Here is a 72,089-nt window from a genome sequence, read left to right as displayed (position 1 = left end):
GCCGAAATTCAGCTTCCACGGTGGGTCGCGGGCCGCATATAATAGAGAAAATGTTCCAATAAATGAATAATAATGAGCTGTGATTTGGTCAAAACCCCAACTTGACTGTAGCTTCATTAATAACAACGACTTACACTTGTATTGCACTTTACAAGCCTCTGTCACAAGTTCCTCAAAGTGCTACATAGTGTCATTATGCATTCACTCCACACTCGGTGGTGGTAAGCTGTTTTTGAAGCCACAGCCGCCCTGGGGCAGACTGTCCATTTACCACGTGGCTATATAATGTGTTGTTTATATCCTGAGCTCTTATTATGCCAGTGCCCTCTACTGGACACGTGTGGAACTCTTTCCTTTGTTTAAATTTAATGCCCCCTAGTGGCTAAAAGTGTTAAATTGCTGTAAAAACTTTTTGTAACATTTTTTTGCCCTATTTTGTTGCTGTGCCTGTTGCGTTTTTTATTATTATTATTACTTTTTTTTTATTAATCCTTTTTGCCTATTTCATTTTTTTTGTTTTTCTAAATTAAATTTAATTGTTTTAGTCTATTTTTCCGAGAGGCTCTTGGATCTGGGTGATGCCACACTGGGGGCGGTTGTGGTAGGTTCTGCGGGGTTAGGTTTGGTTTTAATAAACCATATGTGGATAAACAATGCCTATTTGTATCTGGATTCTTCCCCTGATGGAGGGAATAAAAAGAATCATCAACAGCCTTAACATTAACATAACTAGTTATTTTGAAGAGGTAGTACTATCATTTTAATTTTATCAACTTTTTTTAAATTATTACTTTATTTTTTTATTTGATCTTTCTCTGTTTTATCTATGTATATTAATGGATTTATTTAATATTTAATTTATTTTTCCCAAACTACAGCTCACATTTTGGAGTCATCTCTGATTTTTTTTTTATCTTCGTATTTCTGCATTTTGCTGCTTTAAAAATGTATAGTTAGTGGAAATCATGACTAATTCCCAATTACTGAGTTTAATAGTTAATAACACTTGGCTGCAGTTGGAGATTACGCACTAATCCCTGGCCACAGATGTTCATAACATTAAAGAGCTGACAGTAGTCGCTTTGTGAAATATCAGCGGAGCATTTTTGTACATGTGACTCATCGGACACGACATTATTCTTTCCGCCGGAGCAGTCATTTTTCAACACGTTGACCACTACAGGAAACAGGATTTGCAGATTGATTCGTTTAACTCGCACTAAAATAAATGATTCTCTCTGCGAACGGTTTAACTGCTGTTTGCTTTCCACTCAATCCGTCATAAAAGGGAACTGCACCGAGCCTTTTCAGACCTGAGAGCTCTTTGTTACGCAATGTAAACATTACTTTGGCTTTGGCCCGTTTTTTTTTCTTATCCGCAAAGATACGGGATGAGGGTGTTTATAATTCCTTTCGGGACGACATAGAGGAAAGGCCAAAAACTTCGTGCTCGAGTACATGTTCCTTCTGCTGTGACAGGTTATAGCTTTAGACGAATACGACGCTCGGCCAAAAAGATCATTTCTGTTCCACATTAACATTTGACTCAATTTTACTGCACATGAAGGTTGAAATGGTGAGTTTCAGATCATTCACTTCAGTATTTTTAATTTTGTTTTGACTAGTAGAGATTATTTGACTGGTTCTGACATGTTTCTGATTAGTTTTGTTCCGATACCAGTTTTTACGATCCGATACTTCACGGTTCAAGATTTAAAATTAATGCATTTGTCCCAAGGGAAATTTGTTTTGGACGCACAGGCTGCCGCACATACATAAATCAAACCAAAACAAATACAATGATCAGAGTAGTCATCGATACAGAGTACCAGCCCAATACTACAACAAGTGAATAAAAATAACGTATAGCACACAGCTTATCCAAATCCCAAATTCCAGCAGCGTTTTATCAACCCAGTGAAAGGCCAGACTGACCCAACTTTTGATCAAAAAGAGTTGCCAAAAAAGTCCCATGGTTTTTTGATTGTTCTGCTTTTTAACGTTCTTCAAAAACAATTGTAGTTGTTAGTGTCGACCGTGAATTTGAGAGAGTTTACGGAACCAAATCCATGACTGTTTGATACTTTAACCTGTGGAAACCCTGTTCTGGGCTCACTACCAACTATAACCGCTGCATTAATGAGTTATATGAGTAATGTTTTGCCTGTGGTTTCATGTTTTATGTCATTTAATGTTGATGTTTTTCTGTTATGTTAAGGGCTAGGGGCCATTACATATTTTCAATACCAGTACTTTAACCTTACTTGGTTTTCGATAATAACACCTGAACAATACTTTGACACCTGTATCTATATCACTTCCTTTAAAGGAACAGGTCACCGTTTTTCCATACTGAGATATGTTCTTACTTGGTAGCTTTCAACTTCACCCACGTTTGGAGCTATAGGAATACGCAGGGAGAGGCCAAATGCTAACAACATCTTTGATCGTTTTGCGTGACTGAGGGCACGCACAACGACCAGACAGGTACGCATCAACTCGTCTAAGCTCAGGCAAGAACATATCTCAGTATGGAAAAAAATGGTGGCCTGTTCCTTTAATGCTTCCCTGGACCCAACAGGCATCAAAACTTGCTCTCTGCTTGATATTTTTTCGATATCGTTCACAGTATCCAGTTCTAGTTATGTTTTTTATGGACAGCGTGTTGGTCTGCCAAAGAGTAGAGAGAGTCTAGAGTAAAGTGCTCTAGAAAAAACTTGATCACTTAAACTGGATTAATTAAAGTATTAAAGTACATCACTGACATGTTACTGCCATATGAACCACCTGGGGCCTTTTGGTGGTTCCTAGAGTCACGACTAAACACAGTGAGGCTGCGTTTCAGTTTCATGCAGTTTAAAGTGATAGGCTGGAAGTCTAAATGATTTACAAATGTTATAAAATTAGCAAAATCGATCACCTGGTGTTGCATTTTGATGTAAATAAGTAATCATATTTATAGCCTATATATTTTATTTTTTGTAAAGCCCCTTCTTCCCAGATCTTAGCAGCTAATCAGAGTCTAGTATCCTCCCTTGTTGACCAATGAGACGAGCTTTTCCTGTGAACCAGCCTGTCAGGTCCAATCAGGAGGGGAGGGGGAGGAGCTTAGTCATTTACTTTTGAAAATTCTGTTACTGCACTCCTCATTTTGCAAACTAAGAAGGACTTTCACTTTAGGTTCAGGCTGAAAGCACGGTTATCATATAATGATATAATCATATATGTATATATGTATGAGGATATTTTTCTTAGGTAAATGTATCAATTGATTTTTTTAAATTATTTTTTTCATTATATTCTTGTGTGTTTTATGGTGTTGTGTTGACATTATTTTTTTTGGATCCAGCTCACCTCTTACATAAGGATGTGTGTGTTTTTTTTTATCGTGGTGATGTTGTGAGGCACAGTGAGTCTTTGGTATGAAATGTGCTGCATAAATAAACTTGCCTTGCCTAATTGATTGATCGATTTCAGCATCGCTTTGGAGGCTAAATCCAACCTGTTGAAAGGCCAATGTTGAACAAGTTGGCAAAGCTAAGCTAAAGAGTTGCAAAAAAGTTCCTATGTTTTGCACTGCTCTTTTTTAATTCTCATATATAGTAATTGTAAAAGAGCGCTTTTCGCCAAGGCCTATATTCGGGGATTCACACTTTCATATACTGTATGTCGCACAAAAAGAAAGAGCTATTAAGGAAACAGACCCAACTGGAAAATGATTTAAAGACAGCGGAAACAGCTCACAAATCTAATACTACAAGAGCTAATCTTATTAATGTGCAATCAGTAAGAGCAGCTCTCAATTCAGTTCTTAATGAAAAAGCATCTGGATCATTGTTTTATCAAAAACGGTTATATGAATATGGCAACAAACCCTGTAAATATTTGTCTCGTTTGCTTAGCCACAGGGAAAGTAACAACACCATAGGGTCAATTAGAGATCCTAAAGCAGGGGTAGGCAACGTCAGACCCGCGGGCCAAATCCGGCCCTCCAGCACAGAACCTCTGGCCCTCAAGATTATTTTGAGAAACATTATTATCCAAATAAGAGCTCAAATTCCTTTTACAGTACTCTAAAAATGAAAGAAACAGTGTCAGTATTTTAAAAATGCCCTGGCAGAATATCCCACTTGGTCCTACAGTATGTTACGCAAAACAACGATTCTCAACTGGTGGGTCGGGAACCAAAAGTGGGTCGCGGAACCTTTTTCAGTGGGTAGCGGAACTTTTTTCAATATTTTCCCTCTGAAACTGCATGGAATTTTAGATTTAAAGGCATATCTGCTTGTTCAATAAAAGCTTGTGTGGGAAAACACAAATAAAGGTTTTATTTGGGTTATTTGGGTCCCAAAAAAAGAAACTTTACTTTCAGCTACAATGTTGAGGTTCGGCCCTTGGTGTTTTGGCGATGATGAAAATCGGCCCGCCTTAGCGCAAACTTGCCTATCCATGTTCTAAAGGGATAAGACTGATAAAAAAAACATATTAGCTCTGTTTTTGCCTCCTTTTATGACGCTTTATATAAGTCTGAAAATATTAGTACCAAGGACGATCTTGAAAAGTACTTCTCACAGATTAAACTACCCACATTGACAGACGAACAACAGGAGATCCTAGGCAGGCCCATTATCCATTATTACCCATTATTATATTCAGATATGTCTTACGAAAGTGACATCAATTTGAATCGAAATGTAATCACAACCTCAGCTTAGGTCGATGGGCTTTATAATGCAGGTGTTACAGTTTGAGTGTTAATGACAGAGCTGTGGAAATCATTTGTTTGTTGTTTGAACGAGGTTTACATAAAAGGTCCATCTCCGATTACTTCTTCATGAATCAGCTTTATGCATTTGTTTCTAACACAAAAAAAAAAAAAGTCAAAAATGGAGATCAAACAGCTCTTTCCTGGTTGCAGAGATAATAAGACTCTTTATCGCTTGTGTAAACACGAACTTAATCCACCCATTCATCGCGCCTCTGATCGACTGTCGGGGTCAGACCCTCTCCTTTGAGCGAGACGCGACTGCCCCGGCGCAGACAAAGGCGGTGTGTTCCACGAGGCCGAGCACCTGCTGATCCTATCTTCAGTTCGCCACAGCCTTTCACGCGCGCCTCGCTGGTGACTTTACGGAATGCACCAGTCGCCAAAGAATACCTCGCTCTGGTCGGGAGGAACAAGAGAGCGGCGCTGAGAACGCGGCTGTGGGCTGACGGCTCTGGCTGCACCCTTTCCTTGGCAAATATAGTTCAGCGCTGTCGATCATCTGTTACAAGTTGAGACATCTATATCGGTGTTCAACATGACCCAACTATCAGATTAAGTCCCTTGTGAATGTGAATATCTTTACGAAATGTGGGCCTTGAACTATGGCATAGCTGGGGATTCATTTAAAGAGCTGTGATCAACTTTATTACTGACAAAGCCTTTAGTTTCAAAGGAAATGTTGGACTTTTTAAGGGGAACAATCGGCCCAAAACACTGATAGTGTCATAGATCTCCCACAGATTATCTCTCTGTTTTCTTGTTTTCTTTTCTTGTACTAAATACTGTGTTGATTCAAGATGAAGATACTGTCATTTAAGATATGAAGATTATGTTCAGCACAAAACTGAATTGACCAGTGTGGCTAGTGAGACAGAAGAGTTACTGGCTAAAGTCTAGACCAGAGCAAGGCAAGTTTGGTTGGAACTCAAGGATGATTTACTACTAATGTGTTTTGTTTAGTTTTATCCAAATCTAAAAGCTTTTCGGCTGTAGTTAGCTGTACCAGGGAGCGTCATTTCCATTTCCCACAGCAGTGCATACGCAGGCAAACAGGAATCAGAGTAAACCAATTTTCGCGCTGGATTATGAGTTACGAAACTCACCTACTGTCGATGTGTTTTGGTCATTTACCGCCGATTGGAGACACGCTCTTTCTCCCTCTTGGGCGGCGTTCGTAGTTTGGTATTGAGGGAACTTGCACGTCCCATGATTAATGATGACGCAAATAAACGAATCTGATCTGATCTCTGGGTCTTTGTTGCATTTTTGATGCTGTTTTTGTCGCCTGTTTTGCTGCTTTTTAATCACTTTCTCATCGCTTTCTAATCACAGTTGTGTTGCTTTTTTGTCATCTGTTATGTCACCTGTTTTGTTGCCTGTTTCATCCTCATTTCCCTCTCGTTTTTGTCACTATTTGACATGTTTTTTCAAGAAGCTTTTAGATTTGGGTAAAGTCAAATTAGAGAAAATGTGTTGGTTAAGGCGGGGGTTAAAGGAACAGTCCACCGTTTTTACCTTACCTGAGCTTAGACGAGTTGATACGTACCTGTCTGGTCTTTGTGCGTGCGTTCAGTCACGCAAAATGACCAGACATGTTGTTAGCATTTGGCCTCTCACAATGTTTTCCTATAGCTCCAAACGGGGGGTGAAGTTGGAAGCTACCACGCTCTTCCACGGGCACGTACAAAGACTAGAAAGGTTACGTATAAACTCGTCTAAGCTCAGGTAAGAACATATCACAGGATGGAAGAACTGTGTGCCCTCAGTCATGCAAAACAACCAAAGATATTGTTAGCATTTGGCTTCTCCTAGTGTATTCCTATGGCTCCGAAGTTAGAAACAACCAAGCAGTTCAACGGGCACACACAAAGACCAGACAGGTACGTATAAACTCGTCTAAGCTCAGGCAAGAACATATCTCAGTATGGAAAAAGGGTGGCCTGTTCCTTTAAGAGATTAATTGGAGTAATTATTGCATGAGTGATCAAGTCCAAGCCCATAAATGAGAGTTGTTGCTTAGTCGATGGAGGCACCTGTGAGCTGTGAGCATGAGACACATTAATGAGGCTGTAGGAATCCACAAAACCCCACCTCACTGTTACTCCCCTCCGAACGGAGCCGCTGGGGAAAAGGCAAAGAGAAGAAAGCGGAGGGTGCTTAAGATTTACAGTTCACCCCCGACCCGACTCCGCTCGCCTCCCCCACACAGCTGCACCGCTGCCCCGGGACAGTGCGGCCCATTCCAATGATCTGGCCGTTAGGTTTTCACCACTCCGTTCGCGATAACGCTGGAAACAGGGGCACAGGACTTTCAAACATTTGGAAACGCTCCACCGTCAGCCCCCCGACACAATGGCCGTGTTGTTCCTGCCGTATCAAACAGGGGAAGCGGCGCAGATGGACACGGGCTCAGACGGGAAGAGCGCAGTTACTTCAAACCTAACATGAATTTGGCAAAAACCTTTGTACTAGGGCTGTACAAAAAAACAAAACCAAATCGTAAGATATGTTCAGAATTTCAAGAAAAGGGATCCTATTGGTGCATAAAATGTAGGTTTTTGATGAATAAGCTCAGGGTGCAATTTAAGCCTTTTATTGGAGTAGTTAGAGCATGTTGTGATATGTTCTGAGTAGGGCTTGGTACCGTAAAAAAACACAAGTACTTAAACGATTTTCGATACCGATACCTGAACGATACTTTTTCGATAAATACACTGAAATATTTGTCGCCAAGAACCAGAAAACAGAACAATAATGTGTGGAAGATCTGCAAATGTACAATATCGGGTTCATCTACAACGTCAAGAAATGTGTGGAAAAATTTGAACAATTTGGGGGGGGGAATTGTGGCAAAAACAAAGAAAAAAATGGCAAAAATGGGGAATAAATTTGGTAACAAATGAGGGGAAAATTGGAAAAAATGTGGGGAATTAGGGAAAATATTAGTAAAAAAAGATGAGCAAAAAAAATAGTGGGAAAAATTAGGAAAATAAGAAGACAAAAAAAATAGTTTAAAAAAATGTGGAAAAGGGGGCAAACATTGGGTAATGTTTTTCTTTTTTTTTTTTTTTTAAGTCATTTCTTTAACAGCATCAAAAAGAGAGATGTTTTTTTTCCGTTCCAGCTTTTGATTCTTTCATATTTTCGATACCAGTAGGACCTAAACTTTTTTTTTTTCGATACCAGACTGGTATTGTTAACCTCTTAACCCCCACCTAAACATTTTCTCCAGTTCAGCTTTATGCACATCTAAAAGCTCGATAGGCCAGACAGAGCAACGCCTGATTTGAAAGCTAAGACCTACAAAATTGATTTAGAAGATTGTTGCTGCATTTTTGTCAAATTATTTGCCACATTTCATCACATTTTTGCCACATTTTTGTCACTTTTTCATAACTTTTTGTAACTTTTTCATCGCTTTTTTGCCTCTTTTTTGCCTCTTTTTTGACATTTTTGCCACTTTTAAAACTTTTTTTTTTTTACTTTTTCACCCTCATTTTTGTCTTGTTTTTGTCTATTTTAACACATTTTTTTCAAGAAGGTTTTAGATTTAGGTCGAGCCAAATTAGAGAAAATATGCTTGTTTTTAGGTGGGGCTTAAGAGGTTTAACAGTACCCCACCCTAGTTCTGAATAAAGGCTATGGTTTGACATACATTTTTTGCGTATCATGATACAGGTGCCTCGATACGATACGCGCATTGTCACGTACTCCATAATGATATATCGCTGATACGATATATTGAGCACAGCCTTGTTGTTCATCCTTTTTAGCAAACGCATAACGGACTTGTTAGTAGTTTGTGGGCCGGGCTGAAGAACGAGATGAGGAAAATGTAGCCCACGGGTTGTAAATTGTCCAGGCCTTATTTTAATGGAGGGGTATGATGCTAAAACGACTTTCTAGACCTAATACCTACAAAACGCATCATACCCCGGTTCAATTCTAGGCAGCATATTTTGAAGCCGTTTGAAAAGCTCCACTTTAATCTCGTGTTTGCACAGTTGGTGGTATCCATTTCATCTTTTCAATCCCACTGTTTATTCTCACTTATGGCACATTGGGTCGGTGAATGGACGCCAGCTCCGCCCCTGGAAGGCTGTGGTTCTGGTTACCCTCAGCGCCGTGTGCCGGCACGTCCCCGGCTCCGCTGTGGCACCACTGTCGAGTTTTGGCTTGGCCCGGGGTTCAGCGGTGTCTAGGCCTGCCGCAATTATGACTGTATCCACTTATCATTCAGTAAGGGAGATGGACAGGATGGTTTTTTGGCTCCGCATTTTTCGGCGGGACAGTTAGTTGGCTTTCTATTTATTTATGTGGATACGTTACATTCAGAAACAAGGAATATTTCTGTGTTTTTATGGCAATATGGTGTAATGATGGACAATAAAACACCTTATAGAGTTTAACTTTCTATCATTTAAGCTTTACTTTAAAGTCCACTGCATTTTCTCACTCATTAGGTTTTACGTTTTTCTTTATCTTATTGAGGATTGATGGAGCTAAAAAGGCAAATATTTCTCTTTTTGTAAACCTAATTGGAAACTGTTGTTAGAAATAATGTGGAGTGAACATAACCATCAAACTGATAAATGTACGGCATATATACTGGGTGTTTGTGAACTCAGGAAACCCATAATTTTAAACCACAAGATGCTTAGATTCTGGGAAATGTGAAAGGAAAGGAGCCAGTGCTTACAGTGAGGTTCGTAAGGAGGTGGGGGGTCGCCGCAGGGGATGCACTCCATGTCCTGGAAACCACTTAATTTGGTTTTCCTGCAGTATCTGTAAAGCACACAGAATAAATCATGTCATTATAAGTTTTCCTTGTTATTTATCTGTGTTTGTGCGTGAGCTGTGTCTCACCCGGGAAGGCAGTCCCCGCACACGGCGTTGCTGGTGCTGGAGCAGTTGTCCTTCTGGAAGCGGTTGATGAGGCCACAGTCCAGGCAGGGCTTGCACTTCTGCACACTGCGGTCCTCTTTGAATCGGCTGCTCCGGCAGGGCACGCACTGGGCATCCTCTCCATATCCAAAGCCACATTCCTGAAGGGATTAATGGGAAAAGTAGAGCCGGTAAGAGGGGAGGCGGTGCGTTTGGGGGAGATGTGCAGCTGGTAAAACGAGGACATGAATGTGGACTACGAGGGGTCTGGAATAAAGAATGATCTTGGCTCACGGGATCAAGGCCCAACAATGAGCTGCCTCTTTTGAGAGTCCATCGTACACAGGCAATAATCTGCCTGACTCTCTCAGAATGAAAGAGTGGCCTTCCGCTGCAAGACCCAGAGAGACCAGTCATTTGAATCACAAAGGCCAGCGGGACACCCACTGTTGTATTATTGCTAGTTTATTGCTGAGGTTTTGTTTGGCTGCCACTCGAAGCAGACTCAGTAAGTGTCCCGTGGACTGAGGCCTTCTCACAAAACAAATGCTTCAGGAAGGAGCTGAGATTGTGAAGAAGCACTAAGCCACACAATGGAACGAGTGCTCAAAAGTAAAGCATTCTCCTCCTCTGAGGCTGATCTAAAAGCTTTACCACATGGACAAGCTGAACTTTGAAAATATCTTTCATTATGTCCTTTAGAGAGAAATTGAGTTGATGTTTAGTTGATGCCAGCATACTGAAGAATGCTTGTTATTTTTGTTAATCGCTAGTAATAGAGCTGAATTTTATTGACTGAGGTCTATCACTAAAAGGGAGAAAACGCTGACTTAATATTTCCAAAGGAAGGTAAAAAAATAATAATATTTGTCAGCTGTTTAAGATGAAGAGTTTCTGGCAATGGTTCCAAACAGACAGAAGCGCAGCTGTCAATCTGCAACCAGCAACCACTCACTCACTGCATTCATACATATCATACATAGGCAAAGTGGGTGAACTTCCTAGTTCACACCTGTTTGATCCGGGATTCGACCCGTCACCCTTCCAGTTATAAGATGATTTGTCCCATCTGAGCCCCTTGCAATTGAATTTGCTCAAATGATATTTTTCTGACCAGACTCAGCCCCAGGCGTCCTCTGCTGACCCTGATCCTCCAAGGCGGGCCTGGCCCATGGTTGGAAACCACAGTTCTAAGGGTTTCAAGCTTGATAACATTTGCTCTTTGCGTCTGTCAGAGTTCAGCTCTGAGGTGAAATGTCTCCATCCTCCAGACGCCCCCTGGGAACCGCTCGGGTAAACCAGGATCTGAGGACAGATCCACAGCCGCCATGACAGTCTCGCGCTGTATGTAGTAGTTGTTTAAACGTCTGCCAGGGTGACTTCATACACAGATCGTTTATTACCCGCTCAGAGGCAGCTGTCCCGGTGTGGCCCAGTGTTGCCCGCTCTGTAATGCCCGGCCTGTAGCCGTCACTGGAGGGGGGCTCATATATCATTAAAGTGAAGGTCAGCTTCAAACGGCGCTTCTTTCGTCTGCTCTCTCCTCACCCGTGTCCCGTTTCACCGCCCGGGCACGCAGTCGGGCTGGAATGTGGGCACTGGACTCTGATACGGGGCTTGGCTTTGAGGGAATCGTTTTGGCAGGAATTAAAAGGGACGTTATAGATGCAAAGATGTGAGCGTCTGATGGCACCGAGAAGTCGGGACAGAAGATGAAGAATTCGGTGTTTTCCAGCCAAACTCATATAATCCTAACATTAAAACCTCTCTGGTTGGAACGAGGCGCGAGCTGGACTTCTGCAGCTGTTGTTATGAGTCCTTCGTAAAAGGCCTTTCCCTGTGCCAGGAGCGGAAGACTTCATATGAAGAGGAGGAGGAAGCCAAAGAAATAAAAGCTCCTAAAAGTAAGAGTTCATGCTCTGTGAAAACCAACAGAGAGACAGAACCAATAAACTACTTTGGGTAAGATGATGAGGTAAAGATGAAAAGAAATGTCCATAATTTTACACAAAATACAGTGTAAATAAATTGCCACTATTAGTTTTGTTTTTTTCTCAGAGTTATATTATGTTTTTTGCAGATATTGGTGATCATCTCAAGCACATCTTTATAACTATCGCACACTTTTAGTTAGAAAATGCAACATTGATCTAAAACAGCTGATACAAAATATCCAGAACTGTCTGATTTCTAAATGATCTTAGAGTAAAATCATAAGCTCCTCCCACCCCTCTCCTCTTGCTCCTCTTTGCTGCGCCGCTGTTTCAATAAAGGAAGAGTAGACCATGTGGCGAGAGCTTTCACTCCGCGATGAAATGATTAAGCTTAGCAAAAGACTGAGAGTTGAAGGAGGTTTGGGAGCTGGCGCTGCAGTGCTAGGAACTGCCACAAGGGAAGATTCAGAGATTACTCAAATATGTGCGAGTAGCTAGACACACAGCTCCAGGTCAGTGTTTGATGAGGAAACATTGTGACATAGTAAGAATAAAACCCTAAAAAGCCGTTGTTTTTCCTTTAAAGATTTGCAAACATTCATCAAACAAAGCAATGAGGAGAAACATGTGCAGTAAAATGACTAAAACATTTAGATTTGACGCCAGTTTGAATCTAAATCAAGGCTTTTCATTGTCCTGCAGAAGCCCTGAATAGCAGATCATTATCAAGCTGCACAAAACCTCATGGAGTTGGATCCATATCAAGACTCACTGAAAAAACATAGAACCATAAAACGGATCTTCAAATATGAATGTTAAACCGCTTTGGATTCCCCCAGAGCGATTTATTTGACCCACTTCCACACGAAGGAGGCGCTCCAGGACCAGTCATCCCTGTTAATCCCAGCCAGGCCCAGCAAAGCTCTGCTTGTGGGGCACCGCCTGGCAGGACGGGGGCTGGTGCCACGTAGACACAAGCGGACTCTCGAAAAACAAAAGGGGATTCTGGGCCAACTTCTGCCCTCCCATCCAGCAGTGTCTCTTTCCCCTTTGTCCGAGCCAATAGAGCGGGGTATTTTACAGACCAATACATGTAAGGTCAAAGTGAATAATAGTAAAAGAGGAAGCCACAACCACGCGAGCTGCTCGAACTCCTAAAGGGGGGGAAGTCTGGCTGAGTTTGGGAAATGGTGGTCAGCATCCTAGTGAGGCTGGAAGAAATGGACAAGAGCTCACATCACGAACAAAGAGAAGCTTTAAATGAGATGCTGAACCTCATTTGACACAAGAGAAGATGTTATTTTTCTCGTTTTAAGTGCAAAAAGTCTCATTCCACTGGCAGACTTTCTTAATTTGAGTCATTTTAACTTCTCAAGATAACGCTTTTCCGCTCCACTTCATCAAACTCGTCCTATCTCCAAATCTACGGTCTGTTTCTACGACTTACACCAAAGTTGAGATTAAGATTTCGATTGAGCAACGACTGCTCTGGTTTGTGACAGGCAGACAAAAGTACTTAGGGAAATAAATACGAATTCTGAGCATACCGCGGAATACAAGATATTGACACATCAAAGACGGGTTCTTGCCTTTTCGCTCCTGGCACTTTTCCAGCTCAAAGCAGTTCCCTCCCTCTCCTTCATGCTTGACACAACACAACAGACTGAGCGACTTGTTATTCATGAAGCGAATAAAGCCTGAAATATGGGGGACAGAGGAAGAGTAAGCGGTTGTAATGGCCGTCGCGTCTTTGTGGGTGGTTTCTTTTTAGCTACAGTTGGCGAAGAGGGGCTAATTGATGTTCGCCCGACGGCCTTTAGCGGCGTCCAGAGGCGAAACTTCCCCAAGCAAAGTGGGGCACATTCCTCCAGGATCTCTATGGCAGCTGCGCAGAGCGACACAGCCCCTGGAGAATGCTTCATATAAGTCGACTCTCGCTCTCTTATCGGCCCGAAGCTTTCCCTGCTCGGTCAACATCCTGCTACCTTCACTGAAAGAATAAAGCGGCCAATTATTAACCAGGACCCCGGGGCGCTGCGGCGGAGCGGGGGAACTACTGGAGCGTACGGCAAACCACAGAGTGCATGTCTCAGATTAAAGGCAACGGGGCTTAAATACATGTGTGCAACAGATGTCAAGGGTGAGAGCGTTTTTTTTTGGAAGATTTAGCGGAGTGTGAAGTCGACCTCGGCGTAGTTTCCCGCTCCGGTACTTGTATAACTCAAAGCTGTTATTTGACAAAAACTGCAGGGGTGAAAGAGCAGGAACTTTGAGGAATTCCACCACAATGATTCTTGATTTGGCAAGGATCTCAAACGCATCTTACAATTTGCAACATTGTTTTAAAACAACTAAAACTTCCTGGTTTTCATGCGATCTCACCGTAAGCCCCTCCCACGTCCCCTCCTCTTGAGAGAAAAAAAACGTCCACGCGGCTCATGTGGCTGTCGTGAAGCTGTTTGTTCGCCGTGATAAAGGGATTGAGCTTAGCAAAAGATGCAGAAGTGTTGAAAGCCTCGGATAAGTGGGACCCTGCTAAGAACAGCCACTGGAAAAGATTCAACGATTGCTCAAAGATGCGCTAGCGGCTCGGAAAAACAACTCCAGGTCTGTTTTTGAGGAGAGAACGGTTGATTTTGCATAGTACTCCCCTTTAAAGGGACTGTAGGGAGTTTAAAAATGTTAAAAATTAAGTATTGTCCTCCCCCTACATGTTCCAGCCATGTCCTAATGTGTAGAATGAGCTCAGACCTGTTCACCACAACTGCCTCTAAAATCCTGCACTGTCACTCAAAAAGGTGCGAAGTGCCGTCATGCACGAGCTTAATATAGAAGGTGCAGTTACATGTATGGCCTGAGGTGGCAGTAGTGAGTATAAAATGGCCAACTTGCATCTAGCCCCTTTAATAATCCTACACAATCATAACCTCAGTAACAAACATTGACTGCATGTTCTAAGCTTAAACACCTTTATCAAATCAAACTGGTTGAATGTATTAGATTCCCTGCATTAGGGCATTATTCACTTCCTTTTTGTTTTACTACTGCGCTTAAGTTTGTGTTTTCCTGGTTTACACACAGTAAAACACATGATTTAGTACATTTTAGGGGCTGTTTTAAACCCTCTTTAGACCCAGGTTAGTCCTGGTTTAATCTTGATATACATAAGTACTTGGAAGTAATGATGCAGATTCTGTTCAATTTCTGTAATGGATTAATTGGTCGCTTTAACAAACTGTTTCACCTCATTTTACATTACTTTAATATATTGTGAACTCATTTTTTCCCTGTAAAATCCTTAAAAATGATTATTATCTAAAGACACTTATAGACTTGTATATACTACTATCCCTGTTGCCACATGTTATATTCATTCACCCTGCCATACATTTTTAGGGTTTTATCAATATAACTCCAGTCCAGATGGCGATTTATTGATTGTAAACTACTTAAAACTGTGTGAAAAGTTTGAGAACGACTTGTACAGAGACATCACATACCAAAACCGACCTGATACTCAGTTTCCCCGACACCTGGCCGCACAAAGCAAACAAAAAGCTGTGGCTACGATGTCGGAGTCAGGTGTGTTCCAAACTCGCAGGGCAGAAAGGCACGCCGGACCGGGTGCCACGGGGAGAAACAATGGCAGACACTGAGCTACAAAAGACCAGGCGTTTGGGTGTGACTGATTAAAGAAGGGCCGGAGCTCCAACAAATCTAAAAAGAGCTTTGGCAAGTATTTCCATGAAAGACAGGAAGTCATAAATTAGCTTGCTTCCTTCTGATACACAAAGATCTCCGCTTTCATCCAAGTTCGGGAGATTTTTCCCACAAAGGCTACTGTATTTGTGTTTGGACCATGTTATTTGTATGTTCAATCAACTTTAGGTGTAAAATAGCCATGCAGTAATACTCCTTCATGTCATTTGTGGCTTTGGTTTACAATATCAATACATGAAGAATACTTTTTTGATCACTATGCTTCAGTAATCTTTCTCTAGAAGTACTACCTCTTGAGTACTTTTACCACCAGCCCTAGATCTAGATCAAACGCGGGTCTATTATGTCCAAAAGTGAAACATCCTCCCACCTTTGAGAGCTCGTATCCAGCCTCGCACTGTCTGCAGGGCCGGCAGTTCCCAAAGCGGTCCTTGTACTCCTGTTCCTTGCAGTCTCTGGTCTCCTCCGCCGCCGCCCAAGGAATCTGAAAACAATCGCACAAAAATGATTTAGTATTTCATTGCTATTTTATAATCATATTAGGCATAAACTCTGAAAGGGCTGCACAAGAGTCTATACGATTTGCTGCTAACCCTGTAATGTAGACCTCTCCAAACACAATCTAATACTCCCTGACAGAAGTGGGTACAGTAGCCAGATTATACTCAAGTTAAAGCAGTACTAAGTAACTCTTGCCCCTCGAGGCCATAAGCGCAACTGCAGAAATACTACGCTGACAGAAAAGGCGAAGGGAGAGAGGGATATTGTACATCCAATTACACAATGTAAATATTGTTTAAAGTGGTGCTAGCCCCGCAGTTAGCTTTGCCAGTTAGCATGTTAGCTTCTTCTTCGTGATTCGTGTGTATTGGTGACTCCGGCCTGGTGGTAGGGAAGTTGGTTTGCTGGCCAGAGACACCAGGGGGAGATGAAAGACCCCTCAATCATCCCATTAACACTTGCATTATCCCCCAGAGGGACCACGGAAAGGATTTATTAAGGTAAACAAGTTACTTAGTACTGCTTTAAAGGGTACTTGGAGAAAATACTACTTGGGAACCAATTAACTGTTTGGGGATAAAAGTAGAGGTGGACTGATATGGGTATTTCTAAGACCGTTTTTTGCACGGACGATATTTTTTGAGCAATTTTTCCAAATGTCATGTCTATAATCCTGTTGGTGCTTCTCAACTATCAGCTGTGAGTGTTGGCCTGTGACAGCAGGGGGCGCTTTAATAGGGGGCTGAGGGCTGTTTCATTCAGGACATTGATGTTCAGTGGGTACTTCAGAGGGAGCTCGTTTTAAAGACAAAAATCAGCAGATTCCAAAACCAAAAACTATAAGTCTGTACAAACTTGTGACCGATTTTCATCATGATGTTTCTCAGCTCCCCTGATGTCTAGGAAGTTGTGGGCAGACTCATTATAGAGCTCTTTTCAAAACTCTAAACTCTAAAAACTCTAGATACAAGTTAGGTTTATGTTTTTGTGTTGATATATTTTTTTAAAATATGACTAAAAGAAAGAGTATCCCAGTAGTCGACAATCCAGGGGTTCGTGGAAAGGCAAGGAACCCTCATAAGAGATATTATTTGAGCAAAAAAAAAAAGCAGAAATCCTCACCTACGACTAAGAAAGGATGACGTGTAGACGGGGAGTCCCGCTTCTCACAACTATGAGCAGGAAACTTCTATGTAAAAAGGTTGAGAATCTCTCAAGTAATCCAATGTTTATGTACCAAGTGATAATTCAATTCAAATGTTATTGATTACACAGAACACCTGGTCCATCCATAGTAACAATAAGACTCAACAATAATAGAAAACATTTATAAAAGGTTTACTCAAGCACATGGGCACCACTCTGGACAAAATATTGCTTCTAGAATGCCGCCCTATTCCAGAACTTACTATATCTGGTCATATGCGAGCTATGATCAAACTCAGAGGCTTCTCTTGAGAACCGATACTGTTGGAGTGAGATAAGTTGGCAGTTTAATGTGTCCTTAGGGGATACAGCGGAGTTGCATAATGCAGAGGAGTCTGAGAAGAAAAAAACACTGAAACAATATACAGGGTTTGCCAAAAAGGAGACAAAAGAATGGATATATCAGACTGAATAAAAGCAAGACAATAGTGCACAGGGTAAAGTAGCTCCGGGAGGACTCTGGTTAGACGATTATGTGAAGAACAGCCTCATAAATCTAACTTCAGATGGCGTATGATAAGTCATATGACAGGGTTTTGTGTTTTTCTAATCACTGCTCAGATTGATGAGATGATACCCGGAGTAAATCTTAATCATGTGGCAATTTTAAGAGCTTTATGAAACAGCGCTTCTTCTCACTCAACGTCATCTGCAATTTTGGATTTGGATGTTCTTGACTCCGTGTTGTGCATTATAACCGTCTAATGCACGGCTCCTCGTTTAATTCTTACAAAAACCACAGAACAGCAAACTGTAGATCTAACATGGCTCCAAACCCTATTTCTTAATTGTGGAATGTGCCAGTAATCCCAGAAAAGTCTGCGAGCACTGTCGGTTTTTGTGAGTCACTTTTTCTAATGCAAATAATGTAAAACTGAACCTGAGTTGAAATCACAAAGCGACTGACTTCTCACCTATCCTGCCTTTCTCACTTTTGTGCTGTTGCAGAGAGACGACAGGAATCACCACAACCACAAAATGTACCGACTTTAAAGCATAAAAATATCCACATTATGAAGTATTTTGCCTAAAAATGCTGAAAAATGAGTAGCAATCGTGATTAGTTTACAGGCCTGCTTTAACCTCTTAACCCACACCTGAACCGAGCACGTTTTCTCCAGTTTGGCTTTACCCAAATCTAAAAGCTTCTTGAAAAAAGGGCTCAAAGTAGTGGCAAAAACGTGACACAGTGAAGGATGAAAATGCAACAAAAAAGTGACAAAAAAAGCAATTAAAGTGCACCAAAAAAGTGACAAAAATGCAACAAAAGAGCAACAAAAATGCACCAAAAAAGTGACAAAAATGCAACAAAAGAGCAACAAAAATGCAACAAAAAAGTGACAAATATGCAACAAAAAGCAGCGAAAATGCAACAAAATAGTTACAAAAAAGCAACAAAAATGCAACAAAAAAGTGACAAAAATGCAACAAAAATTGCAAAGAAAGAGCAACAAAAAAGTAACAGAAAAATGACTAAAAGTGCAACAAAAAAGTGACAAATATGCAACAAAAGAGCAACAAAAATGCAACAAAAAAGTGACAAATATGCAACAAAAAGCAGCGAAAATGCAACAAAATAGTTACAAAAAAGTGACAGAAGTGCAACAAAAAAGTGACAAAAAACCCCAATAGAGCAACAAAAAATGCACCAAAGAAGTGACAAAAATGCAACAAAAATTGCAAAGAAAGTGCAACAAAAAAGTCACAGAAAAATGACTAAAATGCAACAAAAAAGTGACAAAAAAGCAATGAAAGTGCAACAAAAAAGTGACAAAAGTGCAACAAAAAAGTGACAAAAATGCAACAAAAATTGCAAAGAAAGTGCAACAAAAAAGTCACAGAAAAATGACTAAAATGCAACAAAAAAGTGACAAAAATGCAACAAAAAAGTGACAAATATGCAACAAAAGAGCAAAAAAAATGCTACAAAAAAGTGACAAAATGCAACAAAAAAGTGACAAAAATGCAACAAAAAAGTGACAAAAATGCAACAAAAAAGGTGACAAATATGCAACAAAAAGCGGCGAAAATGCAACAAAATAATTACAAAAAAGTGACAAAAGTGCAACAAAAAAGTGACAAAAAACCCCAATAGAGCAACAAAAAATGCACCAAAGAAGTGACAAAAATGCAACAAAAATTGCAAAGAAAGTGCAACAAAAAAGTCACAGAAAAATGACTAAAATGCAACAAAAAAGTGACAAAAAAGCAATGAAAGTGCAACAAAAAAGTGACAAAAGTGCAACAAAAAAGTGACAAAAAACCCCAAAAGACCAACAAAAAATGTAACAAAAAATGACAAAAACTTAACAAAAAAAGCAATGAAAATGCAACAAAAAACCACAGTAAAGTGATAAAAATGCAACAAAAAAGTGATAAAAATTCAACAAAAAGCGATGAAAATTCAACAAAAAAGTGACAAAAATTAGATGAAAAAGAATGTTAAAAAAAAAGTGACGACCGTACGGCAACAACGCAAGAAAAAGATCCGTTAACATCAGTTTGTCTAGGCTTTCAAATGAGGCGTTACACTATGGGCTGCTAACTCCGGTCAAGAAGCTTTTAGATTTGGGTAAAGTCGCACTGGAGAAAATGCACTCGATTAAGACGGGTGGTAAGAGGTTAATTATGTCATTAAAAACTTTTAGATACTGATCACTTTCGGCCTATTTTAATGTAAAGCCGTCAGTTATGGCGCTGACTGTCCTGCGTTGCCATGGCGATCAGCTGCGATACGTAAGTTTTAATAAACCGTGAGTATCGCCACTTCTTCTGTCACAAATTGTGCCAAAAGCAAGAAAGTTAATCCACACCTCAGTTAATCCAGCACTTCCACAGGGACACGGACTAACTTTCTGCATACAGAACATCCCGGCTGAAACACTTACCAGAGCTGAACACATGATGTGAAGCGTTAGCACCAGCGAGACCGTGGGATCAAATATCGAGACCATTTTGATGTTTTCTGGCGAGGCACTTCAGGAATTTATCTGCGAGGAAGAAGATAAAATACGTGAAAACGCGTGTAATTGACGTCTGCATCAGGTTACACGGACTCTTGCGTGCAGCTGTTGTCAATAAAGCCCAACACTGTAACAAAAAAAATGATGAGTTAACTTGAGCGAGGTCCAAAAAAATCCGATGCCAAATTTCAAGTCGAGGCTTCACATCGAAATTTACGGGAAAGTTTGAGGAGCTTCTTCAAGTTCCCAGCTTTTACAACCACAGGGTCTTCTGCAAAGTCCGGGGTTTAATGACTTTTTTCTACGTTAATGTTACGTTAAATGAAACGGCGAGCATCAAAAAACACGCTATATTCGCTTCATAAAGTTGCAATATTCCCACGGAGCTGAAGCGGTGTGGTTGAAGGTTTAACAGACTCACCTGCAGAGAAGGAGCCAGTCGTGGGAAGCAAACCGAAGCCGACCGAGGCAGACCAAAGCAGACCGGTTCGCTGTGGGTCGCGCACCCGGTCTGCACCATGTCAGCTCCTCCGCGAAACACACGGACCCGGAGAGCGGCGGGGAGAGGACACGCTCACGAGCGCAGAGATCAAAGGCGGAGAGAGAGAGAGAGAGAGAGAGAGAGAGAGAGAGAGAGAGAGAGAGAGAGAGCGCGCGCGAGAGAGAGAGTTGGAAAGGGGGGGAGGCGAGGGAGGGAGGGGCGGGGCCTGTGAAGCGCGTGGTGGATGTGCCCGGACATCAAAGGCTCAAAGACACACACACACAACTTCTCATTGAGTGCGTTTACATGCACTTGAGTAACCAGGTTATTAACCTCATGCCGCCCGCCTCAACCCAGTGTGTTTCCTCCCGTTCAGCTTTACACAAATCTAAAAGCTTCTCGACTGGAGTTTACAGACAATATAGGCCGGCGTAATGCCCCATTTGAAAGCTAAGATGTGTAAAAGTGATCGAAACGGATCTTTTTCCTCGCCGTGTTGTCACTTTTTGACACATTTTTTTCAGCAATTTTTTGTCAGATTTTTGCCACCTTTTCGTCACTTTTTATGCCACGTTTTTGCGCCTTTTTGCCACATTTTTGTTGCTTTTTTTAAAAATCGGTTTTGTTGTTGTTTTGGGCCACCTTTAATCACATTTGATGCCACTTTTTGCTGCCTTTTCATCATACATTTTCTCACTTTTTCATTGCTTTTTTGTGGCTTTATTCCTGCGTTTGTGTCACATTTTTGTCACTTTTTCATTGCTTTTTTGTGGCTTTTTTCTTGCGTTTTCGTCACATTTTTGTCACTTTTTCATTGCTTTTTTGTGGCTTTTTTCTTGCATTTTTGTCACATTTTTGTCACTTTTTCATTGCTTTTTTCTTGCGTTTTTGTCACATTTTTGTCACTTTTTCATTGCTTTCTTTTGCGTTTTCATTCTCATTTTGTTTCCTTTTTGTCGCTATTTTGACACTGTTCAAGAAGCTTTCAGATCTGGGTAAAACGAGAGAAGACGTGCTTGGTTCAGGTGGGGGTTTAGAGGTTAATGAGGATTTTAAGTTTACTAGCTTTGTCTTATTCATGTAAACACAGAATCCTAGTTTCAATTTCCTGGCTAAGCCTTTTTCCAGCTTATCAGAAACCAGGATATTTGCTGCTGATGCTGTACCATGTAAACACAATATCCTGTTTTTTCACCATTGCTGTCTTACTAAGCATATGCAAACTCTTGAAACAGACATGGCAGGAGCAAAAACCTTCCAACAGCCATTTAATGATACCTGGGCTTTTAAAACTTTGTATCCTCTAACAATTAACAAAACATTGAAGCAACATTAACATTTTTTTTTTTCAATTATCTCATCCGTCACTGAAACTGGGAAAGAACTACTGTTTTAAGTGCTTCCTTGGATAGTTCTTTTGCTTCTGTGTTTACGAAATGTCCAGAAAAGGCATGCATTAGCAACATGATTTAGCTCCGCCCCTCTCTGGAGCCTAAATATCCAGGACACTGTAGTTGCTCATGTAAACAGGGATACGAGTGTCCTGGTGACGCATGTAAACATTATATCCAGAGTATTGTCATAACCAGGATATGCCTAATAACCAGTTTACTCGAGCGCATGTAAACACATGTATGAAGCCTGTACTTTTGTGATGTCTTTGAAAAACATGATTTGGTAAAGTCTCTTTAAATAGAATATAGCAAAGGCCATATACCTGATTTTTTTTTTCCTTTTCTCTTTTTTAAATTAGAAACAATGGTAGAGAAAGCCACTAAATCAAAATGTTAGTTGTGTCCAAAGTATTTCTAACTTTATTTTTAGCGATTCTCTACAGCAGCGCTTCTCAACCTGGGGGTCGGGAGACAAATTTGGGGGGTCGCCAGCTCATGTAGATAAAATATACATATCTTTTTTAGCGTATATTGTAATTTTACTGTCGCATGTGTGTGCTATTTTACCAGAGGGCCATTTTATGTTCGTAATTTGATGAATTTTATTTTAACCATTTGCTTTTTTCTTTGTTTTTTTAAAGAATTATGTAGGCTAATGTTCCGATTTCTCACGATGTGACCCGGGCGGGGGGTCACAAACCCCTTTAACTGTTACAATGGGGGTCGCGGCTCCAAAAGGTTGAGAACCACTGCTCTACAGGGACGAGTTTATAGGCACATTTCACAACTTCTCGGGGTCGCTGTCAGTGAAATACTAGAAAACTAGCCTGCAGGTTCATGAGATTTATACACATGCTTTGTGCACAATGGTTTCCCCCACAAATATACGAATTTACAATATACTAAAGATTCTTGTAAATTGAAAATGTAATGTTCTTATGTCTTGTATTTGTCTAAAGAGGTTATTACAATTGGCCTGTATTATATGAGATCTGTGTCCCCCACCAACTAGACAAGGCTTTACAGCTAATGTATCACAATGAGGCAAATGGACTCCCTCTGAATGCACTTCCTATTATAAATGCCTTTATGTTTCTCTTCAGCGGTAGCCTGGATAGCAGCCTCTTGTGCTCTGACTGCAATAGTATCATTATCACCTTCAAAGATAAACCCGTGCAGTGGAGAGTTCAAAAGCTCAGCAGCAAAAGTGGCCAATCGGCGACATGTCCCGGCATGTTCGCGATCAATGCCAGAAAATCAATTACATCAGTTTGTTACTAAACTGCAGACTCTGTGCTTTTCTGAGCTGGGCTGCCTTTGTGTGGCCCGCTCTTATATATTATATGTTTAATAGAAATAGCACTTACCTATTCGGACTGTTATCATTTGCAGCAAAGAAGTTAGAATGATTTCTTTTACAGTGTGACTGTGTTGTTTTTATTTCACAAATCAACACATTTACTTGGTTTATGAACAATTATTAAGGCCTAGACAAGCAGGGGAGACCAGGGCTAGATACCTTTCTTTTTTGTAGAGTCCACTGTTCATCAACACAACATTCCACAAGAGCCACAGTTACATTAAAGCTTAAACCCTTGAACCCTTGAAGTAGGTCTTGCTTCCTTCATTATATGTTATTGCATTAAATAGTTATAAACCGGCAAAGACAGGGAAATCAACTGTGGCCCAGTTAAGGGAAAAACTACTGAAAAAGGACGTTCCACATTATTAAGCAGATCATCATTTTCAAGCAATAAGGGAAAGAAAAAGGATCTCTCTGCTGATGAAAAGCGTGAAATAGTTGAATGCCTTGGTCTAGGTATGAAAACCTTCAATATTTCATGAAAGATGAAGCATAATCATCGCACTGATAAGAGATTTGTGGATGATTCAGACACACACGTGTTTGTGCAGATAAAGGCACAATGAGGACGGTTTCAGCCAGACAAATACATCAGATGAGTAGAACAGCAGCTACAAAGCAGCAGACATTATTTTAAGCTGCTCGTGCCTCTGGAGTCTCCTGAACATCAAGGTGTAGGAACCTCCAGAGGCTGCAGTTGTGCATAAACCTTCTATCCGGCCTCCCCTAAACTGCTCATTGAAGCTGAAGCAGAAACGGCTGCAGTGGCTCAGAAACACATGAGGACTCATTTTCAAACAGTCTTGTTCACTGGTGAGCGCCGTGTAACCCTGATGGTCAGATGGATGGAGTAGTGGATGGTTGGTGAACGGCCACCATGTCCCAACAAGGCTGTGACGTCAGTAAAGAGGGGGCGGAGTCATGTTTTGGGCCTGAATCATGGGGAGAGAGCTGGTCGGCCCCTTTAGGATCCCTGAAGGTGTGAAAATGACCTCTCTCTGACTGACCACTTTCTTCTATGGTACAAAAAGAAGAGTCTGCATCACTGGCTTTTATGGGCAAAAAAGGAGAGAAACTCATGATGTGGACCCCATCCTCCCCTGACCTCAACCCTATTGAGAATCTTTGGAGCCTCAAGCAAAACATCTATGAGGGTGGGAGGCAGTTTTCATCCAAACAGCAGCTCTGTATATGAAACTATGCTCACTAATCCGTCTCTACTAGGATTTGTAGTTTAGACCTTCATATAATCGTGTTTTATGACAAAGTAAATAATTTAGGACCTTTTCAGGACGTGCTATGAAGGAAATTAACAAAACCCTCAGTTGAGCAAAATGATACTAATATGATCAGAGAGCACACCTACACTTATATTTGTTCGTATAGTTTTTATTAAAGTAAATAAGGGGGGGAAGAACGTCCAGAAGTTGGAGCTTCAGTTCGGTTCCTCCGGGGAAAGGGCTGAAGACTGTGATACGACGACCAGTCATCTGAAACAAAGAGAAAGACAAATAGATTTATCAGCGATGAGAGAGGACAGAGAGGAGAGGATGTAGGAGAGAGAGAGGAGAAAGGGAAGACAGGAATGGAGAGAAGAGAGGATGTAGGAGAGAGAGAGGAGGAAGAGGGAGAAAGAGGAAGAGAGAGAGAGAAGACAGGAATGGAGAGAAGAGTCCCCCCTCAGACCTCGCGAGAGAGATCTGTTCCCTCAGACCCCGTGAGAGAGATCTGTTCCCTCAGACCTCGTGAGAGAGATCTGTTCCCTCAGACCTCAAGAGTGAGATCTGTTCCCTCAGACCTCAAGAGTGAGATGTGTCCCCTCAGACCTCGTGAGAGAGATCTGTTCCCTCAGACCTCGTGAGAGAGATCTGTTCCCTCAGACCTCGTGAGAGAGATCTGTTTCCTCAGACCTCAAGAGTGAGATCTGTTCCTCTCAGACCTCGTGAGAGAGATCTGTTCCCTCAGACCTCGTGAGAGAGATCTGTTCCCTCAGACCCCGTGAGAGAGATCTGTTCCCTCAGACCTCATGAGAGATGTTCCCCTCAGGCCCAGTGACCGTTTCTCCCCTGACCCTGCTGCTCCTGACGTCTTCCGTTGAAGCCATTATGCCTCCACCGGCCTTGAACATTGGGCATGTTATGGTCGGAATCGTTCCTCTGGTCGTTCTGCCTCCGGTTCCTGATGTCTTGCGAGGCGTAGTTGTTGGCCCGTGTGTCCTGAGGTGCTGTGCTCCTCTCTGGCTCCACGGTTTTCAGCAGATCTGGTTGTTGTTTGTCCGTCTCCTGCTGTGCGGCTGCTGCCTTCGCTGCCTTCTCAAAAGCAATGTTTTGGCGTAAAAGGCTAATGTTGTCTTTACGAAGTGCCTCTATGTCAGACATCATTTCTACATAGACGTTGGCGACGTGTTCCAGATTAGCATAAATCACCTTGTTATTTATCTGGAGAACCCTTGTTTCTTCCCTCAACTTGTCGGCCTCTTCCATGGCCTTATCACGGTCCGCCTTCATTTCTAATTTCTCCTCTTCGAGTCTGTGAAGGATCAGGTCGCTTTTTTCTTTCTGCTGCAGCTGCTGTTGGATGTTCTTCGATTTTTCCAGCTCCATCTTGGCCTCCTGGAGCTGGGTTTCCAGCCGTAATATGGTCTCAGATGTTTGTGCTTTAGACGTCTTGAGCTCTTCTGAGAGGACGCGTTTTTCGGACTCAAGCGACATGTTTGTTTCCTCAAAGTGGCTGATTTTGTTTACTTTATCTTGAAGATTTAACTGTAGTAGCTCTTGGTCAGCTGCAGAAGAGCTCATGTTCTCGTACAGTTTCTCAACTTGTCCACGGAGAACGCTTGCTTCCTCCCTACACCTGTCAGTTTCTTCCATTGCCTTGTCCCGGTCCGTCTTCATTGCTAATGTCTCTTTTTGAAATGTCTGGAACATGCGATGAGACTCTTGGAGAGCGTGGAGTCTGTCTCTCACACTCTCCTCCAGGCTGTCGTAATGTTTGGTGACTTCATCCTGTAGTGCGAGGGACTTCTGTTCCTCTGCAATCAGTTTTTGACTTGTCTGATGGAGCTGGTCTTGTAGGTTCTCGCAGGAGACCATTTTTTTGTCGACAGCCATCTGCAGAGTCTGGTTCGCTCTCTGCTGTGAATCCAGATCTTTGTTGAGGACTTTTATCTCATTCCTCAAAGCTAAAATGGTCTCCTGAGCTTCCTCTGTGGAGGTTTTATTGGCCTCCTTCATGGACAGCTGCTCCTCTTGAAGAGCCTTCATTTCCCCCTCCATGTGGTGGACGTCCTTGTTCAGGGCGGCATAGTTCATCTCAAGCAGCATTAACTGTTCAAACTTGAGATGATTCTCCGCCAGCTCCTCGTCCTGCTGTTGTAGCAAAAGCGTTTGCTGTCCGACCTGGTGTTCCAGGTCTTTAATCTTCTGACGAAGACTCGCGTCTGCTACTTTTAGCTGTCCGTAGTTTGTCTTCAGGGCATCGATAACCAGCTTCGTACTCTCTCGCTGGTTATCGTTTTCCTGTTGAAGGAGGAGGATTTGAGCATCCCGGTCTGACACAGAGGCTCGAAGCCGGTCGTTCTCCTCATCCAGAGGAGAGTTTTGGGCGTTTAGAACTTGGACGTCGGCTCTAATCGCCGTCAGAGTCTCATTATTGACGTTCAGCGCGTCTTGGAGACTCTGTGAGAACAGAGTTTTCTCATCAAGAGCCTTCGCTAAGGCGGCTTTATTCAGGCGCTCGCTTTGCAGCTGCTGTTCGGCCAAACAGAGCGCGAGGCGTAACTCCTGTACGACCGCGGTGTCGGACGAACGCTTCTTTCCAAAGAGCTTCATGTTGAAACTGGAAAAAAATGGTTTGTGTCTCTGAAAAACACTGGATCAAGCTGCAATCCGATGTACAATGCAACTAGAGGATGCGGAAACACAATGCGGCAAAAAGATGCGGCAAAATGATGCAAAAATTCGACGAAATTCGGCGAAAATGCTACAAAACGTGAGGGAGTGCGTCTAAATGCGAGTTCTCTGACAAACGTATCTGGATAAGTGATGCTGGTTCTAGGCTAACGCAGAGTGATGTCATGGAGGAGAATGAGAGCGACATGACGATAGAATGTGACGTCATCACAGAATCACACTTGAACAGCTGAGCTCGTTCCACAGGTCTTTAGGGCCGTCGCCGTGGTAACCCATTGTTCATCGGGTTTGAGGGGATGAATGAGCCCTGGTGGATCTCCCAGACCCTTATGTAAAAACAAATAACATAATAATGAAATAAATGCTTGTGTTTTTTTTTTTTTATGTTACGCGGTGTGGCTTTAACTGTGAAATGACCTTTTTTAGCTGTCGTCTGATCTCTCAAAAGTACAGTTTATTGAAGTATTGTCATAGGTTTAAAACAATTCACTGTTCACTGTAAAATAAACAACCATTTACTATTTACTTTTTCAGTGGGTAGATTTACTGTAAATTAGCTGAAAATGTTTTTTTAATGCTTTTTGAAACAAGGCCACCGTGAATTAGTGCTGAAATTCCCATTATTTATTTTTATATGAAAACACAAAATGACAGAAAACTTGCAATAGATTCAGACGGCATCTCGGGGTTCGCCCATATATGGTCATGTTTGAAAACAACAATTCTGAACTTTCTCTAATTATTCAGAAACTTCTTTAACAAATGCTGAATTATGAATATAGTTTTCTACTAAATAAAGATCCAAAGACTGCTGCTGTGAGAAAATATCCATATGGACCCGATTTACACTTGACTTTATTCCTATATGATAATTAAGTTCATATTCCACCAGAAAACGGCTAAAAAGAGGCCACGCCCCCTTCTATGACGAGATGCCGTCTGTATCTATACATTTTTCCTCATGTTTATGTCACAAATCTACAGCAAAAGATTCATATTGATATCTGTAAATGTAATTGTTTTCCCTGTTCATCTGCAGCATCTCACCTTAAATATAAAATGAATGCTGCATGATTGACTGTATGAGATGACTGTGCTGTACCTGGAATCGGCTCCGTCCTACCTGGCCCAGAGGGAAACATGTAGGAGAGGCAGGGTTAGGGTTTTTGTGGGATTTAGGGTTAGGATTAGGGTTTGCACTGAGGGGGGTTGGAAGTCTACAATTGGGTTAAAGCTCCGGGGCCTGTGGGTGCATTAAGTCGGCCTGACAACACCTCCCACCCACAGCACATTAACTCGTGCAAAAGTCATCTCTGTATCGGCGTCATTTTATCAACCACCTGCACTAATGCTGACTTTAAGATATTGTACTTATTTTGAATACTTTTTAAGCTCATTGTATATAAGATAATCCTTGTTTTCTAGAGGAAAATATGCATTTCTTATTAGGCCCGAGCGGCCTGCAGGGCTCGGGCCTATTGTAATTATTTCATGCCTTTGCATTTGAACGAACTCGTCCTAGGGCGCACCCCCCGGTTATTGTGGTGGCGTGTGACGGCGTGCGCCAACCCGCCAACGCAGCTCGTGAGGGCCTCTAAATGCTGCTTGCGGCTTTAATATTGAGTTTATTTTCTTCTTTTTTTTAGTCTGAGGGGGCGTGGTGTTAACGAACAGCTGTAAATCCGACACTTCTCTCTCGTTCTCTGGAGCACGTTGACAAAGCAGAGCAGCTTCCCATGGAAAGATCGAAACAGCTGAGATTTTGACGTTTCTCTGAGTTTTTAAATGGTCAAAATCGGTCCGAGGACGACTGAGAAACATCCTGATAAAGTCTTCAATCCGAGAACCAGGCTTTTTTCATATGTTCAGAAAACGACTAAACTTCAGGCTTTTCACACAAAAACACCAGACAGAAAAATTGGGCAAATCCCCCCAAAAAAGACAAGCGCCCCCTAGAGTGGCAATAAAGAGAAATGTGACAACCAACCCGTGTGACAAACAACCCTGGTTTCCTCTATTTCTATCATAGCCCAGTTCCAGACTATGTTGTGATGTTCTCTTGTAGTTCTGGCTCCATCTAGTGGTTGAACAAGTGTTTTACAATAAGACTGTGTGTCGGCTAAATGAAAAGATAAATAGCGTCATATAGAATTAACAGACTGCAGGCTTTGGCTCTGATCTCTCCCTGTCTCTCTCTGTATGTAACATATTGTTTAACATGTGCAGTCCAGCCACGTGTCCACTGAAGGGCTTTACTCTGCGCCTTTAAAACCTGTGCGTTTATTGTTTTTTTTCTTGCGGTATGAGACTGTCCACGAGCGTTGGTCCATTCTGAAGACATATGGCTGTCTTTAAAGTTTGACCAAATGTAGGCCTGTTGTCATGTTGTGCACAGGTGAACTGCCTGCCTTCACATGCGGACACAGTGAGGACCGGACAGAAATGACGATGCTCTGATGCTGACAGCACGCGCTCTCCTCCTCTGGGGATTCCTCTCTCTCTCTCTTCAATGCGGCATTTATGGATGCGTGCAATGAAGGAAAGGGACCCACATTATCATTGATACTTAGGCCATAAAAAGATTAATAGGCTATTAAAATAAATTGAACTCTTCCTGGGAAAAGAAACACCACAAATTTACCACGGATTTATTTTACAGCTCTGCTGTGGTAAGTTTGGATGCGTTAAACTCTGTGAATAAGTCACTTGCATGAAGGGCATGAAGGGCATGTTGCACCTTGAATGACTTCAGTTGGCTATTCGCTGCCTTTTCTCATTTACTGAGTTTTATTCCTCTAAGTCCTTGACTTCGTCGCTTGGTCTGGTTAATACGCATCATGCGCGTGCCTATGCTTGAGAGTCTGCCTCCCTGCTGCCATGTGAAAGGCCTATCCTCTGCAAAATGATTGAGTTGGCATTGTATGCCATGGACTGTAGCCATGTCATTTGTAACATAGGACCCTTTACCCTGCAGATAAACAGTTTGTCTTGTTGTGTTTATATCTTGTGAATGTATAAACTGAAACAGCATCAGAGTGCAGCATTTAGTAAATAGCGCATCAGCTCAGCTGCCCCTTTTCCCCAAATATGTTATGCTACAAGCCCATAGGCTCAAATGAAGCCAACCTTTTATTATCATTATCATTATCAAGGTTAATTAAGGGCTTATTTAACATAAGCCTAGTATTAGTTGAAGTTTGTAATGATCTCAAAAAACAATGTAGTGTCATCTTTACTTATTCACTATCTCTGCTGCTCAGCTCATCAACAAGAGGAGCTCATTTGCCTTTACATTAAAAATAAATAAATAAGCAAAGAATAAATAAATGAAACAATCCTGGACGCAGATTTCATTTTTGCCTGATTCTTGCATTACACTTTAGTTTAAAAAGGCGAATGTTTAGAGCGTAAGCACGCATGCGCAAATCAACGCAATTTCACTGACGCTGTAGCCAAAACTTAGTGTTGTAATAAGAGCCTAACTATTATTATTTTAGCATCAGAACAACAGCCTTTCTACATTGTTGCCTCGTGATGATGGATAAACTCATAGCAGCGGCTCAAATCTCTCTTTTGCTGATTTAGAGTCTATTCTTTCCCCATGCGATGTTTTGAGCGAACGCGGAAGTGAGTGGACGGTAATCCTCTCGCCTCGCGCTCCTGCCATCACGCTCCGCCGTAATTCATTATTATTAGAACATCGCCTTTGAAGGAGTCGGTATGTCGCCGCGGGGAAACGGACATGTCACCTGTCATTGTCGCCGTTGTTCTTTCTAGGAACATCGCAGATTGTGAAATGCTTCGGCGTTTTGGGGATCCCGAAGAGGCTGCGCACCGGACCGGCCCAAGTAAGTAAAGTGGGGGTTTGCGGGGGATAACGCTAATCAAACCCCGGTCTGTGCGCCGTGCAAAGAACCCCATTCAAACTCGTGTCCTCATTTGCCTTTCTGTTGTGTTAAGTCGTGGATACGGTGTGTTTATTGTGTGCTGACACCGCGTTTGAGAGAGGAGACAGGTGCCGGGGGGGATAATAGCGGTTTTCTTGTTTTGCTTTCAGCCCTTTCCCAGGAGGTGTATCCATGCGCGCCCCGCAGAAGATAGTCCTGTCCCGTGAATGCGGAGGCGACTCTGGCACAAAGTAGCGTCAAGATGGCCAAATGTCCAGCCCCGGGGTGAGTAAATGCCCCGTCAGTGCCAGCCTTTGTGCTGTTCTGCGCTCGGAGTAAATAGGCCTCGCTTATGTCACGAATAAATGTCATGAGTGGATCTAAATTGACTCCCAGTAGCTGCACTGATTCTGCTCTAATGAAAAGTTGTGGATGACTTTACAGGATTGCCAAACAGATGGGGCAAAAATGGTGATTGTTAAAGAGGTGGTGCATGGAGGGATTTCTCAACATATTTCATAAACATTGTTTTCCAGGCACAGGATAACAAACAATTTTCTATTTAATGCTAACAACTGTAATTACAATGTATTCACAATTACTAAACACATTGTACCTGTGAAATATGTTTATGTTTAGCTACATTATCTATGTGGTTCTCCATTTGGCGATGCAACCAGATCCACTGTATAAACCTGTGAACATTAGGGCTGAATGATATGGACAAAATTTCATATCTCGATATCGATACGATATAACTATGGGTTAGGTGAAAACTAAGCAATTAAAAAATTAGATAAAATCATGATACAAGTTTCAAGTTTAATGGTTTTGTATAGCCCAGTATCACAACAGAAGTCGCCTCACAGGGCTGCACCAAACATTAAGGCAATAAAACAGAGCAATAAATATGACAATTAAAAGTTCAGGTGAATCTAGGCAAATATAATGTCCAATAGGAGGTAGCGACGAGCGGCGTGAGTGTTCCCCGTCCTTAGACTCTCCAGCACGGCAAGGAAAAACTCAAAAACCCGGCAGGAGAAAAGAGAAACCTACAAAAGAGTGCAGTTTTATTGATGAAAATCTTTATCGTTTATATCTTGCTTATTCGATTTCAATTTTTTGAATGTTCATATCTCGATATAAACACGATAACGATATATTTTTCTTTTGTGATATTGATATCTTGAATGTTCATATCTCGATATTGATACAATAACGATATATCTTTCAGCCCTAGTAAACAATACTGGCCTCTCTCTGAGCTATTTCGTTATTTGTTTATTACATTCTTATGGGAATCATACCTGTAAATACGGCACGCCTGATTGTAGCCATGAGTAGGCCTGTCTCAATATCAAATCTAAATTCCGATATATTGCGGCAGGAAAATATCGAGATGAATGATATTATTAAAGACCTCATGATGCAACAGAAACTAACACTGAAGCTTAAAAATTACAATAAATCTCGGTTCGATAATCTCGGTAATCTTAAAATATCTCACAATGGATTTATTTTGGGTAAAATTATAGTATTATATTAGAAAATGGGGGAAAATGCAAATAAAGGTACTGACGATAAATGTTGAGCCCAATAATGTATTGTTTATCTGTCATTTATTACAGGGGTTCCCAAACTTTTTTGGCTGGGACCCCAAAAATTGACACATAAACAACTTGGGACCCCCATTACACAAAGTTTTCAATAAATCTGCTTGTATTTGACTAAACATTTCCTATTACAGCTCTCACTTTGCTGAAAAAATATCGGTATATATATCGTATATCGATATTCAACCAAAATATATCGGGATATGACTTTTGGTCCAGATGACCCAGCCCTATCGTGATTATCATGTTAGAAGATAATCGCTAAATCCATCAGACAACCAGTGCAGGTAACTTTACCAGGAGTGGGTACGTCTCCATGGAGATGTGACTAAAGTCAGCAGTGTTTAAGATTTCTGGAGGTTAGTTCCTCATCCAAATCCATTCTTTGATCACTCACTGCAGAAAGAGCATGTTCTGTGTGGAGCTGCATGTTGTATTGATGACAGCAGTATATGTTAAGTGGTGACGTCAAAGCTCCACTTCCGGGTCCGCAGATGTACGAGAAACTACAAAAAACTCTTTAATACCACAATCAATATTTCTGAAACTCAACAGAGAGTTCCTGAACATACTTATTTATCAGGCCCATTAGCCAAAAATGCTGTACCTACCACTGTAAAAGTAACATTTACCAAAATCAGTACATCCGGGTTAGTGGAGATAAATGCTAACGGCGCAGCAGCTACGCTAACCCCGGAAGTACCGACCTTAGTAAATATTACTTTTTTAACACTGGGTGCGGCATTTTTGGCTAATGAGTCTGAGTAATAAGTAGGTTCAGTAACTCTCTATCAAGTTTCAGTTTCAACTATTGATGGTTGTTTTTAAGAGTTTTTAAATGTTTTTTTATCGCATATTTGCCGGTCTGCTAGGAAGCGGAAGTCGTGACGTCACACTTAATAAGGCGAGACACTGCAGGTGAATAGGGAAAAAATTTATATTTACAGATATCAATTTGAAACTGTTGCTGTCGATCACTGGCATAAATGAAAGAAAAAAATACATTGCAAGTTTTCTGTCATTTTATCTTTTCATATAAGAACAAGGTGTTTTATGCCTAAAATGCCCCAAATTTCCCATCTTTTCAGCGACGAAATCTGAATAACGGATAGAGCTACATTCAAATTTATGGTTTCATTTTATTGATAAATGAGTTATCAAGACGTTTTCAGAGGGGATTTTGGATTTCTTGTTCAGTTTTAAAATAAGCTGTTTTTTAGTGGAACATTTTGTAAAAATGTAATTTTTGCCTTATTTTTTGACATTCAAAACTCAATAAATGGGGCTAGGGATTAAATAATAAAAAATCCCTCTGAAAAAATCTTCCAAATATTGTTCAGTCCAAGGCTGGAAACTTTGAAGTCTTTAGGTCCGACTGACGTGGACATAGTGTCGCCACAATGACAGAAAATCTGTTTTGAGAAAAAGGCCCTTGAAATTGCATTGTCCCATATAAGTCTATGGGGGAACATTGAATCAGCGCAATATTTAAACATGTTATTGTGAAGATTAGGCATATTTTCTGTTTCCGGGTGAAAGCTTATATGTTCAGAGACCAATTTGGCCCAAAACCTGAAAACTGAAAAAAATGAGTTTTGCCTGCAGTGTCTCCCCTTAACAAACGTCCAAAATGTTACACAGTGCGCCTTTAAATACTTACTTTATGTCTCACTCAATATGACATTTACGGCAGACGATGAAGAGGAATGTTTAATAACTGTCCAATCCCCATCATTTCTGCAGTTTCAGTGATTTTTTTAAGGCAAATATCGTGATAATATTGTTAATTATTTTGGCCAAGATAATCGTGACCCAAAATTTCATTATTGTCCCATCCCTCGATGTACTGCATCAAACCTCGGACCTATTTACTGCATTGTCGTGCTGCTCTCAAAACACTTCCTGCTTCCAAAATCCTTTCCACCTCTTCTTCATTAGGTTCTGAACTCTCAAATGACTCAAGGAGCAACCACACTTGTTCATACATTATGCCTTGCTCATTTGTATATTCTCTTATGGGATATTAATGCCAGATATTTGCCTCTAGAATCATTAAACCCTATGTTTTCCCCTGGCTTCATGTTAATGTGACTGGCCTGATCTTGTGGCTCGCCCACCTCGGCCTCTGGAGAGCTGCGATGCTTCTTGGCTCCAGCTTTGCTTTGCTGAACCTGCAGGAATATTCAGCTAAATAGGTGTTTTAGGGGCAGTTTGTCTCTCGCTGGGCTACACGGCCAACACTGTGTACGAGCTTTTCCACACGGCTTTAGGAGCTGGTTAATAAACTGTTTATTGCAATAGTCTTGAATGATAAAATAATACATTCTGTTGCAAATCAATAAGACACGAACGAAACAGCAGAGGCAGATGTCAGAGGATTTGGATTGGAGTCATTGTGTTTTGCGGAAATTCTAGTGGGCGAAGCTCTGGCAGTAATGGCCGTCCACAGCGGGCCCTGGTGAGGTGATTGTTCTCATATTACCCTAATGTTCAATAGATTGTAACCAATATTCCCATGCCCTTTTAGGTCACTTACATTTCTTTTACAAATGTGTGGTATGAGAATCAGATAACAGTGATACTATGCTTGAAATAACAATATTAAGTTTATTCATCATTATTGATGGCTGGGGCTCGAACAATGAAGACAGTTCAAAGGCTCTATATTGTTTATTTCTTGTCAAACCTCTCCTTTGTTGGTATAAAAGCTTAACAAACTGAATAGTAAACTGAAGATACAAAGACCCACAAAACCACCGCGCTCTTTGGGCTTCACAGGTTAAGATTCCAATATGTATTTACAGATATAAACAGACAAAAACTGATCAAAATAAAGAAGAAATCCAGTTTTGTAGTGTTGCAGTGGTTCCCAAGGCTTGTTTGCAACAGAAGTACATTGAAAAGAAAGGAAATGTATATGTGTTTGCTAAAGTTTAGTACCAATATTTAGCCTGCTATTTGTTAAGTAAGACATTATAGTTTTCTTTAAATGGAGTAAATAGTTACTGGTAGGGGGTCACCGTTTGGTCTTTGGATTGATATGGGGGGCAGTGTTTATAGAAATTAAAGGAGAAGTGGCGTTTGTTCCCAGGGCTGAGTTCCGTTGAAAAAAAAAGTTTAGGTACTACTGGTATAGAAAAAATAAAAGCAGGTTTTCGACTGTATTTTCTACTGTATATCTTTAGAGACCAAGTTCTGTTGCCTGTTTGGTCCTGGGACAGCATTAAAGGAAGGTACTTGGTTGTTTCAGCTCAAATAAATGATACAAAATTGAAAAGAAATGGCCTTTTATGGAATGAATTAACATTATTAAAAGTCCTTTACTTGCTGTACATGCCGATGCGTTTCGGTCGCGTTCGTCCTTCTTCAGGGCAGACAATTCAAATAGTGCCTCAGGTCTGCTTAATAAGTCCAGGCTGTGGTTTTTCTCATATATTTCCGGTATGACACAATAGAGCCATATGAAATACAGAAAAAAACTCATAAAAACAAACTAAATAAAATTAGACGACAATGGTAAGGCATAGAAGATGTCTATGTAGCAAACAGCAAGATATACACACAAGCTTTGTTGAAAACCACATAAGGATCTACAGCACCCTGGAGTCTGCTAAGAGGTCGACCACACTAAACTAGCATGAGTAAGTTGCACCGGATATTGCCTCAGGTGTAACTCAACACTGTCCAGCTAATAAAGGACTTTTAAGCTATCAAAGTGCCTCAGATGTTTCCCTGTTTATTGTGCTTAATGTTTATTTTGATCCAAAAGAGCACCTGACCTTCACAACGTATTCCACCCACTGAAGCAATCACTTTTTTCCTCTCTGAATTAACTATTGTTCTGTTTAATGCAGGGGTGGGGCAATTAATTTTCATAAGGGGCCACATGAGATGGCTGAATTGAGTCGGAGGGCTGCACCAACAATAACTCAAACTTATATCGGGATATAAGTATAATATATGGGGAGTGTATCGCCGGGGTCCATAAACAAAAGCTCCAAAACAAAAACAAAAATTTTGATTTTGAAAATACCTTGAGGAGTTTTTTTCAATAAATGAATAATAATGAGCCCGACAGGACTGTAGCCTCATAAAAACGGCTCACACTTATTGCACTTTACAAGCCTGTGTCACAAGTGTCTGCTACTGTAGTCAATGTTCATTCACTCCTCACTCGGAGTGAGCGCAGCGGTTAGCGCCTCCGCTTCACAGCTAGAAGGTCCCGGGTTCGATTAACACACTCTGTGTGGAGTTTGCATGTTCTCCCCGTGTCTGCGTAGGTTTCCTCCGTGTACTCCAGTTTCCCCTACCACTAAAAACATGTACAATAGGTGAATCCTCCAGCCAGGTGATTCTGACCATCAGCCTGGCTCCACATCATGGAGACGGGTCCCTGGGCGCGGCACTGCCGTCGACCACTGCTCCTTACGGGTTGCCCCAGCGGCATCGAAGGATGGGTTAAATGCAGGCAGAGGACAAATTTCCCTATGGGGACAATAAAGTATACAAACAAACAAACAAACAAACAAACTCCGTGGTAGTAAGCTACTAATGTAGCCACAGCTGCTCAGGGGCAGACTCTCCATTTCCCACTTGCAAGTCACACAATGTGTTGTTTATATCCTGATTTCTTATTATGTCAGTGCCCTCTGCTGGACACCTGTGGAATTATTTTTATTCTTATTTAATCTGCCCCTAGTGGCTGGAGTGAGCATTCTGGTAATTAAACCGCACAGGAATGGGCCAGAGACGTACTTTTCTTTTAGATATACTTGTGAATTTTTGCTCTACAAGTCGTGGGCCGGACTGAATCATCTCCGTATTTTGCCCAGGTCTGGTTTAATGCTTCGATATGACATATATTTTAGAATAGGTATCAAAAAAAAGAAAAGAAAAAAATGGGCTGGTATCGGTATCACACAAACAAGCATCGTTAAAGTACCGTTATCTAAAAATAAATAAACGTGATGTATCTTTACCCAGCGATATTCGATCCCATCCGGACAGTTAGCAAACCGGCTGCACTGGGACCCTTTTCAGAGTCCGTCAGCATTAGCCTGCTTAGCTTTTTAGCCATCATTTAGCCATCGCAAATTATGAAAGATCAAAATGTTTTCAGCTGTTGACGACCATCAGCCACACTTTGGTGAAGGTCAAAGCCTAGTTAGAAATCATTAATGTGCACAGATTGTTTCAGATTTGACCTTAGATACAAATTAGCGTTAAAAAGTGGCCTCTGAGCTAAATGCTAAATCGTGTTCAGTGAAATTTCTGCTTTTTGTGGATCAGATACACATCCAAACATCAGAGAGGTTATATAAATGCCATGAGACGGACATGTCATACCTCGCCGTACTTTAACATAAGGACTGGCTTCACCATTCATTTGTATGGGGATAGAAATGCACATTGAAGAAACAGGCTTAGATGATGGTGTTCAGCGATGCTCCGAACTTTGTGAATGTTTGCTCTAAATGGAAACCTGTTTTGCCTCAGGTTGCCGCGGGTGACGGTGGTCCACGACTACATCGGCGCGAAGTCCTTCCTGGTGCCTCCCCGCACGTCCGTCCGAGAGGTGAAGCGTCTGGTCTACGAGGAGACCGACCTCCCCGTGCAGGAGCAGCGCCTGACCCACAACGGGAAAGTGGTGAGTTTTTAATTTTGGAAAAAGCATCATCGGCCTCAGTGATCTCGCGCTGTGGCTTTAGGACACGTTTGTTCAGGAACAGCGGCCTCGTTGTTAGATGGACTCCAGTGTGTTAAATCAAATTAAAGTTTATTTATGGAGCGCTTTACAACAACACGAGGCAGAATGAAGCGCTTTTACATCAGAAGACACAGGAAAATGATCAAGTTTTTAATTAAGTGGAATTATATTTACTCAGACAGAACTAAATGGAGCAGCACTTGGTATTAATAAGTGTGATAATGATCAAACCTTTCTGATAAAAGTCAAGTTCTCGTAACAAGCTGGATTTCTATCACACATTATGCATCTGTGTTCATGGAGAAATACAAGGCAAAAACACAAAAGAACTAGACTATTTTAAACTCATTATTAGCTCATTTTGTAACTTTCAGGGAACAATACTGTTATAATAACAGCAAGTATCCTGGTGCACCATCCACAAAGTTCTCTTCCGTTACTTAAAGGGACTAGATGCAAGTGGCCATTTTATGCTCACTACTGCCACCTCAGGTCATATGTGTAACTGCAGCTTCTATATTAACCCTGGAACACTATCGCTCAGTGTACTTGTCATCAAAATCTATTAAAACATGACAATACATGACACATTTGAGTCGTGTTCTTTTATATTAAACTGTGTCATGGCTAACGAAATGAAAGACAAGCATCATGAGAGGACCAGATAAAAATGCTCCAAAAATTTGGGAACAAAGAATTCCAAAAAAAAAAAAAAATAATGAAGATGGAAACTTGGTTTTTGGTCGACCCATTCCTGGGATACGTGAGACTTCCCTGGTGAAGGCTCAGTGTCCTCGGCACAAACAGCCGCAGGAGAGAGAAACAAAATATGTCATATTTTAAATGACCAGCTGACTAAAATAACTGTGTTACTCACTTACTGTGAGGCCAGAGACACCGAACTCTGAGACAGGAGCAAAGCTGTAGTTGAAGTCGCAAAGTAAATGTGGCAGACCTGAATGTCAACCATGAAAGGGGGCAAGACTGCCTGATTAAATACACTAACCCTAACCCTACCTTCTTTCACTATTGCTGGGTGAAAATCACCCAAACATGTGCCTGTAGGACAAACTGTGTTTTGGATTAGGAAAACACCCAGGCCATCAAAGATGTCAAAGACAAAGCTAAAGCTGCAGAGACCCATGAAACTCATAATGAAAATCACATAAATGTATTTGCTCGAGTGAAAACCACCCGTCAATAGTGTTCTAGGGTTAAGCTCATGCATGACGGCACTTCGGACCCGAAGTAACACCTTTTTGAGTGGCAGTGCAGGATTATAGAGGCAGTTGTGGTGAACAGGTCTGATCTCATTCTACACATTAGGACATGGCTGGAACATGTAGGGGGAGGAAAATACATAGTTTTAACATTTTTTAAACTTGACTAATTTGGATGGATAACATCCCGATGAGCTGCTTTTACGCAACAAAAACGCCGGAGAGCTACATATTCTCCAAAGACACTTACACTTAGGAGCAGTTTACCAGGAGAGTTAGCAAAGATGATATTTTTACAAAACATGCTTGAGTTTTGTCCTCATGATTTACTATAACGATTCAAATATTCAAAAACATGCTAAAAACAAGAAGAAAATGCTCATTAATTGGAGATCGTTCCCTTACAATAACAGACTAAACAAAAGCCATCTAAACAAGCAAAATGTAAGATTCAAATGGCCACTGATTTATTTGCGCTAAATCAAAAGTTCTTAATGTGGGGCTCAGGACAAAACAAAAAAGAAAAAGGTGTTTAAGATGAGAACCTGACCCATAATCTTTCATCAGTGCTGTAATCCTGTCCAGTGTCGACATAGACTCTTTAAATACATGCTATAAATGTAGTATGTTTTACTATAGTGGGGGTCCCGGGTTGTTTTCTGTGGCATTTTTTGGTGTCACGGTCATAAAGTTTGTGAACCCTGTAATCTACTAACTGGCTGAACCTCCTGTCAGCTGTATCGCGAGTATGTGGAGGCTACGGCTTTTGGCTTGGCTCCGTTTGACCCTCGGCTCGGGTTTGACTGAAGGCAGCAGGTGCTGGTCAGTCCCCTCGTTTGGACTGAATCAACAACAGTAGCCGGCTAAAAGTAGCTCCCCAAAACAGAGCCGCATTGTCCGGTGCATCCTTTAATACCGCCGTAATCTTTCTTCTGCCATCTGTGATTCAATTGAAGTAATGTATGCTCCCCTTTATATGTATGGACTTCAAATTTCCTCCCCGCTCCCGAAAGATAAAGATCGCTGCGGTTTATTGCCGGCACAGAGCCAGACGCTGTATTTAGCAGACAAATGTTGCTTTTCGAGACAGTAATAGAAGTCACTAAATGAGAAAATATCTGTAGCTAAAAAACATCTGTCTGCCTGAGAGGAAAAGGCACTTTCTGATAATTAACTGGAATCACTGAAGCTGAAATAGCCCCTTTTTATATATATATATACAGAGTTCAAGGGCTTTTTATGTCGGAAAATGGGGATTTTGATGTCGCCATATCTTCAACAATCACTAATTAGCGTTTAACTCTCTTAGCGTCTTAGCTCAACGTTTTATCTAGCATTAATGTCGGGTATTTCTCTGAGGACAACGACAGCTCATAGTAAAGTCAAGAAGGTGTGGCCTGGCGAAGGGGGAGGGCACAATTTTTCACTCTTTTTAGCCGTTTTCTGGCAGAATATAAACTTATTCATCACACACAAATAAAGTCAAGTCAAAGTCGGGCCTATAAGGTAAGATAAGACAGGCTTTATTGATCTCACAATGGAGAAATTTACTTGTTACATTCAGCTCTTAGAAACACAGGAAATGTAAAAAAAAAAAACAATTAAATAGTAAATAGTGATATCTTTATACAATGACTACCAAGGACTTTGTGGGAACAAAAAGTATAAACAGTAAATAATGAAGTAAACAGACTATAACAAAACAAAGTTAAAGTCATTATTAGCAGTGCAGGTTTACATCATAGTGCAAGTGGTTTATATAAAGTGACGCAGATAAAGTGATTTAAATACAGGGATTATTGTGTGTATTCTGCATAGTAGTTATTGCAGATGGTACTTTACAGTCTTGTTGTTCAGTCTGACAGCAGTGGGGATGAAGGACCTGCTCCTTCTTGCACTGAGGGTGTCTCAGTCTGCCACTGAAAGAGCTGCTCAGCTCCTCTACAGTCCCGTGCAGTGGGTGGGACGTGTTGTCCATGATGGAGGTGGATGTTTTTTCACAACAGCTGTTCAGTAGGAGTGAAAAACCAGCAGTTGTAGCGAATCACGAAGTATCATGTTAGCATTCTTCGTTATTTATATTATTATGGGCTGTTGAACCACTTTGCTCGACTCCATGTTTTTGCACCTTTATTGGGTAGAAAACTATAGTCATAAAGTAGTTTTGGAGTAATTATAGAAAGTTTAGATTTGCCTCCTCTTTGTTTTCCCCCTCTGTTTCAAACATGACCATATATGGGCGATTCCATCTCTGGAATCGCCCATATATGGTCTTTTTTGAAAACAGTTAAGGGGGAAAACAATTTTGAAAAAATGTAAATTTTCTCTAATTATTCAACACCTACTGTAACAAATGCTGAAATATGAATATAGTTTCTACTAAATAAAGATACAAAGACATGGGGACGAGCAAAGTGGTTCAACAGCCCATAAATACATGAATAACGGAGAATGCTAACATGATGCTACATGTTAGCATCGGGCTATTGCTAACGGTTTGCTAGCACTAGCTACAACTGCCGTTTTTTCACTTCTACTGCACAATCTGCTGTGAGAAAATATCCAAATGGGCCCGATTTACACTTGACTTTATTTATGTGCTAAATAAGTTCATATTCCTCAAGAAAATGGCTAAAAAGGGTAAAAAATTGTGTTTCTCTAAAGATTCTATTTTCCTCCTCGGCGAAGCCACGCCCCCTTCTATGACGAGATGCGCATCTCTGGAATCGCCCATATATGGTCATTTTTGAAAACAGTTAAGGGGGAAAACAATTTTGAAAAAATGTAAATTTTCTCTAATTATTCAAAAACTACTTCAACAAACACTGAAATATGAATATAGTTTCTAAATAAAGATACAAAGACATGGGAAGGAGCAAAGTGGTTCAACAGCCCATAAATACATAAATAACGGAGAATGCTAACCTGATGCTACATGTTAGCATCGGGCTAATGCTAACTGCTAGCAAGCGCTCGCTACAACTGCCTTTTTTTCACTTCTGCTGAACAATCTGCTGTGAGAAAATATCCATATGGGCCTGATTTACGCTGGACTTTATTTGTATGTGATAAATGAGTTCATATTCCACTAGAAAATGGCTAAAAAGAGTGAAAAATTGTGTTTCTCTAAAGATTCTATTTTCCCCCTCGGCGAAGCCACGCCCCCTTCTATGACGAGATGCCGTCTGTATCTATACCTCATTTGAAAGACCTTCTAGTTTCTAAAAATATGTGTAAGATCTGTGTGAGTGAGACACAACTTACATCACATTTGCCATTCCTAACCATAACCCTAATATATAACCCCTGACCCTGAACCTAATCCTAGCCCTAAGATTAATAACCCTATTAGACGATAAATCAGCTGATTCCCGGAGTCAGGTGCAGTAGTCGGGTCCTGACTTAATTACCCACAGTGCAATAGGGAATAGCTGATAACTGATTCATACTTTTTGCTTTCTTCTTAAAGGCATAAGATATCTTTATTCTTTTAGGTTTTAAGATCTTAATTATGTTTAACCCTCTGGATGAAAGTGAATGAATAGGAGGAAGGGTATAGATTAAGGGGTCACATGAATTTCAAAACTCCAGTTGTCCGATCCACTAGGAGGAGTTTCTGCCTTGCTGTTTGCGGCGTAAAACTATGGAATAGCTTGAATGTGTCACTCAAGAAATGTACCACAGTTTGCCAATTTAAATCTATGTATAAAAACATGGTCTTCACGAACTATAGAGCTGGATGTTAATTATAATTTAAATAACATTATTGTCGCTGGATTTCTATGGCCGTGATGTGTATATTGTGGAAAGACATTCATAGTTTGTAAAACAATTGTTGTAAATATTGAGTTGTGCAAGTTGTTGTAAAAGAAGAACGATATGAGCTTCTTTTGCTCCTGTAAAAATATCAAGTAGAAAAGGGGGTGGGACTAAATAAGGTCACACTTCAACCCACTCCTTTTTGAACAATTGCTGTATTGGTATCCATTACTTGTATTATCATTGTTTTTAAATTTGTTTCGAAATAAACTAACTAAAAAAAATAAAAAATGTTTGCAACGACTTTTCCCATGTTTCCTGGTGAGAAAGTATTGCCAGATTAAAAAAAACCCTGATGTACTGATCCAGAATTGAGGATCCTTCAGCTCCTCCGGTAAATGCCGTTCATTCAGCCACAAATCCAATCTCGGATTCCGCCAAAACTAATTATGTACCGAGCCTGGAGTTAGTGGTGTCGGTGAACATGACTCCGAGGAAATACAGAAGAAGTTTTTTCTCCTCCCGTTAACCCGTCGCCTTTCTTAAAATCACATTAAACAATTACTTCTGTTCTTTACTGCTAATGCTCACCCACTATAATAAAAAATCAAAAAATCAATCCTAAAAAAACATTATCAGACTTTACTGTATTGACTCTGGTCCCATAAGCTTGTTATTGTGCAGTGCAATATTCTGAAACTAACTATACAAAAAATACATTTGTCATACTCAAGGCCGGATTTATGCAGGGGCTTACAGGGGCTCAGCCCAGGGGCTCAGCAGGCTGAAGGGCCCATGGACATAAGGAGAAAAGCAGAGTTCCCTCTCTCTTTGCAGACTCCCTCACATGTAAGGCTTAATCTGATAACTTTGTACCCAAGACTAAACCAGGACTTTCTGAATTATTACGGAATGCCCCTAAAAGGATAGTGTCCTATATCTACGATCAACTATTGAACCAAAATGTGGTGCCCTCAGTGGGAATGAAAGCTTGGGAACAAGAAATTTCAAATGACACTTTTAATCCTGACTGGGAGTTAATTTGGCATAATATCGGGAAAGCCTCAAAAAACTCTAATCACCAATATATACATTTGAAATATTGCCATAGAGCATACCTAACCCCAGGTATGGGTGGGGTGGGAGGGAGGTGGGGTGGGGGATTCATTGATAAAAAAGAAGAACCAAATTTTATTGTACTTTGAAATTTGTTTAAACTGTATGTTGTTCTTCTCAATAAAAAAATGTATGATAATGTATGATAGACTAAACCAGGACTAAACCAAGACTAAACCAGGTCTAAACCAGTTCTAAACAAGGTCTGAGCCTTTTTCTTTGAGTTGACACTGGTTAAAAAAAGAAATGTACCTATTGGTCTGTTAAAATGCATGAGAATGCACCAAATTGTACCAGTAAAATTAAAAAAGATCTGTGTAGGAGGACCCCCAGAGCCCCCTTTTTAAATGAGTCCCCCCACCAGTCTGGCAGTAGCAAAGGTTCTTCCCATAGACTGTAGAAAAAATGGACGTCTTATGCTCAGTCCTCCCCGTTTACCAGAATGACCACGGCCGTGGGGCAATTCATGGCGGATTTACAGGCTCCTCCTCCCCAGCTCTGACGAAGCATGTTCCTAAAAAGGACATACGGGCGGGATTTTCACCGTAGACTCGGCCCTTGCGTGACGTGTAGCTCGCGCTGCTCCAATGCTAACAGTCCGAGCCTCATTAAGTTTGAGATTTCAAAAAATCATATTACGAAAACCAGCCTGGTTTCATATATTGTTATTAACCCAGCGTTATCTCAGGAGGAAGATCTAGCCTAGTCTAGTGTTGAAACAATTGAAACCAGGCTTTAAAGTAGTTTTTAACGTGTCTAAACTCCAATGCTTTTCAATGGGGGCCTAGCGGCGATATGGAGGTACTACAGCAACGGCGGAGCAATGGCGGCCCCCACGTTTGTGGTCAAAAAGCAGGGCAGCCAGCGGCCATTGGTTCTTCCACGAGCGCCACGGAAATCAAATTGGGGTCATTATTTTTATATTTTTAAACTAGTACTAGAGGTTACTTGTGCATGTTCAATTTTTAAATACGGCCATGGTCATACTATTCAAGCTAATCTATTGCAGATCTTGGCTGCACAATTCATTCACAATTCATTCAATCAAAGACCGCCTTTTTATGTAACATAATGTTCTCTGCAACTACAAAACTACAAAAGGTGACGTCTCAATTAGAGGTGGGCAATAAATCGTCTGCAACAGTGGTTACTGTGGTTACTGGGGGCCTTGAAAGGAAATGCTACATTATCCAACTTTTCACCAGTATTTAGACTTCAGTCATTGCTATATGTTGCTTTTTATGTAATTTTAGCTGTAGAATAATATTAATTTTCTTTGAATAGAGTAAATATGTTATTGTTGGGGGGCTGCGATGTCCTGGACTTTGGGAAAGGCTGGTTGACAAGACAATCAATCAATCAATGAATCCAATTTTATTTGTATAGCGCCTTACAACAGAAGGTCCCAGGGTGCTTTCCAGTATGAAAACTAGAATCACCATAGGCCTCCAAAACTTTTGTATTTGAACTTGGGAGAGACCAGGGAGGTGTGTTCAGAGGAGCGCAGAGTTCTGGCTGGCTGGTAGACCGTTACTAATTCGGCGAGGTCGGCCGGGGCCAGACCATTGATGTCCTTGAAAACAAACATCAGGACCTTAAACTCCGCCCCAAACCGCAGTGGGAGCCGGTGGAACGAGTGGAGGACTGGGTGATGATGTGTGAGTGTCTGGAGGTGTTGGAGAGGAGCTGCTGTGTTTACCAGTTGAAGTTGATTGAGGAGTGATTGGTTAAGTACAGTGTAGAGGGCGTTACTGTAGTCCAGTGGTTCCCAAAGTGGGGTCCGGTGCCCTCTGGGGGGCCTCAGAGGCACTACAGGCTCCAAAGCTTGTTCACTATTTAGCCTACTGTCATAGCTATATGTTACTTTTAATGTCATTTTAGCTGTAAAAAAAAACAATTCTTTTGAATGGAGTCAACTATTATGATTTGGGGGGGCCCCCGAGAGATTTTCTGATCAATAAGGGGGCCGCGATGTCCCGGACTTTGGGAATGGCTGCAGTAGTCTATCCTCGAGCTGATGAAGGCATGAGTGACCCTTTCAAGGTCAGCTCAGGACATGTAAGACTTGTTTGGAAGATCTACAGATTTACAATAACCAGTTAATCTTCAATGTCAAGAAATGTGGATGAAATGGTAAATAATGGGGGAAATGTGGGAGAAAAATGTAAAAAAAAAATGGGGAAAAGAAGAGAAAAATGGGGAATTATGGGATATTTTATTTTTTAGAAAAGATAAGGGGGAAAAATGGGTGAAAAAATTTGGGAAAAAAAGAAAAAAAGAAATTTATTTATGATAAATAAATGGGGAATATAGGGAGGGAAAATTGGGGGGGAAAAATTGAGAATAAATGAGGAAAAAATTGGTATTTTCCCCCCAACCTTTTGCAGCCTGTTCAGGACATTATCTTTTTGAATGACAAAGCAATGTGAAATGAGACTTTTTTTTTTTTTTTTTTTACATATTTCTGATATTTTGCAAAACCATCACTTCATTTTTATCGATAAAGTCTCCCAAAAAATTGAGATATACATTTTTGTCAATATCGCTATTACTACACAAATGTGCACTACGAACTGAATCTTTGTTTCATTACACAAAAATTGTAACTTTAAGCAGATGGAGCCCTAAGGTACAGTGAAAAGAAACGGCCCTGTGAAGTCCATTGATGGTGAGATCATGAGCGGGTGATGACAGAGGAGCTGAGCGTTGGTTCACACAGGCAGCTGAGTGCACAGGGTCAGGCCTCAGTCACCTTGAACGGCCCCGAGCGGCAGCAAAAGCGGAGCCACTGCTGACGCCGGCTCTGACTGAAGCATTGATCCTGACGCGCCCTGGAACACACTGATGCACGGGGCCGTGTCTTTTACATCTGCAGTCGAGTATGCTCTAGTGTGGACTCAAGCAAATATAGTTACAGGGACATGTTGTGCAGAACCGATATTTGGGTATTTTACAAAATGCTGCTAAAAGGCTGATATCTCCGGAACTGAAAGTGAAAGACACTTGTGCTTTTTTTGCATCGGAAAGAGCTCAGAGTTTTAAAATGAGTCATCCCACAACTTCCTCAGCCTCAGGGAAACGTATGGTTCCAAAACTTATCATTTTTGAACCATAAGAGATGGAATCTGCTGATATTTGTCTTTAAAACGAGCTTTGGTAGATTCCCAGATCAACCTACTAAACATGAATGTCCTGAATTAATCAGCCCTAGGCCTCTAATATAGCGCTTCCTGCTGTCACAGTTCAACACTGAATCATTTTACAGTCTAGAAGCTTCATACACAGGATTATAGACAAGATAATGGGAAAAATCTGGCAATAAAATTGGTTGTGTATATCGGCATCAGGCCCAGATAAAAACACTGTTGGTCGACCTCTAGTTATGATGTTTTAATAATCCTGTAATAATAATAATAATAATTTGGTTTCCACCCCCAAGTGTCCTATGTAATTGCTGAGGTAGAACTGAAAGTGAATAAACCATCATTGAATCACTCCGGTACTCACGTTTTTTTATAAAAGGAACCGTTTTCCATACTGAGATATGTCCTTACCTGAGCCTAGACGAGTTGATGTGTACCTGTCTGGTCTTTGTGCGTGCCCTCAGTCACGCAAAAAGACCAACGATGTTGTTAGCATTTGGCCTCTCCCAGTATATTCCTATAGCTCCAAACAGGGTGAATAGAATTAGAAGCGACCAAGCTCTTCCACAAAGACCAGACAGGTACGTATCAACTTGTCTAAGCCCAGGTAAGAACATATCTCAGTATGGAAAAACGGTGGCCTGTTCCTTTAAGCTTAGCATGCCTAATACTGGCTGGAATCTTGTTTTTGCTAAAGGTAGTTCCCCCCAGCTGCCAGCGGAGTGTGCTGCACACAAGAAACAAAGAAACAAGATGCTAAGAGAACAGTCCTTACTCTTTAAGTTCTTTTTACTTACTGTAGATAGCGTTATTCGTATGGAGAGGCTGAAAAGCAGATTCAGTATTTCACTTCACTTCATTTAATTTTTTATTTATTTCAATTGCTCTGAATATTCTTTCATTTTTACAAAAAATAATGCTGATAAGAACAATCCTCAGACAATTGAAAAGGAGCACAAAGAAGACAAACTTATATTTTTCTCCCCCCAAAAAAAAGAAACATTTACAAGATGTATACATGTATAGGTTCACGATATGTTCACTTTAACAGCGACTTTATTTCACTATTTACTACCACTCACCACTATTATCAATGCATATCAATATAAATGTGGCTTGTCTGTTTTCAATATACTAGAAAAGGAAAGGGAATCACACACTGCTACACAAAGAGACAATTGCAAGCTAACATACAATGGCAAAAGAAGTCTTCAATTTAATATTTTAGTTGCTTTTCTATTACCAAATGGATTTCAACCTGATGATAAAAGAAGATTTGAAACGTGAAGCCTGATGAAAAACAAATTGCCACATGCTTTAATATTTCATTGCCTTTCGCTTTGATTACAGCACGGTTTCACTGTGGCGTTGTTTAATTAAACTTCTGCAATATCAAAACATCCAGAGTTGCTTTCATTTTTCGCCAAGATCTTGTATTGATGAAGGGAGAGTGTGGCCACTGCGCAAAGCCTCCTCCAGCACATCCCCAAGATTCTCAACAGGGTTAAGATCTGAACTCATTTATAACTTTAAGATTTTAACTTTTGTTTCTTCTTCCCTTTGCAGCTCGATGACGGCGCTCAAATCGGCGACCTGCTGCCTTCCCCGTGTGCAGACGTGTGTTTTAAACTGGAGGGCAGAGGACTGAAAGGAGGAGGTTGGAGGCGGAAAACGTCAAAAATGTAAGATCAGGGATAAATACAAAGACTGACGGTTTCTCGTTTCCCAGGCAGGTTCGGGCAGACGACGCCGCCGCTCGTGGAATTCCTGAAGGACATCCTGAGGAGGTACCCTGAAGGCGGACAGATTCTCAAAGTAAGTGTGGCTTTTAAGCAGTAGTGACTCGTATGTTATGATTTTTAACCTGTTTATTTTGAATCTGAAGGAGCTGATTCAAAATGCTGAAGACGCAGGAGCCACAGAGGTCAGGTTCATGTACGACGAGACGGAGTACGGCGTGGAGTCACTGTGGTCGCCGGCCATGGCGCAGCATCAAGGTAAACTCACATCACAACCAGGACATGACAGCGATATTACAAAGCATTAAAAGTATTCTGCCAACATGAAGGGCATGAATGTAATTAAAAAGCAATAAACTAGACTCCTAAGACCTGGCTATAAGCGAATCTAAATCTAATAATACGTTTCTTGTGGAGAGAATTACAACACGCTACTATATTTACTGCATAAGTTTGTTAAAAAATACAAAAATATGGTTTAAAGTGCACTGCCTGACCCAAAAAAAAGATTTATCTAACTGTTCTGATCTGGGGTCACTACAGTTGGTCCGGTCTAGGTTCAGCAACACTATAAGCCCAAAGAATGAGCTGACAACCTGAACATCCTGAATGACCAGGTTATTCCATCAATGGATTTCTTCCCTGATGGCACGAGCGTATTTCAAGATGACAATGCCAGGATTCATCAGGCTCACGTTTGGGCCTTTTAATTATAATAATGCCTTACACTTGTAATGCCTGTATTACCAGGTTTCTCAAAGTGCTACACTGTTGTCATTATTCATTCACTCCATATGAGCTACTGCTGTAGCCACAGCTGCCCTGGCATAGACTGACTGAGGCGTCCACCACCAACCACTCACTCATACACCACATTCACCCAGGCTTCCTGGTGTTCCCTAACGGTCTCCCATCCAGGCCCTTCCCTGCTTAGCTTCCCAGATCTGACAGGATTGGGCAGAGCAAAGGCGGTATGATCTTTTCCTGCCCAGTGCCTGGTCTACCCATGTAGCTGAGTGTCTCCACTGTCCAGACATGGGTCAAACAGGGTCAAAGCGCTCTGAACTGATAGGCTGCTGACTTGACATAAACAGACTGCTGGCCTCTGATTGGCCAGAGGAAACAGAAACAGGCAGGTCATCCAGGATTTAATATTTCACAACATCATACTGCTGATGAAAAAGGCGATTTTGCTGCTGTCAACACAATTTTAGCTGGTGTTAGCATAACATTAGCATGTAGCTCACATATTCATGTTTTAGCTGCTTCTTTCCTCTAGTATTTGCCTTGGCACCTGTGAATGAATCCATAAACCCGACCAAAAGGCAGCATTTCACCACACTGTTCTCATTGCGGCCATTCTGTTTTTCCTTCAGTAATGTGTATTCTAGCGTGTGCATCCGTCGGAGCGCCGCCCACAAGAACTGCAATCCTTTTGTTGTGGATATTACTACTTGTGAAAAACCATACCGTGTTGTAAACAAACAGTGCTGGGTTGATTTTCGTTTTCACGCATAAATTGGCCACCACAGACTCCAGATCTTAACCCCATTGAGAATCTTTGGGATGTGCTTGAGAAGGCTTTACGCTGTGGTCCCACTCTCCCATCATCATTACAAGATCTTGATAGAAAATTAATGCAACAGTGGATCTTTTGACATAACAGACGCTTGTTGAAACAATGCCCCTCAGGCTTGTTGCTGAATTGGCACACATTAACAGAGACTGAATGTTTTACAGCAAGTTTAATAACCTACTCAAGCATAACCGCAATAAATAACATTTTAGTGTGACACAGAGCTGGCATTAAGGGGATGACTTGGAGCAGGTGATTTGTTGCTGCAGTTAATGGAAAAATCATGCATTAATCTGAGTTTTTCACAGCTGAAATAGTATATATACTAATAATGGTATGTGAAACTGATCAAAAGAAGTTGTATATTGTACAATTCAACTTAAATTGTGTTTCAGGTACGGCGCTGTATGTCTACAACGATGCTGTGTTCACTGGGGAGGACTGGAATGGGATTCAGGAGATCGCACGAAGCAGGAAAAGGGAAGATCCTCTGAAAGTCGGGAGATTCGGAATTGGCTTCAACTCCGTTTACCACATCACGGGTGAGGATTCTTCTGAAAAGCAGTCGATTTGTGCTTAAAAGGCTTGGGAGAGACTCGTGCTCTGAGCTCTTGGGGATCTCTGTGTGAATGAAATAAAGATAGGGCCAGGAAAAAAGTGAAAAATAATTGCGTTAAAATAGATTAATTTGCACTAAGCGTCCACTCCCCCAACACTAGATACTGTAATATGATGGTCCTGCAGTAGTGACACGGCAAAGGCAAACCATGAAGGAGTGCAGAGGGGAAAGGGTATAGTGCAGGGGTGGGCATTTAATTTTTACAAGGGGCCACATGGGTAACCTAAAGTGAGTTAGAGAGCCGCACCAAAGATAACTTTACCTTCATTCTTCTCAAATTTCTCCCATTTGCAAAATGCACTTATATCTGATGGTAATTGTAAATATTGCACACAAAAAAGACAAAATAACAGACTGATGTAAAGTGATTGTAAGGTTAACAAAAGAGCAGATACTAGGGCTGACGTCTCTTTGCTCCTTTTCATTCAAAATGCATTGACTTAGCAGTTTTGTTGTGTATTTTTTAGTTTTGCATGAAAAAAGAATATATTTAAAAATAGTCTACTCTGGCAGTGGGTGGACATGGTGCCTCTGATACAGCACTTTGCAATTTGGCATGGAAAATTACGAATTTCTTTTATGAATTATGGAAAAAGAGTCGAGGGCCGGACAAAATTGCTTAGGGGTTTGTTTGTCCACCTCTGGTATAGCGTGACATGTGCCACTGAAACAACAACAATGATCTTCAGGAATGAAATGTGTCACCCTCCTCTCCTGACATGATAGAAAACACTCCACAGTTGCAGGGTCTGTGTTAAAGGGAGGCACAAGAGAAACTGGGGACAGACCTGCTTTGTTGGTTTTGATTGCCTTAGTAAACTTTCTTTAGGTGACCCATAGACTGTAAAAAACAATAGACGACTCCTCCTTACTCCCCGTTTACCACAATGACCACATTCGAGGGGGAAATCATGCCGGATTTACAGACTCCTCCTCCCCAGCTCTGGCGAAGCATGTTCCTAAAAAGGGCATAAGGGCGGGATCTTCACTGTAGACTCGGCCCTTGTGTGACGTGTAGTTCGCGCAGCTCAAATGCTAACAGTCCGACCCTCATTAAGTACGAGATTTCTAAAATGTTTCTTACGAAAAACAGCCTGGTTTCTTTAATTGTGCCTAACCCAGCGTTATCACAGGGGGAATATCTAGCTGTAGAAAGTCATGAAAAATTAGGCACCAGGCTCTAAAGTTGTTTTTAGCATGTCTAAAGTCCAATGCATTCCAATGGGGGAATTTTATTTTATTCCTTAAACAAAACACAACCAACTATATGTATCAGGGAACATCATGGCGTGTTCCCAGTAGATAACTAGGAACACGTTTGGTTTTCTGGTATGTGTTTTATTTATAAGCATTTCCTGAGAGTTTGGTTTGACTCCTTGTTGTAACGTAGCAACAGATAGAAGTTATTTGAGGATCTATGACAGGGGTAGGCAACGTCAGGCCCGGGGACCAAATCCGGCCCTCCAGCACAGAACCTCTGGCCCTCAAGGTGATTTTGAGAAACATGACACAAATCAGAAGTACTTCAACATTTTTAAGGTTAAATGGGAGAAATACTGTCAATACACCCAATTAGGTCATATCATGTACAACTCTGGCATTTGTAGAAAGTGCACTGGAAAAAAATGAATAAAAAATTATAGAAGAAGTGACAGAAACCTACTTGAATTAAGAGATTCAATCTAACGTGTAGATTTGGTCTGGTCTTAGATCAGATAAAACATCTTGTCGCCAATGGAACAAGTCATTATTCTCTTAACAGATCATATTGTATAATTTCAAGTGAAAAACAAATCTTTTTAAAAGTAAAAGTTCATTTGTCTGATTTCAAAGTGGGTTTTATGCTTGTTCCATTGGCATTAGCATTTGTATCTTTATCTTAGATTAGTCCAAACAGATTCAAATTCAACATAAAGAATCTTTATTCAAGCAATTTTAAGTCATTTATCTCATTTAAGATGGTAATTTTTCCAGTGTAGTGCTTTACTTTGGCCTAAAACTGGCGGCTTCAGCTCTCGGTCTATTTACAATGAAAAAAATTGTCCCTCCGTTAAGAAAACTTGCCTACCCCTGATCTATGAAGTAAATTATTTCTGTATTTTTTTCTTTTTTTCTTCAATAAAATAGATTAAACTCTCTCTCTATTTCTCTCTCTCTCTCTGTTTCAGATGTCCCCAGTATTTTCAGCGGTGACCAGATCGCGATGCTCGATCCGCACCAGACTCTGTTCGGGGTCAACGAGTCCGGTCAGTGCTGGAACCTCAAGACGGACGTCAAAGAGATCAAGGAGCTCGCGGACCAGTTCGCTCCTTACATCGGCATTTTCGGGAGCTCCGCGAAGACGATCAAAGACGGCAACTTCCCCGGGACGCTCTTCCGCTTCCCCCTTCGCACGGACCCATCTCAACTCAGCTGCAACATCTACAACAAGGAAAAGGTCCTGGAGCTCTTCGAGTCCTTCAAGGCCGACGCGGACACCGTGCTGTTGTTTCTCAAAAGCGTGCAGAAGATTTCCTTGCACGTGCGAGAGCCCGACGGCACGGAGAGGCTTCTTTACCGGGTCGTCGCCATGGAGAATGCCGACAACGAACTGGAAAGACCGGAAGCGCTGAAGACTTTAGGAGAAGCCATTGACGCTTACAGCAACGGGATCCCGAGCTCGACCACGACATGCGTCACATACCAACTCGGCATCGAAACCCAGGATGAAACCGCCAAGGAGACGCAAAGGACGACTTGGCTGGTTTCTAACGGCGTCGGCGGGAGAGGAATGTGCACAGATTTGGACAATTTGGCGGACGATCTGAAGTTCATGCCCTCCATTGGTATCGCCATGCCGCTTGTGGATAACGAAGACGGAGACGTCGCTTCTGTGGGATTTTCCGGACGCGCCTTTTGCTTCCTTCCTCTGCCGCCCGGCGAGGAGAGCGAGACGGGGTTACCGGTTCACGTCAGCGGCTTTTTCGGCCTCACGGACAACAGGAGGAGCATAAAATGGCGGGAAGTGGACCAATGGAGGGATCCGGCGGCTTTGTGGAACGAGTTGCTTATCATGACGGTCATACCGAAAGCTTACTACACTCTTATCGTCGAGACTATCAGAAGGGTACAGTGCAAGAAGGACCAAGAGTTTCCGTTGACGGCGAGAGGAACATACGCGGCCTGGCCCGATCCTAAACGCATCAAGTCTCGCTGGAAACCCATCCTTCAGCCTTTGTTTAATGAACTGTTGCAAGACAAAGTCATTTATTCCCTCAGTGAGAGCTGGGTCAGAGTGGATCAAGCGGTTTTCTCGGAACTGGACACAGAAAAGGGCATTTGCGAGACGGTGATTAACTACCTCCAAAGCTCAGGGATGCAGGTCGCAAAAGTGCCCGCCGCCGTGGACTCGGCCTTGGCTGCCTACTCGCCCGAAGCCGCTGAAGTGAAGAGAGCGAGCCCGTCTCTGCTGAGGCAGGCCGTCAGGAAGCACAAACACAAAGGTTCGTCGGAGGAAAAGCTGCTGCTGCTGGAGTTTGCGCTGAGCGATAACAACTACAGTGACCTCATCGGGCTAGAGCTCCTGCCGCTGCAAGACAAGGGCTTCACCGCCTTCACATCCTCTGTCACCGAGAAGGACGCCGTTTACATCGCGTCAGAGGAGTATCCCAGGTAAAACTAATTAAAAAGTCATAATAGTAGGTCCTTTTATTTATCCATTCACAGCCACACAATGTCTGGGTTGCAGCAGATAATCGGATTAATTGTACCTTGTGTACAATTAATCCCCTACACATTGTGAAGCGCTATGGTTGACTTGTGTCATGTGAAAAGCGCTATACAAATAAGATTCCTTTCCATTTCCATCCCATAATCATTGACTTATTTAGTAATAAACACAGGTTTAATTGAAAGATAGCACTACATTGCAATCAAAATGCCGAAACATAAAAATACATTTTGTGAAAGATTTTTCGTTTTGCTTAAAGGGGATAGATGCAAGTTTGCCATTTTGTGCTCACTACTGCCACCTCAGGTCTTATGTGTAACTGCAGCTTCTATATTAAGCTCATGCATGACGGCACTTCGGACCGAATTAACAACTTTTTGAGTGACAGTGCAGGATTTTAGAGGCAGTTGTGGTGAACAGGTCTGAGCTCATTCTACACATTAGGACATTGCTGGAACATGTAGGGGGAGGAAAATACTTAGTTTTAACATTTTTAAACTCCGTATAGTCCCTTTAATCTCTTAACCCCCACCTGAACCGAGCATATTTTCTCCAGTTTGGCTTTACCCAGATCTAAAAACTTCTTGAAAAAAAGCACAAACGAAACGAAAAGCGAAACATAAAAGCAAACAAAGAATAATGAAAAAGCAAGAAAAACGTCTCAAAAGAGCAACATAAAAGTCCAAAAATGCAACATAAAAAAAACAACAATAACAGAGCAATAGAAAAGTGACAAAAAATTGAGGAAAAATGACAAAAAACTACAAGGCGGGAGTCAAGAGATTAAAGAGCATATGACAGGTTTTAATGCTTTAGAAAATATGACTTCTTTATTTCCGTAAAAGCAGTAATATAATGAAGAAATGTTGGGCAGAAAAGTTATTTTTATTTTATTTTTTAAGATACTGACAACAAAATGACATAGATAGACATAACATGGTCGGCACGGCAACCGTTTAAAAGTGTTTACCTCTATCTATGTCACTTCCTGTCAGTGTCCAATAAGGAAGTGAAAATATAAACATCACAAAAATGTTCTAAAGAAAGCTGCCTAAACTTTATTGAAAAAAATCTTATTTGTGTTAACTATGTTTTCGCAAAAATGTATCTCGTGTTTCTTATGCACTTTAACGTCTTCGGTCGATTCATTGATGCTTACCTTAAAAAAATGCTAGAATCAGTCAATTGTTTATATTTATTCATTAACATCAGAGAATAATTGGGGCAAAGCTCTGTCATCACTACTGTAGATGAATCCAGATGTTTGACTTTGTGTTTTGTCTTATTTTTCTGTCTGTTCGGTTTATAGGTCTCTGTATCCTGGACTTGAAGGCCGCTTTGTTTCAGAAAACATCAAACCTTCAGTGATGGATAAACTGAAGAAAGCAGCCAAAAGTAGAGGTAACGATCATTTTTAATGTGTTGTTTTTTTCGATGTTTAGGTTGTAAAAAATATTAAATAACTAAATAAATCTTACTTTTCAGTGCAGCAGTACCTTTGGGGGTGTTCTGGTAGGTTTTCATAGTGTGGTTCCTGTATTAACCCAAACTAATGTGCAGTTCCAATGACTGTATCCCACTGTAACTGCATTCCCATAGTTCTGTAGGTGTGACTATTAACACGTTTCAGCATGATGAAAATTGGGGCTTCACAATATTGCAAACAATACTGTATAATTGCTATATGCATTTTAAGTCCTCGTGAGATCACAATAAAGAATTAATGAATAATATATCTGTACAGCAGATACAAATGAAAACAGAAAAAAAAGCTCTGTTAAAAGGGGTCACAGTAAAAAGGGGAAACTTATGCTTCTTAATCATGTTCTTAATGCATAATAATGTGTAGCCCCAAAATACATCTAACCTTGAGCAAATGTTAGTCAGTGAACTTCTAGCTGTGCATCTTTTCTGCGTTACCATTTCATTAAACCAATTGTGTGTAATATGTGCATTGTATTCTTGGTCAATACTACTGCACTGTGCGCAAATGTATTATTTGCACCCTTCATATATTTATGCATATTTGCCACAGGTAAGTAGCAAATATGCATTTAGTGTGATAAAAGACTGACCAGACCAGCTTTTCGTTGTCAGGATCGATCTCCAAGACAAACTAATTACCGTGTGGAGACTTTGCTTAGATTAAAGGGACTATATCAGTGAACTGATCCACATGCTGAGAGTTAGTTCATCAGTAGCTCTGCAACAGCATTGCATTGTGTAACTTTAAAGGGTAAAGGTGCACTATACAACTTTTTATGTAAAAACAACAAAAAAGTTCATATTAGTGCATTTACTTTTCAGTGACTCGGTGGCTGTGTGTGTTAGCTCAGCGCCTTCGCTTTCCATCCCAGTGGCTCCTATGATGCTTCAGGATCAATTTTATTTCATGTTTTTGGGGGTTTCTGGAATGGAATGTATTTATGTAATCATGGATATGGTTCAATCAGCAGTGAAAACCTAAAAAAATATCCTTGAGTGACCTACAGGCCATCTGGATGGTAATAAAGGCACTATGCTAACCACCGAAGCATCCGCTGGGTCACTGAAAGGTCAAATACTTAATTCATTAATTAAAATCAACTTTTCTTTAACATAAAAAGTTGCTTAGTGCACCTTTAAAGAGACTGGATGCAAGTTGGCCATTTTATTCTCACTACTGCCACCTCAGGTCTTATGCGTAACTGCAACCTCTATATTAAGGCACTTCGGACAGTGCAGGATTTTAGAGGCAGTTGTGGTGAACAGGTCTAGGCTTATCCTACACATTAGGACATGGCTGGAACATGTAGGGGGAGGAAAATACATAATTTTAACATTTTTAAACTCCGTATAGTCCCTTTAATATAATTGATTAGCCAAACCCTTAATTGATATCTTGGATGACACCTGATCCAGGAAATGTTTGTGGATCGGACCTGATACCTGAAAGCATTGTTGATATGATAATTATCTTCTGTGAAGGGTGCAAAACATATTAATGATAATGGCTACACAGGATTGCCTTTGTGACAAAACTTCTTTGTTATTTTTGTGATAGGAAGGCCCTGTACTCAGCTGCAGGTGCTGACCCCGGAGCGCTCAGCTCGACTCATCAAAGAGATTCTGTCAAAGGCCTGGCCAAACAGAGACTTCACTGTCCAATGGGAACCAGAAAACCCAGAGCTGAAGCATCCGACGACATCCTGGCTGAAGATGGTTTGGAAACATTTGTACATTAAGTTTGCTGATGACCTCAGTACCTTTGAAGACATGCCATTAATCCCACTTGTGCCACTTCATGACAACATGAAATCTGTGACTCTGCTCCGCCTCAAAACCCCATCTCCCATCGTTCATGTCAATGAGGAAGAGGCTGGTGTGTCTGAGTGTCTTCTAAACATTATGGACAAACTGGGAATTAAAGTTATTAAAAAGCTGGATTCATGTTTGCAACACCCCCAGCTTAAAAATTACATCCATCCCTTCTCACCGAGCGTGCTGCTGCAAAACATGGACAGACTGTCAACACAGCGTTTAGCAAGTCTGGTGTCCTCTTTCTCTGTCAAAGAGAAAATGGCTCTACGTACATTTCTTGCAGGACTATCAGACATAACAGAGAGAGAAAAACATGCACTGCTTGAACTTTCCATCTTTGAGAAAGTGGGAAGCTGCTCCGAAGGCACCTCGAAATTCATGTCGCTGAGAGGAGCTAGAGCGCTGCATCACAGAGCCAAGTACCCGCCAGATGTGAAATTATCCATTAACCTTGTGAGCTGCCGTGATGAGGAGTCTATCCGCCTTATAAAGATGATGAATGTGGAGCTGGTGAAAACAACAGACTGTCTGAAGGTTATTGTTCAGGATATTGAAAAGGGGTATTATCAGACAGATGACATAAACCAAATCATGCTCTGGGCGCTTAAACATCTGGCTTTTCTGAAGAATGAAAACTCAGCTGTGATTACATGGCTTTCCAAAATCAAATTTATTCAGTTGCCTTGTGGAAAATCAGTCGCAGCCTCAGATCTGTTTGACCCTGGGCTCGAAATCCTTCAAAATCTGTTTTTCATGGAGGAGAAAACAAAGTTCCCTCCCAGTGTTTACACATCATCGCCTGATATCTTGCATTCACTTCGACAACTGGGCCTGAGGAATGAGGTGCAATTAAGTGAAAAAGATGTGCTACATGTTGCAAAGAAAATAGAGGATTTACAAGGCAAGAAAGAGCCAGACTGGGACGCTGTTACCAGAAAAGCTAAAACCCTTTTGCAAATCCTGAACAAACAAACCAAACTTATCAAATCTGCTGATGTCCAGTCTTCTCTGCTTAAACTGAAATGGGTACCAGTTTGCAAAGAACGACCCCCAACTTATCCCAAATCATTAGCTTGGGTAGGAGATCAGCTGAATATTTGTTCCTTCCTTGAAATGTGTGACATTTCCCATGCGGTACTTGTGGGCTCTTCTGTAGCACTGGTTGAGCATACTTCCGGAGGCATGAAGAAGTCACTGAAGTTAAAATTAGATCCTCAAGTTGACCAGGTGCTACAGCATTTGAAAGCAGTTAACACTTGGCATAAATCTCAGGCATTTACCACAGAAGACTGGTACCAGTTCCAGCAAATTCTGTTTGAGATCTATGGTTTCATGCAGGCCCACCTTGAAGATGCGCGAGAAGCTCTGAAGTCACTTTCTTTTGACTGGGTGTGGACAGGAAAGACATTCTCAACACCCGGCAAAACTGTCCTCAAGCCCCTCCCTGATCTCGACCTGCAGCCATATCTCTACTCATTGCCAAAGACAATCAGAAAGTTTCACAAACTTTTCAAATTTTGCGGCTCTATTGAAGAGGTAGTTTCAAGTCACGTGTTTGATGTCATTAGCAGTGTCCAGACACACTGCCAAGAAGGAGAGTTGACAAATGCAGAAAGCAAACACAATGTCCTCCTCTTGATCAACATCCTAAGGTGGCTGTACAACAATCAGATTCCTGTGGACACTAACATGCATGTGCCTATTCTTTGTTATAAAAACCCAAACAAGTTAGCCATGAAGCCCATTCATGAATGCACATACTGTGATATCAAAGTGGATGACTTGAACGACATACTTGAAGATTCATCAGAGCCTATCACTTTAGTGCATGACGATATTCCAATGAAAACTGCAGAGTGGCTGAAAGTGCCATGTTTAAGCACAAGATTGATCAATCCGGAGAATCTCGGTTTTGAGCAATCGGGCCAACGAGAACCTTTAACTGTCCGAATTAAGAACATCCTTGAAGAATATCCTTCTGTGGCAGACATTTTTAAGGAGCTACTCCAGAATGCGGATGATGCAAGTGCCACCGAATGCAGCTTCCTTATTGACATGCGTAAAAACATGGACATCCGCGAAAATCTCCTGGACCCCGGAATGATTGCCTGCCATGGACCATCACTGTGGTCTTTTAACAACTCAGTCTTCACTGATACAGACTTTCTAAACATCACACGATTGGGGGGGTCGATAAAACGATGCGAAGCGGACAAAGTTGGAAAATTCGGTTTGGGATTCAACTCCGTTTACCACATTACCGATATTCCAATAATCATGAGCAGGGAATTCATGATCATGTTTGACCCGAATATCAATCACATCAGCAAGCACATCCGGGACCCATCGAATCCTGGCATCAAAATCAACTGGAGCAAACAACAGAAGAGGCTAAGGAAGTTCCCGAATCAATTCAAACCTTTCATTAATGTCTTCAACTGCCAGCTCCCTCTTGCTCAGGACTCCCCTTACAAATTCAACGGTACGCTCTTCAGACTACCTTTCAGAACAGAACAGGAAGCTTCAATCAGTGAAATAAGCACTTTCTATTATAACACCACTGACGTTTATTCCTTGGTGGATGAGTTCAGCCTCTGCGGCCATCGCTTTATTCTGTTCACCCAGCATGTTGGAAGCATGGTGTTGAAGTACCTCAAATACGAAGAACCAAATCCTGCAGCTGCACAAGACGTAGTAGCAATCAACAAAAGTGTGTGGACATCCAAAGCCTCATACGGACCTTTAAGTATCCTCAAGTCAGCAGCCAAGGTCATGAAAAAGGCTGCTGGCACCAACAAGGTACCGGCGGATGCTCCCAAGTCTGGTTGCATCATTCGTGTTGTGGTGGAGGAGTTCCACAATGTCTTTAAACGAATTGTCGATCTTCACTCACCATTGTTCAGGGGATCAGAGGAAGATCCAAATCAGTACTTTGAGATGGCAGCGAAGGGACTTCAGACAAAACGGCTTACGGATGAAATGCCCCAAAAAGCCGTTGAGGTCACCAACTGGCTCATCGCCTCATGCATGGATGTGAATGAAGCGCTCAAGTTTTCCCTGAGTGACAGTGGGAAAAGATTGGGATTAGTGCCTTGTGGTGGTGTGTCTGTTTTGCTATCAGAGGAAGACAATCGTAAATGGACAGTAAAGACAAACTCGACAGCAATTGGAGAGGTCTTTTGCTACCTGCCACTAAGAATAAAAACTGGCTTGCCAGTCCATATTAATGGCTGCTTCGCTGTTACGTCAAACCGAAAAGAAATTTGGAAAACTGACACCAAGGGCCAGTGGAATTCCATCTTCATGAGACACGTCATTGTGCAAGCCTATCTCTCCGCTCTCACCATGCTGCGGATAATGGCTGAAAATGGAGAACTGCTTAACTACGACTATTACGCAGCATGGCCAGATCCAAGCCAAGTCCACGATGACTTCACGCTGATCAGTCAGGGAGTCTACCAGGAAATAGCCAAAGGAGGGGACAGCGAACAGGCAAAAGTATTCTCAGATGGGAAAACATGGGTGTCTATCAAATCTGTGAGATTCCTTGATGATGCTCTACTTTGCAGACAGGACATTGGCCCATCAGCTTTCAAAATATTCCTGAAATACCTCAAGAAAAGTGGCTCACAGGATCTCTGTGCCGTTGAGCTTCCTGACTGGGTGAAAGAGGGCTTTGACGACGCTGGGTGCAAAGGAAAGCTGATGGAAAACACCTTAACCGAGAAGCAGTTCTTCACAGATGTGTTCTTTCCTCATATACAGGAAATTGATGAAGAACTCAGAAATCCATTGATGCAGTATGTCTTGAATGAGAAATTGGATGATTTTGCAACAATGCTCAGGATCACTCCATGCATACCTTGTTCCGGCCCTCAAAAGGAGTTGGTTTTACCCTCTAGACTCATTCACCCAGAGGGAAGAGTTGCCAAGTTGTACAATCCTGATGATGGACGATTTCCTGAAGGGACGACCAAAGACTACCTCAACCCTGTGTGTTTGGTGAAACTCGTGCAATTAGGCATGGTGAAGGATGATTTGTCATGGGAAGACATCACAGAGCGCACAGAGTCTGTCAGTGAGCTCAATGAGAGCAATCACTTGTCCGCTTGTGTTCGCAGCAGCATCCTTATCAGCCTCATAGATGAGAAACTGAAAATGGGCGAGCTCGGAGAACCCAATCTTTTAGAGAAGCTACAGAACACAACGTTTCTTCCTTTCTTAACAAAGCCTGCCGGATTCTCACTGCCATGGCATGGAAATGAATTTTCTGCAACTACTATGTTTTCAGCTCGAGACCTCTTTACAACGGAGCACCAGGACACAGTATGTTTAATCAAACCCATTCTGAATGAGAACTCTCCATCTTTTAAAGGCTGTGGTTCAATGTCACTGGCTGTGAAGGATTGCCTTGGACTAATACGAAAGCCCTCAGTTGGACTGGTCATTCAGCAGCTCAACAAATTGTCCCAGTCGTTTGATGGTGTGACGCTTTATCAAGAAAACATAACAAATGCCTGTTACAAATATCTACATGAGGAAATGTTGCAAGATGAGACGGCAAAGGCACAGATCACAGAGGAACTCAAATCCTTCAACTCCATCTTAGTAGAAAACACCTATGTAAATCCATCAAAGGTCGCGTTCTATCTAAATTTTGATGCTGCACCATATCTTTACCAACTTCCAAATAAGTACAGAAACAGCTGCCGTGAGTTGTTTGAAAATGTTGGCGTGCAGCCCAGCTTCAAAGTGGACGATTTCTCAACCGTGCTTGAAACTCTGAAGCAACAATGTGGCCGAAAGTCACTATCAGAAGAGAACTTTCAGCTAAGTCGCCGAATCATCAGTGAAGGCATCTGGAGTTTGATCAGGGACAAGAATCAAGAGTACTGCCAAGCAAATTATGGTGCAATCCTCTTACCTGACGCTGGGCAAACTCTGCAACCGTCAAAGTCGCTGTGCTACAATGACTGCCCCTGGATCAAAGTACGAGACTCTACAGTAAAATACTGCCATGCTGATATTCCCAGAGAGGTTGCAGTTAAACTTGGTGCAGTCCCGAAACGCCACAAAGCCTTGGAGAGGTATGCGTCAAATGTTTGTTTTAGCACTCTGGGCAGTGAGTTTGGACAAAAAGAAAAGCTCACCAGTAGGATCAAAAGCATCCTAAACGCATACCCATCTGAGAAAGAAATGCTCAAGGAGTTGCTTCAAAATGCTGATGATGCCAAAGCCACTGAGATATATTTTGTTTTTGATCCAAGGACACATCCCACGGACAGAATATTTGATGATAAATGGATTCCGATGCAAGGTCCAGCTCTGTGTGTTTACAACAACCAGCCTTTTACAGAGGATGATGTCAGGGGAATACAGAACCTGGGAAGAGGCACAAAGGAGGCCAATCCAGGGAAAACGGGACAGTATGGCATCGGTTTCAACTCAGTCTATCACATTACGGACTGCCCTTCCTTTATCTCAAATAACGACATTTTGTGCATCTTTGATCCACATGCCCAGTATGCCCCCGGTGCCACCTCTGTGAGTCCTGGCAGAATGTTTCGAGACTTGGACTCTGACTTTAGATCCCAATTTTCAGATGTGCTCAATCTGTATTTGGGGGCTCATTTTAAGTTGGAGCGCAGCACGATGTTTCGATTTCCAATTCGGTCCACGGAGATGGCAAGGTCATCCGAGATTAGTTCTGTCTCAGCGTCCGACAGAATGGTCCAAAACCTGCTGGATAAATTAAAAACAGATGGCGCGGAGCTGCTGATGTTTCTAAATCACATGGAGAAGATATCAATTTGTCAAATCGAAAGCTCAACGGGAGATTTGAAGGTGCTGTATTCAGTAACAGCTAAGATAACTGATGGAGATCGTTTGAAGCGGAAACAGTTTCACGCCTCAGTGATTGACAGCGTAACCAAAAAGAAGCAGCTCTCTGCCATACCAGCACAACAGATAACCTACACTCTTGACATAGAGGACACTGAGGGTAATTTAACAACATGGATGATCTGCAACCGCTCTGGCTTTCCTGATATTGAAAATGTCTCTAAAAGTGTCATCTCTGCCCACAAAAATGAGGATATAACGCTGTTTCCTAGAGGAGGTGTTGCAGCCTGCGTCAGCCACAACTACAAAAAGAGCCACAGAGCTTTTTGCTTTCTACCCCTTTCATTAGAAACAGGCTTACCATTTCACGTGAACGGACATTTTGCTCTCGACTCTGCCAGGCGAAACCTGTGGCGAGATGACAACGGAGTAGGCGTCAGAAGCGACTGGAACAATAACTTGATGACGTCCCTCATAGCCCCTGCCTTTGTAGAACTGCTAATTCAGCTGAAGCGACGGTATTTCCCAGGCCCTGATCCTACTATGACCATCATACAGGCAACGCCACTTCATGCTGTGAAAGACACTCTACGGAAATACCTGTTTTTCTTCCCAGTGAATAAAATGGACATCCAGGCAGACTGGTACTGCCTTGTGAAAGCGGTCTATCTGTGTATCCATGCTGAGCAGAAGCGGTTGCTGCCCGTTCTTCGGGCTCCGCACACAGACAACACCGAAATGCACTCCGTCATTTACATTTCATGGGTCAATACATCTCCAGCAAACAAAGGCAGGGCGTATTTTGACAATCTGCTACAGGACGAGCTTCACCATCTGAAAAACACAGAGCACAACATCACGTCAAGAAAGTCAGTTGCTGAAAATGTCTACAGACTCAAAACTTTGCTGCTGGATATCGGTTTCAATCTTGTGTACAGTTGTGATGAATCTGCAAATCTTTACCTTGGTCTAGAAGAAGCAGAAATTCCTGTGGTGTATGTTACTCCGAAAGACGTGAGTGATTTTCTTCACACGTTCTCAGCCCCAGACACTTCGTGCCAAGTAGGAAAACTCCCCTGTCGCCTGCAACAGTCAAACTATAAGCTCGTACACAATGTAAAACTCCTGGTCGACTACTGCTTCAAGGACATTGAGGGAGAGGATTTCAAGATAGAGGGACTGCCCTTGCTGTTAACAATGGATAATATGCTGCAGGTGTTTGATGTAACTAGACCAAAGTTTCTCACTATGCACCATGAACTAATCCCGCCAAGAAAAGAAATGTTCATGAATGCAATGTACATCAAATACAGCGACGTGTTACTGAAGGCAGGGGCTGCTAAAGCGTTTGACATTAGTAGCTTTGGCGAGCTCATTGGCTATGTTCTGCCGAGAGAGTATCGAGCTAAGGCCCCAGTAAGATGGAGAGACTCATTTCAGAGCGAGTCTTGGCTTAAAAATGTATGGAACTTCATCAGTGAGAATACAGCCGTAAAGGAAGAACAGGCGGAATCAAAACCTAACTTTGACACAGTGGTTGATATCTTGAAAGACTGGGCTCTGCTTCCTGGAGTCAAATTCATGGCAAGAGAAAAACTTGTCATTCCTGAGCATGATTTGCTCTTGCCTCTGAGCTTGATGAACATTGCCATATACCCGCAAGGCCAAAATGACAAAGTCTTCCATACACTGATGAAAGCTGGGTGCATTCAATTGGCCATCAACAAAATCTGTGCCAAGGACAATCCCATATTGCCCCTTCTAGCACAACACACTGCAAACATTGAAAATCCATCAAGTGTCTTGAAAGCTCTTGAGTATATGATACAGACAAGTGCATTCAAGTCTATACACTTAACCGACAAAGACTTTGAGGCTGTGCTCTTATACTTCAACTGTAACCTTGCTAATCTAACACAAGAAGACATCCCGAGCCTAAAACTTCTCCCGTGCTTCAAATCTGTCAGTGGAAGATGTATCAACATTGCAAACTGTGTTTCAAACTATGTTCTTGTAAAAGACATCCCTGCTGCAGACATAGACAAGTGGGCACACAATGCTTCCTATGGCTTTCTTGCAGACAACCCACAACTAAAGGAGCTGTATGCCTTTTTGGGATGCACACCAATCGATGATTTGGAAATTTATCTCCAACATTTGTTGCCAAAGTTTGAAAATCTGACTTACAGTGCGAAAGTGGAGCACGTTGTCTATTTGAAAGAGCGACTGTTGTCTATTGAAGAGCCTTGCAAAGTAAAAAGACAGCTCTATGAAAAATTGGAAGGACTATCTTTCATTTATGACAGCTCAACACGTCTCAGACCAGCAAAGTTTTTCTTTGACAAGACCGTTGAAGTGTTTGAAGTTATGCTGCCTCTAAAATCATTCATACCAAATGAGTTTTTCAGAAAACTGGAACAGGTTTCAAAGCCCAAAAATGGAGCACTGCAGTTGTCATCATGGATCACTTTTCTGCGGAGCATTGGTCTTAAGCATGAGGTTTCACAGCAACAGATTCTACAGTTCGCAAAAGAAATCAGCATCAAGTCCCAAACTGAGAACTGGGCCAAAGACAAGGTTCAAACCACAGTGGATATTCTTCTAAATCACATCTTCAAAGACAGAGTTGATCTTTTCCAAGGCACTTTTCTCAAAGAGCTGTCAATGATCCCATTCCTTTGCCCCGAGCGAGCCCCAAAGGAACTGGTCAAGCTTCACCCACAGTACCAAGAGGTGGGTGGCTCGCTTCCTTTGATCCGTTTCAGTGGATCTCAAGTCAATCCTAAATTCAAGCAAACAGATATCATAAACTTGCTTTGGACGTCATGTCCTATTTTGCCAGAAAAAGCAACGCCATCGAGTATAAATGATCAAGAAGGTAACAAGCTCAGTGGCCAAGAACAGCTTGACCAAATCCTGAATATGCTTGGTGTGAACCTGGACCCACCCTTGGAAAAAGTGATCACAAACTGTAAGAACATTTGCAACATATCCAGTCCAGATGATGAAATGGTGAAAACGCGAAATAAAGTTCTGAGATCAACATATGAGTTTCTCAATGCAGACAAAAGAGATTTCCGCTTCCATCTTCGTGGAGTTCCTTTCGTCATTGTTGAGGATGGCTGGAAATTACTGAAACCAGAAGAGGTGGTAATTAATTTGGACAATGAATCTGATTTCAAGCCTTATCTGTATAAATTACCATTAGAGCTTGGCACCTTTCATCAGCTGTTCAAACTTCTTGGAACTGAAGATGTTGTATCAACCAAACAGTACGTGGAAGTCCTCGGCCGGATTTACAGAAGTTCAGAAGGCAAACAGCTTGACCCAAATGAAATGAGAACTGTCAAAAGGGCTGTATCTGGACTGTTGAAATCGCTCCACAATGACCCAGTTGAAATGCGCAAAGACCTGGAGAATCTACGGGATTTAATATTTTATCTTCCCAGTCATGATGGACGATTAGTGAAATCCAATGGCTTGGTGTTTGACGACGCTCCACACTACAGAAGCAGAATTCATGGAAACGTTGGTGTACAAATGCTGGTGGACATGAGCCAGTGCTACCTAGGCAAGGATTACGCTTTCCATACCAAGCTGATAATGCTGCTCCCACAGAAACTACGACCCAGATTGCTAAGTAGTATCCTTGAAGAACAGCTTGATGAGGATTCTCCAAAAATGTGCCAGTTTGGTGCTCTCTGCTCCCTCCAAGGCCGACTCCAGCTGCTGCTCTCATCCGAACAGTTCATCACGGGATTGATCCGAATAATGAAGCACGAAAATGAGAACGCCTACTTGGTGAATGAGGAAAAGGCCATGCGTCTCTGTAAAGCACTTTGCGAAGGACTTAAAGTGTCTTGTTTTGAGAAACTCCAGACGACGTTGAGAGTTAAAGGTTGCGCACCAATCCCCAACAGCCGCAGTGAAACATTGGCGTTCCTGAAAAGATATGGCACATCCGTGATTCATCTCTACATCCAGCACTCAGACAGTAAAGACATCAACTTTCTCCTCGCACTCGCCATGACGCTAAAGTCCGCCACGGATAACTTGATTTCCGACACGTCCTATTTGATCGCCATGCTGGGGTGCAATGACATTTACCGCATCACGGAGAAGCTGGACAATCTCGGAGTGAAGTACGACTCAACTGAACCTTCTAAACTGGAGCTTCCACTTCCAGGAACTCCGATACCAGCTGAGATCCACCACACGTTACTAATGGACCCGATGAACGTGTTTTATCCTGGAGAATACGTGGGCTACCTGGTGGACTCTGAAGGTGGAGACATTTATGGGTCGTATCAGCCAACCTACACGTACGCCATCATTGTGCAGGAGGTGGAAAAAGAGGAGGAGGAAAACAGTAGCTTTCTTGGGAAGTGTTTCCAGATCGACATTGGTTACAGCGAGTACAAAATTGTCAGCTCCCTCGATTTGTACAAGTTCTCAAGGCAAGACGAAAGCGCTCAAGTTAGAGACACCGGGTCCCCGTCGACGCCTACGAGCCCCGACATTCGCACGCCATCTCTCCGGATGATGCCGCCGATATTTACTGGCAAGGAAAACCTAAGACCTCCAACTCAAAAGCAGTCGCCGAAAAAGATAAAGCTCCATGCGTTACCTGAGATTCTCAAAGAGGTGACTTCAGTTGTTGAGCAGGCGTGGAAGCTTCCGGAAACGGAGAGAAAGAAGATCATCCGGCGGTTGTATCTCAAATGGCATCCCGACAAAAACGCGGAGAATCTGGACGTTGCCACAGAAGTCTTCAAGCATCTCCAAAACGAGATCAGTCGAATGGAAAAGCAGGCTTTGGCCGATCAGCAGAACACAGAGAGAGCTTCGAGAAGATCCTATTCCTCATCGTCGACACGCTATCAGTCAGAAAAGTACTCTTATCAGAGATTTTACTCCACGTGGAACCAAGAAGCAACCAGCCACAGATCGGAAAGACAACAGTTCAGGGAGCATAACCCCAGCCACGCAGGCTCATCCCACTCCCACCGCTTTTTTGTACCCCCCACCTTCAAGACAGTCGGGAACCCAGTGGAAGCCCGGAGGTGGCTACGGCAAGCCAGAGCCAACTACTCTGCCGCTCGCAATGACCTGCACAAAAACGCCAATGAGTGGGTGTGTTTTAAATGCTACCTAGCGACAAAGCTGGCCCTGATCGCGGCGGACTATGCGGTGAGAGGGAAGTCGGATAAAGACGTGAAGCCCACAGCGCTGGCACAGAAAGTGGAGGAGTATAACACCCAGCTTGCCGGGCTCACCAACGATGTTCAGATCTTGGACGGATACGGCGTGGACAGTCTCAGAACACGCTACCCTGATCTCCTCCCCTTCCCGCAGATTCCCAATGACCGATTCACATCCGAAGTAGCAATGAGAGTGATGGAGTGTACAGCGCGGATAATAATAAAGCTTGAAACTTTTGTGCAACAAAAAGTATAGTAGTGTGTAACACGGCAGAAGCCAATGGAATATGCATAACGTTTGTAGTAAAGGAATTTTTAGTTTGCTTTGGGGATCCACTGAAATCAGAAACTAAGTTACTTCATCAGAAGCAGATATGAGCAATGACAATATTTGCTTTGTGTCAGAAATATTGGGACCATTTTTTAAGCAACTCATGAGCTCCTTTACTGTCTCTATAGAAGAATAACAAAGACTTCTAAAACAGTAGGTCTCAAATGCTGTAGGTCCGGTCCCACCTTCAGTGTCTCATGACCAAATCAAATTTATTTCAACTAGGGCTGCAACTACCGATTATTTTGGTGATTGATCAACCAAATACGTTTGCGATTAATCGATTAATCGTTTGACTGTGAAAGGTGCATGGAAATGATCTTTTTTACAAACATTTTACCACATGAAGCTTGACCGATGATATCTTGATGTGTTTAAAAGTAACATTTGCAGGAGGGGTTTAAAAAGGCGCTACAACTGCAAACAAGACACAAGCATTTCTCAAACACACCATTTCTTATTTGAAAGCTTAGAACCTCCAGGTGCTGGAGGCTGCACTAACTTCATTGGGGACAGGTGTTGGGATTGCAGAAGATGAAAAGTTAATTTGCAAAAACAGATAAGTGCCATTGAAAAAACTCATCCTGTGCTTGCGAATGTCTCTTTACACAGCCCTGTTTTTCATTATCAGGTCTGTTTCAGTGCCATGAGAAAATTCAAAACGGAGATATCTGCTTTTGCAAATAAACTCTTCATATATTTATTCCCGAACTGGGTTTAGTTATAGGATTTGGCGACAATAAGTGAGGGGCTCATAGATTGGAAATTCAATGCCTTGAGATTTAATAGCCTATTTATGTAGAATAAAAACTATATACCCGACTTATTAGAGATATTTTATTTTTATGCACGTCTTGGTCTCCCTAAGTCTGTGTATTTACCAGAAACGATTAATCGATTACTAGAATAGACAACTATTACAATAATCAATTAGTTATAGATTAATTTCAGCCCTAATTTCCATTCATTATGAAAACATTTTACAGTTACGGTATATAATAATACTATTTTAAAGGCCCTGTATCCATATTTTTTCCAATAGTGGGACATTTCTTTTGTTCTTCTTCAGTGTATTGTAAAAGCAAACATTTGTTAGGGGGAAAGATCACTGTTTACTAAGCATCTAAGCAGATTTATTAATTGTGAAATAACAGGCTTGCTGTAAAGCTCCACTTTGCTCCATGAAAGTTGTGATTGTGAAAGTTAATCCATGTGGAAAGTTGGGGATGATAGAAATGTGCTAGGAATGTTAGGAATGAGTTTGGACCATCAATAACAATTTTATTTTTGTACTTGCTTTACTCTCATTGTTTGTGAACCAAAACCTCAGGTACAGGGCCTTTAAAATCCAGCCTTTCTTCATAGAGTTTTGATGATTCAAGAGTAGCTCATAAAACATTATTTGCAGTCATTTTTTGAAGGACCTGCGACCCATGACTGATAGTCTCTGTAACCTCTAAACATTGCAGTAGTGTTAAAGTTTTTTCTGTGATGAATTTCTCCTGTCTGCTTCTCTTATTTCTGCAAATGGAAACTACTTTTTCAAAACAGTGGACTATCCCCTTGAGGACTGTGGCAAAGCAATACCGTTTTAAAGATTCGACTAACATACAGCAGCCGAGAGCTTGTGGCACCACTGTGACGGTCATGGTTTTCTGAAAGTCACGCACAGTGCTTCATTCTTTAATAGTCTGGCTCCTGTAGATCTGCTCTTTAGACAAAAAGCTGTAGCTGTACATAAAAAAAAAGCCCCAGCAATATAGTTATTTCTTTACCTAAGTCCTAATAGTCATTTTACGTGTTCAGAAAATGATGTAAAACTGGAAATATATGCTGCTTTTTTTACTTTGAAATTTTATACGGAATTATTTTCTTGCAAATGAAATTGCTCTGAACGAGAAGGAAAAACAATGGAGCAAGGAATGTCCCTGTGAAGCATTATGCAAAATGTGCCCGTCTCGCAATGCAGTCATGATTGTACATTTAAGTTGTATTTTTTCCTTTTTTTTTTTTACTTTAACGACAAGCACTTTTTAAAACAAAATCACTTATCTGTTGTCACGTGGAAAGCCAAAAGCTGTGAATGTGTCCTTTTCTTATTTATGAATGTTTTTGTTACAGTTATTTCGATGCATTTCTGAACAAGACTTGCAGCCATGTTGAGTACAGTTTTGCAAAGACTCTTTTTGAAGGGCTTTTCATA

The 72,089-nt window shown here is 41.6% G+C and overlaps 2 protein-coding genes across 3 annotated transcripts in view; one reads left to right on the top strand and one right to left on the bottom strand.

Annotated features, from left to right (window-relative positions):
- Window positions 1-20,563, bottom strand: part of LOC306976735 (tumor necrosis factor receptor superfamily member 19-like) — a 30,384-nt gene extending 9,821 nt beyond the window's left edge. The window contains exons 1-5 of the mRNA XM_079574788.1: window positions 20,398-20,563; window positions 19,902-20,003; window positions 15,677-15,790; window positions 9,635-9,813; window positions 9,468-9,553 (exon numbers count right to left, since the gene is read on the bottom strand). Coding sequence (XP_079430914.1) covers window positions 9,468-9,553; window positions 9,635-9,813; window positions 15,677-15,790; window positions 19,902-19,967 — 445 coding nt within the window. The 5' untranslated portion in view covers window positions 19,968-20,003; window positions 20,398-20,563. The remainder of the gene's footprint in view (window positions 1-9,467; window positions 9,554-9,634; window positions 9,814-15,676; window positions 15,791-19,901; window positions 20,004-20,397) is intronic.
- Window positions 20,564-29,428: 8,865 nt separating this feature from the next.
- Window positions 29,429-70,703, top strand: sacs (sacsin molecular chaperone). 2 transcript variants are annotated; one of them, XM_079573090.1, is made up of 12 exons: window positions 29,429-29,794; window positions 30,903-30,973; window positions 31,183-31,297; window positions 38,122-38,272; window positions 49,137-49,227; window positions 49,300-49,385; window positions 49,456-49,567; window positions 51,281-51,427; window positions 53,673-55,155; window positions 56,523-56,614; window positions 56,699-56,725; window positions 58,257-70,703. In XM_079573090.1, the coding sequence occupies exons 3-12, from the start codon at window positions 31,275-31,277 to the stop codon at window positions 69,809-69,811; spliced, it is 13,767 nt and encodes a 4,588-aa protein (XP_079429216.1). In that variant the 5' UTR covers window positions 29,429-29,794; window positions 30,903-30,973; window positions 31,183-31,274; the 3' UTR covers window positions 69,812-70,703. The 2 variants fall into 2 exon arrangements, with proteins under 2 accessions (XP_079429216.1, XP_079429217.1); XM_079573091.1 differs by lacking the exons at window positions 29,429-29,794; window positions 56,699-56,725 and having other exon boundaries at window positions 30,715-30,973.
- The last annotated feature ends 1,386 nt before the right edge of the window (window positions 70,704-72,089 follow it).

The sequence above is a fragment of the Gobius niger genome (genome assembly GCF_951799975.1).
Source record: "Gobius niger genome assembly, chromosome: 1".
Lineage (NCBI taxonomy): Eukaryota > Metazoa > Chordata > Actinopteri > Gobiiformes > Gobiidae > Gobius > Gobius niger.
The sequence above is the reverse complement of the archived record's forward strand: the minus strand, read 5'-3'. Positions and strand labels throughout refer to the sequence as shown.

What these genes read in the sequence shown, in the direction of transcription:
- sacs (XM_079573090.1), top strand. Translation starts at nt 31,275, where the DNA reads ATGGCCAAATGTCCAGCCCCGGG. An exon ending in TGACCCACAACGGGAAAGTG is followed by an intron (nt 38,273 to 49,136) that starts GTGAGTTTTTAA and finishes TTCCCTTTGCAG; the next exon opens with CTCGATGACGGCGCTCAAAT. An exon ending in GTACCTTTGGGGGTGTTCTG is followed by an intron (nt 56,726 to 58,256) that starts GTAGGTTTTCAT and finishes TTTTTGTGATAG; the next exon opens with GAAGGCCCTGTACTCAGCTG.